General features: G+C 42.2%; 4 protein-coding genes across 4 annotated transcripts; 3 read left to right on the plus strand and 1 right to left on the minus strand.

The window, feature by feature from the left end:
• Nucleotides 1-2365: 2365 nt before the first annotated feature.
• On the minus strand, nucleotides 2366-24022 carry LOC119737822 (polycomb protein suz12-A-like). The gene is made up of 15 exons (XM_038212438.1): nucleotides 23798-24022; nucleotides 19325-19371; nucleotides 18850-18911; nucleotides 18042-18113; nucleotides 16052-16104; nucleotides 14591-14658; nucleotides 12445-12691; nucleotides 11326-11537; nucleotides 9014-9227; nucleotides 7427-7722; nucleotides 5963-6120; nucleotides 5202-5297; nucleotides 4538-4643; nucleotides 3624-3703; nucleotides 2366-3133 (listed from the first exon to the last, which is right to left on the minus strand). The coding sequence occupies exons 1-15, from the start codon at nucleotides 23895-23897 to the stop codon at nucleotides 2776-2778; spliced, it is 2169 nt and encodes a 722-aa protein (XP_038068366.1). The 5' UTR covers nucleotides 23898-24022; the 3' UTR covers nucleotides 2366-2775.
• Nucleotides 24023-26404: 2382 nt separating this feature from the next.
• Nucleotides 26405-32859, plus strand: LOC119738200. The gene is made up of 3 exons (XM_038212961.1): nucleotides 26405-26622; nucleotides 30535-31273; nucleotides 31460-32859. The coding sequence occupies exons 2-3, from the start codon at nucleotides 30588-30590 to the stop codon at nucleotides 31740-31742; spliced, it is 969 nt and encodes a 322-aa protein (XP_038068889.1). The 5' UTR covers nucleotides 26405-26622; nucleotides 30535-30587; the 3' UTR covers nucleotides 31743-32859.
• A 3367-nt stretch (nucleotides 32860-36226) lies between these two features.
• LOC119738576 lies at nucleotides 36227-41425 on the plus strand. Its single transcript, XM_038213482.1, has 3 exons — nucleotides 36227-37068; nucleotides 39275-39802; nucleotides 40796-41425. Exons 1-3 carry the CDS (start codon nucleotides 36731-36733, stop codon nucleotides 41037-41039), a joined length of 1110 nt encoding a protein of 369 aa, XP_038069410.1. The 5' UTR covers nucleotides 36227-36730; the 3' UTR covers nucleotides 41040-41425.
• A 17168-nt stretch (nucleotides 41426-58593) lies between these two features.
• LOC119736904 lies at nucleotides 58594-60377 on the plus strand. The gene is made up of 2 exons (XM_038210928.1): nucleotides 58594-59429; nucleotides 59901-60377. Exons 1-2 carry the CDS (start codon nucleotides 59128-59130, stop codon nucleotides 60166-60168), a joined length of 570 nt encoding a protein of 189 aa, XP_038066856.1. The 5' UTR covers nucleotides 58594-59127; the 3' UTR covers nucleotides 60169-60377.
• The last annotated feature ends 246 nt before the right edge of the window (nucleotides 60378-60623 follow it).

The raw sequence follows: 60623 nt of genomic DNA on the forward strand, positions 1-60623 counted from the left end.
CAAAGCTATCACACATTTTCCAACTGTAGATGTGCACACCTTGCCAAAAATCGCCAGTAACATTGCTCCTTTTGATCACTTGATACCTGTGGCCCAATTTTTGATCCGAAGCTATAGGTAGAAACACCTTTAAGGCAACACCTCAGGAATTCCTGATTTCAAAAAGGGATACTAAAAAAATATCAGAAATCAGGTAAAATCCTGACAAATCTCACACCTCAATATTCGATTTTGACCTTCACTGACGTATTTTATGTTGGTTGGAGTCCCATCCAATTGATTTTTTCCCTCACAATCACTAGGGACAACACCGAGTATACAGTGTTTATAAAATACGTCGTTGAAGGTCAAAACCATATATTGAGTTCACATCACCCCGACGCAAACATTCCATCTGATGGATAAATCTCACACCTGGCAAGTACAATACAGAAACAAATCTGAGAAAGTGGGTCGAGTCGTCCGAGTTCATACATTTGGGCCCCGAAATGTAAGAATTTGAATATCTGGTGAAAAAAAAAAGGTATGCAGAAACTGCCTGAATTTGCATAATTACTCAAATTTGAGTCAGAGTCCTTTGGCTGCAAATAGTTTGCACATTTCTTGGATAACTGTGTCAACTTTGTGTCCGAACACTCATATTCCTACTCATTTGTACTCCGTAAAGCCTTGATTCTTGCTATAGACTCTCTGCACAAGCACGCCCTCAACGGTTACAAAGAGAGAGTTTGGGAAGAGGACATTCAAACGCATTGCTGATGGCGTCTGGCTCTCATGCAAAGACACCTTTGCACTGTGCGCATTGGGAATAAAAGTAATCGTGCGTACTTTGCGCCATACACTCCCGATCCAGTACAGGCATGCGGCTTCGTCCTCAACTTGAGCCCTCGAATGTGGTCAAAAAGGCCCTCTAATGATCGTGTGCGGAGTCCACACAACCTATGATTTCAGTATAATTGGGGATTCAGAAAAGAATCGATAACAACAGTGCTGTGCAAAGAAAAAGAAATTCCGTGGACAGGAGAAAACTGTGAGATTCAGGTTGCAGAAAATCTCAATTTTTTTCTGCCTCTGCATAGCAACATTTGCGTCCAGGAAAATCAGTAGCGAAAGTTTAATATTGCCTATCAAAAGTCCCACAGAAGCAGTACAGCTGTATGTGAATTGCAGTTTATTACAAAGAAAAGATAGGTTCATAAACATGTGCTGTGCCTAAAAACACAGCCCCCCCCCCCAAAAAAAAAAGAAACAGGAAATAAGGCTAAGACACAAGCAGCTATATCAAACCAAACAGAGCCGTGTCCGAATCCCTTGACTGGAAACAACATGTCACCTATGGAAGCCACTGGGTAGCAGCTGCAGCCACTTTCCATATAGACTTGTGTGTGATTGCCGGCCGTAGCCCTGTGATTCGGACACGGCTTAGCCCAAGAAACTGGAGAAACAAGTTACACTTAAGACTCCTTTCAAGACAGCAGTGATGAACAATTTAAGGCACATTTTTTTTTAAGACATGTTAGGTACAACTTCCAGAACCTGAGATGCAATTCTTATGGGGAATATTTTTCTAAAGATTTTTTGTTCAATGGAAAATCATATGATATTTGACTGAGTTCTTACTTTGACTGAGTTCTTACTTTGCAGAACAGTCTTGATAGGAAAAGAGTTCAAACATGTACATTGTACATGTAACTGATTTGAGTGACGTATCTTTTGCGGCCGAACGCACAACGAAACATTTCTGAAGGTTTGGAGAAGGGCATATCACATAGATGTACATCACCTTAGTGGCTGGTATGAATGTAAGTGGAGACAAAAGAAATTGTTTTTTAAAGCTACAGTCCATCATTTGCAGCTATCCAAAAAGTAACTGACGTAATTATTGTCGAAAAACATACTTGGTTGAAAGATAGTAAGAAAACTAAACTCCCTGTGAAATTATTCTTTCTGGCATGCTGTCATTTTGAAGATTTGAAGAAATCAACAAAAGAAGGCCTTTCCAACGATAAGCGCGCACAAGCGTTGACACGACGCACACACGCATGCGGTTGCTATAATTCGTCGGTTCAGTGCGCGACATCGCATTGCTGCAATCGACTCGGTGAGAATGTGTCTCGGACGCTGAATTCAGGCCCAATTCAAAACATGATTCAGCAACTTTTGATTGGAAAACGAGATCCTAGAATGTTAGTTTTCTCGGAATATACAGCTGAAGCTGAGCTGAAACTTCATCAGGTTAGTTGTTCAGCTCAGCTTCTTTAGATTCTGAGCACGTTTGTTGCTTCAAACGAACAAAATGCACAAATTACAAATGATGGACTGTATCTTAAGTGTATTTTGCCCACTACTGTCGCCACTGACAAATGGATATATAAAAACACGTGTTTCCTGAGGTCTCTTTTGGTTGGATTAACAAGAGTATAAAAACGACCAGGCTGTTTCTTCACGCAACTGAGCTTCCTATCCATTGACAATGTGCATTTCAGTCCCTTGGCATTCTTCAGTAACATCCTCTTTCTGAGCAGATGGGATTACCATGTCAGACAGGATTCCCAAAAACATCCTCAAGTACCTCAACATCCGCTTCTTACTTGGTTGCCATGGCTACCTCTGACATCCAACCGGTACTCTCAATAATAGAAGAAAAAACTTTTCCTTGGATATAGCTGCATCTCTTGTTCCCTGTGAGTTCTCAACTGTCTCCAAGCAACCTCCTTAGTTACAAGGCATCCACCGCATCTTCCTTAGCAATTGTCTCCATCACTTCTCCTCTCTTCAGCTCTGGCTCACATCCTCCATGGTGTCCTCCAATCTCTCATTAGAATCCTCCTCCTCCTCTCGTTTGGTTACCGGCCCCGCATCATCTTTAGCTTCCTCCTTGACGACCGTGGTCGTCATGGTCGCTGTGGCTGCCATGGCCACTGCCTCCCTCTGCTCCTTGGCGATGGTCTCCTTGAGACGGTCCAGCTGCAGCATGGTGCGGACGATGACGGACTGCGAGATGAGGCTGAAGTCGTACATGTTGATGACGTGAAGGAGGAAGTTCCGGTACAGGTTGCTCCCGAGCAGCTCCCGGCCGCGCTTCTCGATGAAAAGCTGGCAGGCAAGCGGGATATGGCTATCTGCGATGAAACTACGAGGAAAACATACATGTAGAAACTTATTTTAGACTAACAGCTTCACTTCTTGAGTGCACAATAAACTGCCTAACGTATCTCGGTAGAATCGAGTCAACGCAGCTTGTGAAATATTGTCCAATTACATGATATACAAATGGACGCAGAACGCAAAAAAATCTACGACAAACAAAATGGACCTTAATTACCTGCAGACGTAGCGCATGCGCACTGCATGTAGTTTCCCCCATTTTTCGGGGGGAAATTTTATGAAATTCTTTAGAAGTTGTTCCTGACGGGTTCGTGGGCGATTTTGGTTGGTCGTGATAACGCCCTCTCGCGGCGGCGGGTTATCGCGGTGGCGGGTTATCGCGTATCAAACCATAACAACGCCCAGCCCCTAGACTAAGACTATTGTTGTTGTTACCCAAAGCTTCAATACTGAAAACATGTCAGTGAAGTATGCAAATGCTTCATGGACTACACGCTGACATCTTGGCAACTTACTTGTGTTCCATACAGTGTAGGTTCCATAGCTTCATCAGTTCTTTCTCCCCTTCATTCACGTCAGTAAATTCATCAATCATCTGTCGATGAGAAGTATCATCCAAAAGACATATTAAAAGTCAGCAAGAGCGTAGAAAGTTATCAATGTGAATTACAACTGAAGTTATGGTAGTTTTCAATTTTTAAGTTTTCAGTGATTTTTACATTACAGGTACAGTCCATCATTTGCAGCTATCTAAAAAGTAACTGACGTAATTGTTGAAAAGCATACTTGATATGAAATTATTCTTTTCCGGCAAGCTGTAATTTTGAAGAAATCAATGAAAGAAGGCCTTTCCAACGATGCGTCTAAAGACGCATCGTCTTAAGTTTCAGTTAGTAGTTCGTTTTTTTATTCTGCGAAGCGCGGACAAGCATTGACATGACGCACACGCGTGCGCGGTTGCTATAATTTGTTGGTTCAGTGCGCCACATCGCGTAGCTGTAATCAGTGAGAACGTGTCTCGGACGCTGAATTCAGGCCCAATTCAAAACATGACTCAGCAACTTTTGATTTGAAATCGAGATCCTAGAATATTGTTTTCTCAGAATATACAGCATTCACTGAGCTGAGACTTCACCAGGTTAGTTGTTCAGCACCCTTCTTTGAGCACTTTTGTTGCTTCAAACAAACATAATGCACAAATTACAAATGATGGACGCTACCTTTAACTTCTAATACAATATTCCTCTGGCATTCTGGGACTTGCTTACTACAGATGAAGACCCTGTTTGGTCTCGCACAGCAATGAGCATACCATGCTCATGTTAGAGATGAAACTGGCTATGAGGATTTGTGATGCACTCGACTACAACACTGAAATCACCTCACAAAACAAGAAAAGATATCACGATTGAAAGACGCAGTGACTGACCATGCTTGTTCTCTGCTGCAGCCACAGCGGGTCAATCTCATCCTCGCTGTCCAAGTCCATCTCCTGAGGTCTAACTGGTTGCAGCGAATGGGTGTGGAAGTACATTCTGTCCAATGGGAGAAGAGATACAATAGAAATAGGGCTCGTTCAATGATGGCCATTTCTGCAGGAGAAGTGCAACTGCGTATTTTACGCAATCTAGCACGCTTTGCGCAGTGTTGAAAAAGTTTGAAATACGCGCGCTTGTTGCTCGAAATGTGTTCGAAATACGACGCAGCCGATGCGCGTTATGCAAGTTGACGCTCAAAATGCCGATGCACGTGGATGGTCTGTAGGAAATGACGTCATTTGAACGAGACCTATTCTGACTTACGAGAGAGGCACAATACAGGTCCAAGAGGCACCCCCCAAAAAAAAAGCTACAAAGATGAGTTCTATTCCCCTCAAAGGTACCAATTTACTGCTTGGTGGGGAGAAGCAATGAGTGCAAAGTGTCTTGCCCAAGGACACAACGACCCATCCCCACGGGTTGAACTCGAACCCCGTACTGTTCAGAATAACCCAAATGCTCACAACAAACCCACAGCACTCTACTCCGATTTCTTTTCATTCATAAAGTTCTGAAAAAAAAAACTGTCAGAAATAAGACGGTTTTTTTTGGTACCTATTGTGTCCTGAGATTTGTGGTCTAGTGATGAGGTAGTCTTTGTTCTCTCCTTCCTGGAATTCAGACAGCGTTCCCAGAGGCCGCTTGGTATGTCTGCCGTGGAAAAATGTGAAAAAAGAAACAAATTGAAACAACAATATTAAGATTTACCGTCAACGAGATTTTGTCACTGTATATGAAAACACTGACGAAATGATTGCACATTTGGGTCAGATGAATGACAAAAAAAAATAAGACATATAATTTTCTTGAACAATTCTTAAAGAGGTTGTGGAATGCTCGAAGACATTTCCATCATTTTTTGGGTATATGTAGCCTAAGGTGTGATGAAATAAAAACAACTATTGTTTCTGTCATGAAATGAGTACAAAGGTTACTTTTGAGAGCTATTTTTCAGGTCCTGTTTCGACCCGAACGTGCAATTTGTGTAAAAGTCGTCGTTGCGGGCAGCAAACAAAACACAGTAAATCGTGACGTAATAAACAGGACTCGTTTATGCTACTCTGCATCGAGAGTCCTGTTTATTACGTCACGATTTACTGTGTTTTGTTTGCTGCCCGCAACGACGACCTTTACACAAATTGCTCGTTCGGGTCGAAACAGGCATGACAGGACTTGAAAAACAGCTCTCAAAAGTACCTTTTGTACTCATTTTATGACAGAAACAATATTTGTTTTTATTTCATCATACCTTAGGCTACATATACCCGAAAAATGACGGAAATGTCTTCGAGCATTCCACAACCTCTTTAACTTACTTGACGACAAGGATCTGAGTGACAGGACTACGCCTGCAGGGACCGTTCCTATGGAATGCATAGCCAGTGTGAGATGTCAGGTTCTGTGGATTACCGGCATACGAACCGTCATAGTGCTCGTTGATCGTCACGTCTACTCTAGCTCCGTTTGGACAAGGCTGTAAGAAACAAAAGGAAACATTTAGTCTACTTCCTTCCCCTCAGCGATTCATTAGCGGGAACTTTGGAAAGAAATGAGTGACAAGAAAAATGAAAAGAATATTCAAACAAACATGCGTCTGATGATTACTGGTTTGCTGCATGTATGTAAAAAAATTCCACTCAATTTTTAAAATTCTTTGAAATTAATTTTATCAAGCCTCATTGTTCTTTACGAGCTTGTTTGAGGGTAGGTCAATCTTCTAAAATTTCACTCAGTCCTGAAATGGTTTGGACACCCTGTGCATTATGTCAAAACATTCACTTCACAATTTAACAGCCAACAAAGTAAATTATGTTAGTTCCAATTCTACTCATTCCTAAAAATGAAGTACTAGTCTAATTTCTTGAAAGGGCGACCACCAGTTTCTCATCTAGCGACCCGTCCACCCGTCTTTTGTACGGGCAGTTTGTGATTTTGGACGGGCACTTTGCAAAATGGACAATAGAACATGACGGGTAGAATTTTGGCAAAATGGACATTTAAAATGACGGGTGGGTTTTGTTTGGAAAAAATATATAAAGACAAAGCGAATAAGCTGTATTTTTGTTTAGAAAAAAAAACACAAAAATACCCAAAATACCTCTTAATCTACGCGAACAATTGGCCACCAGTCAGCCACTTGCTTTGTGTAGCATTTATAGCGCCATACAATAAACACACGCACATGACGGACGTTTGCACTGCATGCACACGTTCACGATGTCTCCAATTTGCCTGGGATGGTGCCCGTAACCGTTTTACGCATTTGTGCTCGGCACCACGGACACCAGTGTATAATGGGCGCCCTCTGTCGATTTGCTTGCGCGATAGCCCGATCGCGCAGTAAAACATGTCTTTTTTTTTGTTGCAAAAGTGAATGTGTTGCATGGTGAGCGATCTATCTATCTTTTGCGCAGCTAGCTATCGGTGGATCGCGCAAATAATATTACACAGAATGCGCCCAGGACATGTTCGTACATCCATCATCGGATCGCACGAGAATGAAGCGCCGACAGTCCTGCTTTGGTAAAAAATGACGTCATTGACAAAGCCTTGTTAGTAACGTGTAGTTCGTGCATTTCTGTCCAACAACGCTCGATGCCATGAACGACGGGTACTTTTGAAAGTGCACCACAGCATGACAGGCATTTTTGGAAATCCTGGATGAAACCCTGGCGACCACTGTAGTCTTGAATGAGTATCCTCTTTTTTCTCTTCACTCTTAATCAAGACTCCATGGGCCTAAACAAATGTTCCCAAATGTGCCCTAAACCAGAACTCACCACGTAGGTGAAGTTGAATCGACTGTGGCACATGGTGAGGTGCTTGAGCAGGCTGTACAGCTGCCAGCAGTTGACCGAGCACCAGGGGCACATCATGTTGTCCCTGGCCTCCGTCTGCTGCCGCGTGTTGTTGTTGTACAGGAACTGGTAGAAGACATGTTGAGGGGTGTTGAAGTCGCCGCTGTTGGTGGCAGAGGTGGGATCCCGCTTGGAGGCATTGATTCGGACCGGGGACCTGTGAGTGGCGGTTGCGGTAGTGGTGTCATCATTGGCTGAGCCTGATTCACTGCCAGCATCTGAAGGGGTGAGAAACAATGATGGAATGAGTGGTTTGACTAAAAGAAACGGGAAATGGGAAGGTCAAAATAAACATACAAATTTAAGAATGATCTTCAAAGGAAAATTTTTGCTCAAGATGTCGACTTGTGAAAAACGAGTCCGTTACCTCTTAATATAACATGATTAGAATGCGGCTTAATTTGGTTGTGCGCAGGAATGGTTGGTGGCACCGTGCAGCCTAGAGCAAGTTCAAGGGAGGACCATTAGTTGACTAGTGGCTGTTTCATGACATAACTTTACGCCTGTGCACTAATAGAAATGTGCGAACGCCACGTATCAAAGGGTTACCAAAACGTCATCACAAAAAGTTCTAGATCCTGGCTCCCTGATGTGCATTACGATACGCGCAGCTATTGATAACTGGCAAAGGAACCAGGCTCCATGTCCGAATAGTTCACTAGGGTAGTCCAAGCATCCTGTGTTCCTGTGAAGTTATTCAAACTATGGTTAACAATAGTCCCCACCAAACTTACTCATAGTCACACACTCTTGAATTACTATACTCCCGAGGACAATGTTTTGTGTTTCCCTTTGTCCCTTTAATATAACACTCATCCATAGACTAAGCGCACGAACCTACTACAGAGGACCGTTTTGAACAAAAGACCCAACACCCGAGGACTGAAAAGATCCTTTCTTCTCCCTTTGTGTGTCTGTCCTAGGGGGTTAAGTAGAACACGCACACAAATTCCAGTAAGCAAGCAAACGACACACTTTGTGTTTGTGTGTGCATTGGTTGAAGTGTTTATGGCATAGTACACACAAAGGATTCTCATCACAACCGATGCAGTTTGAGCTCAGTGAATGCTGTATATTCCAAGAAAACAATAGTCTACATATTTTGACCGATATCAACCAAACTTTGTCAAAAGTATCAGCAGCCCAGCCCCAATAGGTCACATGACCAAACTGGGGTCAAAGGTCATCATGGGGTCACTGGGGTCAAAAACCTGATTTTTTTAAAACTCAAAATACTACTCCTTCCAGAAATTACAGGGCACAATCACGTGACTCATGCATGAACAAGTATTCGTTGGACCGCGGCTTCTGAGATATTTCCGTTCGAGCTTTTGTTTTGTGCAGTGGATCTCTGTGCGCGTTACTTTGTCTTATCCCTTAACTTGAAACTGACCTGCAGGGTTTTAAAGGGTTTTACATATTGCTCTGAGTATTGACTCTCCACTAGGAGGGATGAAGGTCACTTCATTAGAAGTTGACAAACCATGACTTGTAGAAAACTCCTCTCACCTTCTCTGAGTGCAACGCCGTTACTGCTGCCTGCAGGCTGGGTGGGAAGACCGTTGGAATGACTACTCAAGCTCCCTAGGCTTGGTAGCGATGCAGCTCGATGGTTACTGGATGATGACGGGAGGTGACTGGACGACCGCAGGGCCGTCTCGCTCCACTTGAGATGGAACTTCAAAGTGGGCTGGTCTTGGAAAGACTCAAAGGGGGCCACAGGCTGTAGGTAGGAAGATAATTTATATTGTGGGTTTTTTATGTTTGTCTGTGGGTCTTTTATACTTAGTTTGTTTACCTTCGGGTACCTTTATCGATGCTCTCTTTAATTAGCCTGTTTTATTGTTTTATCAATAACACACAAAGAAGTCGCGATGAGAATTTGTTTTTTTATTTTTACATATATGCACATGTTTAGTAAACTGTTGTTAAGTCAAATCTCAAGGGAACGGATAAAACATTTGAGGTATCCGGAGTTTGAATTAAGCCAAGGTTCCCGATATCTCTACAGTCATGGCATCTACTCTACATATATTATTCCACTGTAAATCGCTATGCCCAGACACGCTATTTTGTACACTTTCATTGTAAGGCCCCCCCCAAAAATACTCGGTCTCTGGTCAGCGCGCGCGTCGATTTTAATCATGCGCGTCAACCTTTTTTCTTTTTTTTCAAATTAACACGGAAGCTACAACAGCAAATTTTTGTACCAAGGAGCACCAAGGAATGGGGAAATTGCACCAAGGCAAATGATAAAGGGCACCAAGGCAAATTATGGAGGACACCAATGTATAATGAGGACACAAAAAAGGACTGGACACAAAATGCTGGACACAAAATAGTACCCACCTTGAAAAAAAAAAAAGCCACCAAAAAAACCAAAAAAAAACCGCGTCGCCGCATCAATTCCGGAACTTCGGTCTGACCTTTGATGTAAGTTAAAAATCATCATTTTACTCAGATTTCATATTGCTCTTGCATAAAAAGAGTCTGCTGTATAGATAAACATAAAAATAAACCAGACACGCGCATCTACAAAGGTTTCCAATGCTGTCACATGGCCACCACAAAGGGCCGGCAATTGGACTGCCGGCATGCGGCTTACAATTAGGCCAGCGGCAGCGATCAGGCTAACTCGAAAGCCCGGATTTGTTGCCGTTACAGGTTGGAGTCCGATAATACAATGGCATCATGTATGCTGCATCCCAACGTGAAAAGACGAAAATCGTTGGGCAGCCATGACTCGTGGAAAAGTTCTGCGATCTTTTTGCGTTTCTTTGTGACTGTTAGGCAGCGGTTTCTTATGGACTGTTCGAACAAAAGTTTGAGATAAACAGAGGTCCCGGTGCAGGTACTTCGAGTTACGGAGGTGTTCATGTACATAATGTTGTATTCTCTTGACGGGAATGGAGTATTAATTCGAGGTAAAAGGAGTTTCGAGTTAGCCAAATTTGACTTGTCGCAATTTTTACTGCATGTTATCAAATTACAATAAGACTCACTGTGTTAGGGAAACTGCAAGCAGGCAGCACGGACAGAACTGAAAAGGCATTGCTTGCAGCACAATTTTTACCTTTTAACAATTTTCCACAATACATGTACATTGTAGTGCATTGTATTGAAGTTGTTTCTGTCACCTTTTTAATGGGAAAATACAACATTTGCAAACATCAAAAAACAAAATGATCAAATTATCACGAAATACCTTACTGGATTGTTAGGGACTGACAGTCTAAAGCATCCTGTAAAATCGTGGCTCCTGGTGTGCTGACATTTTCAAGAAAAACTGTATTTTCCAACGCTGGTCGGCTGCGTTGGAGAAAACTTGATTTTTTTTTCAAACAGTGCTCCTAATTGTTCATATTTAGTTATTCTGCCTTTTCTTTGCAATTGATTGCACACCTGTGAAGGGGTATAAGCCTGCTGGACTGATTCTCAGACCTTACAATTCCCCGAAGTGTATTAATTGCTCCATTTCATCTTAAATGGGGTCGGGAAACCAGACGACAAGAACATGATAGGTTTTCTTGGTTTTCCAGCATCTACAAGCCCAAAACGTGAAACAAGTCAGTTTAACAATTTTTTTCTGTAACATACTAATCCTCCAAATCCATTTATTTCTGAAAATTGCAGCAAAAGCAAATGTTGTACATTCCCTTTAACAGGATTTTGCACACATCTGGCCAAATTTAAGTGGAAAATTCCATACCGTGAAGGTCGGTATTTTGATACTTGGACAACAGAGTTCGGTACTGGTCGATATCAAAAATGTTTTCACTAATTCAGAAAGATTCCTAAAAAAAAAAAAAGTTTTATCATACTTTCCCATCCATCAGCGTTTCCCATGATGCATGCTTGCCGTTGGCGGTGATCTTTGGCCTGACCTCCTGCATAGCGACCTCGTAGTCTCCGTTGGTGAGCAGGCAGTTGTCTCGGTCTAGCACCAGGAGTTCCGAGGTGTAGGTGAACGTGTCGCTGTGTCCAGGCGAGTGATCTCGGCGCATGAGTCGACGCCGTTTGGTGGGCTGCTCATCTGAGAAATACAGTTTTAGTAATTATAATCAGCAAATAAAATACAGTTTGAGTAATGATTATCAGCAAATTATTTGAAAATATCTTACTTCTGACAAGCCGTCTATGAACAACACTGACATCTGAAGAAAAAAACTAATATGTCGGGTTTCTGTAGAATGTGGGATCATGGCGGATTCAGGGTGATTCTTAAGAAACATACATAGGCCATCAGCCTCGGTCCTAAATTTTGGCCACCGGCATCAAATGAGGAGAATAATCGTCACAGCGATTTTTGGCAAGGTATACACCTCCAGAGTCGGAAAATATGTGATAGCATTGCAGCGGTGGCAGCTTTTTGGGTGTTATCACACTTTGTTTCAAAATGTCCATCAAAATGCTTGTTACCACTCTAGGGGCGGTATGCCTTGCGCATGCGCACTATAATCATTTATGCCCTGATTTGATACTGACCAGGCTGATGGCCTAACAGAAGGTGTAAACGCAAACATATTAAGATTCCAACAAAGCCAAAAAAATATATACTTCTGCTTCCGGTTTCCCTACCTACCCTATTCTGAAAGCCCCTACCCTAATTTTTTTATTGGAAAAAAAGAAAAAAAGAAAAGAAAAAAAAACACTCAAAACCATCAATTTCTACCTATTACCCTTGACTACACGCAGCCGCCTCCATATGAAGCAAAAAAAAATTGGCAAAAAAAGAAAAAATCCCCCACCTACCTACCCTATTTTCAAATGCCATGTAATCGGAAGCAGAACTATTTTTTTTTTAAATAGTTACTTATTCATTATAACAGTTGGCAGCTATGCTATGGAATTGATGTAAGTGACTGGTATCCATTTAACACTGGTGCCCGGACAGGAAAAAAAATCCCTAAAAAAAAAAAACCAAAATAAAAAAATACTACCTTGATCTTCACTGACATCTCCGTTGCATAGATTATCGCCGCTGGACCATTCCCGGCCGAGCGACCTTTCACCTTGGACCTTGAGCAGCAATATGAAGGACTTGACGGTTTGACCGTTGGACGAGCTGAAAGTACTGCTGGGGACAGAGAGGCATGGTGATTGGTCGGGGCTCGTCGCCGTGGAAACGCTGTTGACGGGCACCTTTTGCTTGCCGAGCGAGATCTGCTTGACTGGTGATGCTACATCCTTAAATTTGAATAATAAAAATAAGAGATTTTTGTTTAAGTTGCATAATTTTGTTTTGTTAATATTGGGGATTTGGTGAAAAACAAAACAAAAGAAAAGCAAATATTTAAGAACAGAAATTTTAAAAGTGCAAATATAAAATGATAAAACCAACTTTAAAAGACTCAAAAGACGTTAACAAAATGCCATTTTCACACTAGAGCCCCTCAACCCTGGGTGAACCCAGTGCCGCCCCGGGTTGAGTTTTTTTTAATTTTTCAACCCCGCGTTCAACCCCGCATCGTTTCACGCTTGTTTCATGCAAATCAAGCTTATCATGCTCAGTTTCTACTGTTTTGAACCCTGGCAAGAATTTCAATCCGGGTTGAAAATCTTAACCCTGATCTGGGGCAGGGTTGAGTTCAAGGCACTTAAGCAAGGCACTTAACCATTATTGCTTCGTCCTTTGGATGGGACATAAAGCCGTTGGTCCCATGTGTTGTGTAATGCAATGCACGTAAAAGAACCCAGTGACACTTATCGGTAAGGGGGGGGGGGGGGCTGTGTTTTCAACGTATTGGTGTGTGCATACATATTTTGGGGGGCTGGTTCTGGTAATTGATACATTTGTTGTTATGTGTTGTCTTGTTTTCAAAGCAGGAACCACCTACACTAATTAGTCATACATGTATTCCAAAGTGCAATTTCGGGTATTGTTTTTATTAGGCCAAAAAAAAAAGTCTCCGGTTTCTGGTATGGAGCTTGCCCCAAAAGTGGTGCGGCGACGCGGCTTTTTTTTTTTTCTTACCTGGGTTTTTTTTTTTTTGCTTCAAATGTCGGCTAATGACTGCAAATGGTGCCCGACTAAACTTAGTGCAAATATATGGGAGTCCAGAGAGGCCACATAAAGCTTATTCTTGATCATAACCCCATCTAAAAACATGTTAAAATTGTGCAGCAGCAGGATTCCAGTCAAACCAGTGAGTTTGGCGGTTTTGAGACATCATCTTGTATTGAAAAAAAAACCACTTTTTCAGTTTGCCGACGCGCATGGCTACGGCGACGCGCGCGCATACCAGAAACCGGAGACTTTTTTTTTTGGCCTTAACTTGTATTTTAGCAACCATTCACTTTTCTAAGGGGGGGGGGGGTGTTTCTTTTAGATATATATTTCTGTGTCGAGTTTTGATATTGTGTAGCGTTGTTTGCTCTGTATTTTTCTTAATATATTTTATTGTAAGTAACTTGTGGTGTCTTGTGTATGTGTATAACATGTTTATTTTTATGAGGAAGTATTTCAATTTTATTATGGAATTTTACCCTGTCTTTTAATGTTTATATGTTGTTTTTTATTGTAAAAATTGATGCAATTTAGCCATTGGCTACAAGTTCAATTTCAATAAACCAACAATAATAATAATAAGAGAAGGGGCTTGCTCTGGTGTTTCTGGCATCCTGTTTAACTCCCCTGCGGAATATGTAGGAGAAGAACAAACCAAGTACCAAGTATAGGTGCACATGTTATTTCCTGCCGCAGCCACAACTTTCAGACGCGGCCGTTTGCCTTGCCTATCCTTATTTGATGGCCCCGATTCCCCTGACAGTGGACCAGTGTTGATTTCAACAAGGGTAGGCATGACGACAGTGTGTGAAAAGGCTCTCAGCAATGGGTAATGTGCATTAACCCTAAACTCCCTTGCATGATTTGCTAGGAACCATTACCATCCTGGCAAATTCCAACACCATCTGGGAAACGGCACACACATACTTCTGACTTTGATTCTGGAGGCGTGCCAACCCAATGTACACGACTGTCAGTTTATGGGTACTGTACCCATACTGACAGATTCCAACAAAACATGCCGTTGGGGTTTGATGGGTTGAGTTTTTAGGGTTAAGGAAAAGCAAATCGTGACTCACCTTTCTTCGTTTGTGACAAACTTTAAGTACGACAGCCTCAACAGTTACAGTACTTTCACTGGTCAATTCTGCAGGAAAATGGTAAAGGATTTAGTACGGTTGTTTTGTTAAGAGCAAATCAGTTTCACACAGCAGTGTTCCCTGTGGACAAACGTACTGAATATCACTGAAACAGAAAAATCAACCTGTTAGTTCATGCATCAAAGAACAACAGTCAAAGCGTTTTACGCTGGCGGTCAAAGCTGGGCAAAGAAAAGTAGAATTGGTAAGTAAAGATCAACATTCATTTGTGCCATAGATGGAACAGTTTTCTAGAACAAACTATTTGTGAGGCGTTTTTGGCAAAATGTGACAGAACTAGGCTGAGGTCGTAATGAGGGTTCGCGGGCATTAGGAAAGAGAATAAAAAATACTCCTTACAATACTGTTTGTTGCAGTTCAATCGGACATTCCGTAGACAAGTTATGGTTGTATAAAGTTCGCATTTATCGACACATCAAAAAGCAAAATAATGAGAAAAAGGCCTTTACAGTTTTAAATTTTCTATTCGTGAATATAACAGATTCCAATCATTTCTTCTATAAAAGACTTGTATTCCTAGATTTTTATACCATTTCTTTTAAAACGTGTGTAGTGGACATTTCAAAGACTACAAATATCAATAAATCTGAAAATCGAAAAAATATCGCCCCTGTTCGGTTGTTTTTTTTCATTTTTCTCCACTACGGCCTGTGCCCAGTTCCGTCTCATTTTGTCAGGTTATTGCTTTTAGTCTTTATTCTTCAACACATTAACACCATTTTCCAGACTTGTATGACTCGTGACTCGGACTCGGACTCGAGTCCGACTCGAGTCACATTTTTAATGACTCGGGACTCGGACTCGAGTCACTTTGACTTACGACTCGGACTCAGACCTACGGACTCGGACTGACTTGTGACTCGACGGAAATTACCGCACTGCACACGCGCACATACGTAAATCGATCGTTTTCTTTACTGTGCAATACATGTACAGGGCGCTCGATGCGGTGCGTGCGTGGCCGGTTACCGATATATTGATTAAAGAAATCAATGTACCGAAACTTGTACCCCGCCGTCCGCACGTAACACTGCATTGGTGCAAGATTGATAGGGTAAGGTACCAGACTTTTCTTGTCACACGTCCTGTTGTTCATACGTGTATTGCTGTCGCATCGCGATAACGCGATATGAATAGTCTGCTGATCTGCCCGTTTCGGTAACGTTACATGCAAGTTGCATGTAACTAAAATGTACGTTTTTCCAATACAGTGTTAGAGGTGACCCGTGACTTGGACTTGGACTCGACCTTTGTGACTCGTGACTCGGACTCGGCCTGGAGGACTCGGGACTCGGATTCGAGAAATGTGACTCGGACTCGGACTTGGACTCGATGTTTCGTGACTCGAATACAAGTCTGCCATTTTCTAACAATACATACCTGTACTTTGATGGAATTCATTGAAAAATACATTCATAAACTCTCCATGTGTTCTGAAAAGTAAAAAAAAATGAAATAAAAACACTACATGAATATTACAAATTCATATAGCAAAACAGTGTTTTTGTGAGAGTAGAAAAGGGTACAAGTTTTTTAATCACTTCACTTTCCAGAAAATATTTGGGCAGCAGTGTTTTTAGTTTGTTTCTGAGATTTGTTTTTACACAGTATTCATAAATACCTAAGACAGTTTACGCATTCCTATTGGTCGAGAGCTCGTCACGTGGCCGGTCTTAAACGGATGATAAAGACATGGCTAGCTGGTCTTAAACACTTTTCCAGTGTCACAATAAAATGTGGACTCCTAAAAATCCAGAGCCTCTTATCGTTTCATTGGTTGAATGTTCACAATCCTCACGTAGGCATGCGCAACACTACCAGGTAGTCAGAATTTTATAGTTCTAAATTCAAAACGCAACGCGCCAGGTGCGTTCTGCGCGACATCGCGCAGAACATGATACGCGCGCGTCAATCTCCATAAAAGGGTTGTTTACATCTTACTCGCCAGCTGAACACTCCATTATTTTGCAAGAGGGATGTTTCAAAAAGCATAAAGTGAATTTGTTGAACAAAATCGGGATGTTTTGAACGAATTATACAATTTTTTTTTACCGAAAAGGTATATATATGAATGGGAATAAATATGTGCTCCGTCGGTATTTATCACTCTGTTTAAGACCACTTAGAGTCTGGGTGCTGATAATTACCCTTGCCTCCGGCTCGGGTAATTATCAGCACCCAGACTCTAAGTGGTCTTAAACAGAGTGATAAAAACCTCCGGAGCACACATTTATTCCCTTATGTAATTCAAAAAAGCCTGGGCAAGTAGGGGATTTTTCTACTTGAGTATTTGCAAAGAAATTACTCCGAGTGGTAGAATACTCGCTAGTAGTGAACCAATTTTCCATGAAAGCAGAAAAATGACAAATTTAATTAAGTTAATATGACGGGAAGCTACTACCAACATATAGCGAGCAAGACCCTCTATACTGAGATATATCTTTAATAGTGTGTGAGCTTTTGAGTAATTTAATTGCATTTTTTTTTTTTTTTGGACGGATGAAATATTAGGGAGAGAGAGGTGGAGGGAGTGATTCCCTGTTTGCAGGGGACGTATTAACCCCAACTCCCCAGCATGATTTACTAGGAACCGTACCCATCCTGGCAAATTCCAACACCATATGGGAAACTGCGCACACCTATTTCTGACTTTGATTCTGGAGGTGTGCCCATCCCGATGTAAAGGACTGTCAGTTTAAGGGTACTGTACCCATCCTGACAGATTCCAACAAAACATGCCTATGGGGTTTGATGGGTTGAGTTCTGTTAGGGTCAAGCCGTGAACCCTAAACCCTAAATTGCTACTAGCGAGTACCTACTTCTACTCGCGCCAGGACGATTACTCGAGGAGATGAAAGACCGAGAGTCGAACGAGTAGCATAAACTACTCGCAAGTATTCGAGTTATCGAGTTACTCACCCAGCAGTAATGCACATCAACAACTACTGAAACTAATAAATGCGGAGCATTAAGACCCCCCCCCCCCAAAAAAAATACTCGGTCTCTGGTCAGCGCGCGCGTTGATTTTAATCATGCGCGTCAACCTTTTTTTCCCTTCAAATTAGCACGGAAGCTACAACAGCGCCCTCTATTGCCGCGCCTCCTCAAAAATTTTGTACCAAGGAGCACCAAGGAATGGGGAAATTGCACCAAGGCAAATGATAAAGGGCACCAAGGCAAATGATGGAGGACACCAATGTATAATGAGGACACAAAAAAGCAAAAAAAAAACCGCCTTGTCTGTACAATACAAGCTTGAAAAAAAAAAAAGCCACAAAAAAAAAAAAAAAAAAAAAAAAACCGCCGCATCAATTCCGGAACTTCGGTCTGACCAGAGACCGACTATTTTTTTTTGTTGGCCTTATCTTACCTGTCGGCTGATGTGGCCCGCTTCAGCTTAGTTTCTTCTTTATCAAGCAGGCTGTCAGGTTTGAAGGATTTCCTTACCCAAAAAGAACACAAGATTTAAGATTTTCACAAACAAAACACAACATCTAAGATGCCCTGGCATTGCGTCCCTCACGTAAAAAAAAGAGTTGCTTCCAGTAACCGGACTGACCCTAAAACTGTGATTGTACGAAGAGTCGGAGATTGATTTTTTCCTTTAACCCTAACTCCCTGCATGATTTACTAGGATCCATACCCATCCTGACAAATTCCAACACCATATGGGAAACTGCAAACACATATTTCTGACTTTGATTCTGGAGGTATGCCAACCCAATCTAAAAGACTGTCAGTTCAGGGGTACGATAAACCTACCCATCCTGACAGATTCCAACAAAACATGCCGTTGGGGTTTGATGGGTTGAGGTCTGTTCGGGTTGATTAAATAACAAATTTAACAAATCTTATTCGTATCCAGAACTGTATTTTGGAAGCAAAAATATAACCCAAATTCAAGTTTGGAATACTTGTTAACATGCAATAAAGTACCAGCTGTCTGCTTGACAATGTTATCAAAAACACAAATTTCATTATCTTTTAGAGCAGCCAAAAATTGTTCATTCAACTTGAACAAAATCTGTCAAGGGGTTTGAAAACGACAGGATGCAATGTTTTCCTTTACTTTGATTTGTGATGTAATTTTTTAATGAGATCATTGATATGTTGAGCTGCTAGCTGCGTTTGTTTGCGTCGAGCGGAAGTATTCTGGATTAAATTCTTTGCTTGTTTACCTGGTGTTGGCCCTCAAGCATCTCCGAGGCATGTAACTTAATGATCGATGAAGGAATATGGGCTGTGGGAAAAAGTTACGTAAAGTGAGTAAAACTACAGTAAGTAAAACAAATTGTAAATATTCACACAGGATTTGAAATGCTTAAGTTACCCACGAACATTAATTTTCCAATTTACGCATTATAATGCTTGTGCCTTTGAGTTTAAAGATTTATTTCAATTTCTTTTCAAGGATCCAAAACCAGCTAAAAAGATCTCCCCGTTATAGAATTGTGTTTGCATTGTAAACGCTTAAAAACAACACAAAGTTGAAAAACAAAAGTACAATCAACTTTATAGTTTATTAGCAGTATAAACAAAGCCTCATTTTAAGCAGCAGTAACACAAAAGTTAACATCACTGGAACCATTAAAAAGTAAAATGAGAGTTGAGACAAACTCATTATTTTTCATGCAAATTCTATCGCATACTTACTGCAATTTGGTTTCTTGTTCGTAGAAATCTGTAAATCTGAGTTGGTTCTGTGAAAATTGTTCAAAATAAACGTATCAATCATGCCAGATATTTGTTGGGAATTTATAAGTAACCCTTTTAATATTCTTCAACAAATCGTCACCGTTTTCACGAAGAGGCGAATGTAGTATTTCACTGTCTGAACAAACATTCGAGATAATCGCGTTTAAAGTTGGTTCTTTTTTCATTTGACAATTTGAAACTAGAGATGCATAAAATATGCAAGATTTAGGTATCAGAGGAAAGAAGAGATTCTAATCTTCCTAAATGTAGCAAACTTTTGAAAAATAGGTGATTATTTTTGCAGAATTAATCAATTAAGAGAAGTGGCTGTTCGTGAAGACCAATTAGCAAATTCGCCCCTTCGTGAAAACGCTAAAGTGACTACGCACAGATTTCGCCCTTCTGCGGTCTGAGTCAATGCATTTTTTGTACAGTACGCGCAGATTCTGCCCCACTGCGCATGCGCCTTGAAATTCGCCCCTTCGTGAAAACGTTTTATTGCACGCGCATGGAATTCGCCCTTTCGTGATATATGCGCTATTGTATTAGAATGTATTTATTTATTGAAAATTTATTAATACCATAGAGTGCGGAAATTCGCCCCTTCGTAAAAACGCAAAAAGGCACTTTTGGCAAATTCGCCCATTCGTTAATAAGGTTAATCAAGATTTCAACTCATTTTTTGAAAGTATAGCCTCACCAGGTTGTAGATATTGATATGTTTATTCATTTTCACCAAAAAAACCCAAATTTTGAAAAACTTACGATTTTCATGAAATTCACCCCTTAGTCATTCGTGAAAACGGTAACGAAATGAAGCATACTCATACTCACCCTCTGGAAAAAAAATGTTGCAACCTGACGCCACTTTTTTCTTCATATTTCATCTCAATGAAGGTCATACATTGCAAACATGATGATAAAGAGTTAGGACATGAATCTGGCACTGAGAACATTTCCAACTTTGTTACTGTTAGGAAATACTTAGAAAATGTTCTTAACTCTCCATAGACTTTGTACACAATCGCGGAAGTGGTGTCAGGTTGCAACATTTTTTCCCACCCTCTTTATAATTATAAAGAAATGTAGTCCTGCACAGTTTTCGGACGTCAACTTTTTCGTGTAATTTCCAGGTTCGTCTGCACAAGTTTGAGGTTGTGTGTCTAAATTCCAACACAAAATTACACGAAAAATAGACGTCTGAAAAATGCAGGACTACTTTTCTACCACTATAAAGAGGGGGAGCATGCTTCTTTTCTATAGCATAAATAAACTACAAATAGGTCTATACTATAGTCATGATAGTCCAACTGAGAAAATCTAAATTTGACAAGGATCTACATTTTCACAATTTCAGGTAGGCCTACATGTCCCAAGTGTGGCCTTTATTTACGGAGGTAGTCGAGTAAATTGGCCACATTTATGGGGCTACACGTGGCGTTGTTATTGACCCGTTTAAGCAAGGCAACTGAATTTGGGTTTAACTTTAGTTTTCACTTTGTCTATTGTAAATTGTATCAACATGATCATATGGACTTGGAGTTGGACATTTAGTAGACCCGTGAACGTGGCTATAAACATAGCCACGCTTCAGTCTACAGTAAAAACACTCTATTGTGGTCCGCGGTCACTAAAATGGAGTGACCGTTCTAGCCGAATGTCGGCTACATTTGACAGAATATTTGCATACAAAAATGAGTTGTACAGAAAATCAGCAGAATAGTTTTTTTCGGCAGAATTATGAAGATGAAGGAAAATGAAAAAGATTGGAAAGAAATATGGCACATTTGGTTTGAAAAAACTTCAATTTTTGAAAGATCCTTAAAACAAACCCTTGCACAATGGAACAGCAATATAAACTGGGTGATTTGGCAGACTTTCGAAGTGGATTTAGCAGATTTTTACATTGTATTACGGTCATCCTGCCATGTAAGACGGTTAGTCGGGTACCCACTGGTGATACTTCTTCCGTTTTGCGCATGCGGAACTCGGGGTACCAGAGTGTCATGCCTGTCTTTGATTTTCTGATCATTTTGAAAACATTCGTTGTGACAAAGTTGTGCCGTACTTTACATCAAATTTCTTGGCAATGCCAGATCTAGCCCCATAAATGTGGCCTATTTACTGGACTGCCTCCGTAAACATAGGCCACACATCCACATGTACAAAAACGTGTCGACTTTGCCAAATTTTGATTTTCACATTTAGGCTTACTTTGTAGGTTTTTTTTGCTTTAGAAGCATTCTCACTCTCTATATAGGCTAATCAGAAAGTGCTGCCTTTTTCAGATGTCTAATTTTTGTGAAATTTCATGTTGAAATTTTGATACGCAAACGTGTGCAAATGTATCTGGAAATTTCACAAAAAATGGTAAAAAAAGTAAACCTAAAAGTGAAAATCAAAATTTGGCAAAGTCGACACGTTTTAGTACATGTGGATGTGTGACCTATGTTTACGGAGGCAGTCCAGTAAATAGGCCACATTTATGGGGCTATGCCAGATCCAACACTCGAGGAAATTCACAGGAGGCCCAACAAGTAAGTGATTCACCTATGGGCAAAATTATACATGGTTATATAGTCGTGTTCCCTAACGTGGCGCACTTCGAAGCTTACCCAAATTTCCTTGTGTAGTGTTGCCAAACCTCTTTGTTGATAAACCTCAAATTTATGCAGTGAAATACTGGTACTTTTACCTTTTTAATGCTTGCTATTTAACCTCTGTGAACAATTTCGGTTTCACAAAATTTCATCCGAAATGCAAAAACGGTCGCGTCCGGGCATTTTCAAAGGGTTCACTTTGCACTTGAAAATAAAATCGGAAAATCACACCAAAATTATTTTTTCTTTTAACTTGTAACGGGTAAATAAACTCGCGATTTATAAACGGGAGTGTTTAGAACTTGATGAAATTTCACTTTCTGTGAAATTTCAGTTAAAACTTTTGCTCTAGCTAGGCGATACAGGCGAAAAATCAAAGTGCGCCACGTTAGGGGCCGCGCCACGTTAAGGTACATCAACAATATGTAGCGGATCAAAAGATAGAATGCTGTCGCTTGTATTTACCCGACGGAAACGCATGGCGTTGTATACAACCAGACAACGCCACGTGCACAGGTCTAGACATTTAGACATTATAATTTTCATTGATTGGGTTCCCTTCTTTACTTTTCAACAGATGACCTGGTACAACTATAGAATGCAGGGCCACTTTACTCTACATCCGCGCCTCCGTACGGCTGCGTGGAGGCGTGGAACCGCAGTCGACCTACCTCTGAAAATCGATCGTGGAGTCGTGGAGCCGCAGAGAATTGCGCCCTCTATCGGTGCGCGTCTCTGCGACTCCGCGACTCCGCGCCTCCACCACTGAGAGACAGTGCCCCGTCGCCCTCCCCCCCCCCTTCCTAATTTGCGCGCCCAATTAAAGCGACTCTGCGACTCCGCGACTCCGCGCCTCCGCGACTCCAGACAGTGCCCCGTCGCCCTCCCCCCCTTCCTAATTGGCCCGCCCAATTAAAGTGACTCTGCGACTCCCCGACTCCGCGCCTCCGCGACTCCAGACAGTGCCCCGTCGCCCTCCCCCCCCTTCCTAATTGGCCCGCCCAATTAAAGTGACTCTGCGACTCCCCGACTCCGCGCCTCCGCGACTCCAGACAGTGCCCCGTCGCCCTCCCCCCCCCCTTCCTAATTGGCCCGCCCAATTAAAGTGACTCTGCGACTCCCCGACTCCGCGCCTCCGCGACTCCAGACAGTGCCCCGTCGCCCTCCCCCCTTCCTAATTGGCCCGCCCAATTAAAGTGACTCTGCGACTCCCCGACTCCGCGCCTCCGCGACTCCAGACAGTGCCCCGTCGCCCTCCCCCCCTTCCTAATTGGCCCGCCCATTTAAAATGGATATGGATGCTTCGTTCTCAAAAAGATTCCGCCGAGAATTGCGCCCTCTATCGGTACGCGTCTCTGCGACTCCGCGACTCCGCGCCTCCGCCACTCCAGTGCCCCGCGTCTCCGCGATTCTGCGACTCCAAGACTCCGCGCCTCCGCCGCTCCAGACAGTGCCCCCAACACATTTACAAGCACGCCCTCCCTTCCGATCCTTCATGAGAAGCTTTGAAGACAAGTGCAGTGCATTCCTTCGCTGTACTTAGCACTTTTTTGCAGGTTTGCATATCTATTACTCCTATTCCATCCACGCCTCCAGGCAAAATAAAAAACCTTGCTTCGGCGTGGCCCTGCATTCTATAGTTGCTCCGATGACCTTTCAAAATATCACTCTATCATTATTATCAAGTAAGCGGAACCCGAGGGCCGCCCACACATAGACAAGCGTCGCGTGAGGCGTCAGTGCAGACTATGTCAATGATTTTCCATTCACTTACGCGCGATTCAATTCAAACGCTGTGTGTGCTGCATGTGTTTTGTACTTTACTACTTACTCTCGAAAGCCTGGAGAAACAGTTCATGATCGGCTTGAAGTTGCTCGAATTTCGGGTTCCGCTGGACGGACCTGGTATTGGGATGCCTGTGTGGTGCCATTCTTGTTCATCCACTATCACTTATCGATTTAAATTCCGGGCATTTGACCCAAAAATTCACAGCCCACCGCCCGTGCACCTTTGCGACTTTACCGCGGGAACACACAAAAGGAATTGTGGGTATATTCGGTCGAGTATCGACTACCAGTACTCGAAAAGGAGACAATGAGTTGTTCTGAAGTGGGGTACTTTGTCTGGATTTTTTTTCGAAACACCCCGATTTCAGTTGGATCGTGGTGGAAACCGTGGGATTAATATAAATTGCCGCATGAAAGAAGCGAGAGCTGTTGTATCTTTTTGTTTATATACTAAATGTAACTCGGAAGAACGGGAAGATTACAAGTAAGCACTTGGAACGATTAACTCGATACCAACAAATACTTCAACGTAATACTATAGAAGAACTCGATACTATAGAAGATATTTCCTGGACATTATGATGTGCCTTTGGGGGGGGGGGGCACTAAACTCCCTTATACCAGGCAAGCCGTAAACACTTTTGTGGGATTTAACAACCTTGACATTTCAGATTTTTGATTTTAATAATATGTGCTTTATTTATCCTAGGAAAAATTAACCGATGAAATTCACTTTAGGGAAAAGGCAATAGTCAGATTTGACTAAACCAGTTAAATTTGACTAGCCATGCATTTAGGGTCAGCTGGGTGCAACTGAGAATCAGTCAATCTGACTAGATTTTTCCAGTCAGTATTATAAACTTTGGAAAATTAGTTATGCAAATAACTGAAATTGGAGTCGAACCCAACCACTTTTTTATAGCGTGAAACTTTGTATGTTTAACTAAATTCCTATTCAAAAAACAGTCAATATTTTGACTATAGAAAATCAGAGTATCGGTCCATGGAGGTAGAAGGCTTGTCGGTATTTTGTTGGACAAGTTTACCAGATAAACTGTATACCTCGTCCATAATATCCGATATCGATCCTGTGCAGCCGTACAGCAAAAAACCGAAACTTGAAAACCTGATAGGGACAGCAACTGATGCGGCACATGCACAGGCGATGATGTCTCTTGGTATAACACCGTCCGACACCGCCTTACAGGTTCTAGTCACATGCATGCATGCCGATCCATCATTACCATTCGGCTTCTTTCGACTTAATTCATTCATATAACGATAAAAACGTCGCTTGGCTAAAAAAAAAATCGAGAGCCAACGGCCCGGTATCCTTTGTCGACTCGAAGTGTCTCAAGACTACTGGATATCTTATTTAGTAACTTTTAAAAACAGAAAAAGGGTGATAGTACTGAGGCCAGCCAAAGGTTGAAAAGTTCTCTAGAAAATAATAACACGGCATTTTGATAGCTGACATCCATGCCAGATCAATTCTTCGAACCACAACAGACGAGATGTGGGTGGATGCCATCGTTGATTTTGACCCTAAATTTACCTAATTTGCATAAATCGTTAATATCTGCCGAATAATATATTTTCCCCCCAGATTGGGTAGGCCAATTCAATTTTGTTTTGTTTTGAAAATGTTATGTTGGTAATTCTACTTACACATCCTTACTTCAATAACATTTTCTAAAGCATATAAGTGAGTGAATAATTATGAGTAACGATCCAAAATGATGACTACTATTATACCCCAAGTTGCGCGCATTTAGGGCCTACCTTGTCTCCAGCTATATCTTGAAGTAGTCTTACCAAACCTAAGTATTGATGACAAAAACGCCGGGGGAAAACGAGGTGTCTGTTAATTGTTGCCTATATGGGAGACATGAAAAAGTTCAAGGAAATTAATTCCCAAAATTATTGGGAAGAAAATTAATGGAAAGAAAATATTTTGACACTGACATTAGTGCAAGCAATGATTTTTTTTTTGGGGGGGGGTGGGGGATTTCCTTGAACTTATTCAAGTTTCCCACGTTAGGCGACCCAAATTAGCCCAGTTTACGTACATCAACCAGTTCGTTTTCCCCGTTTTTGTTTGGTGAGCTAAATATCAAAAATGTTCGCATGATTTTCCTAAAGGTTTTAATAGGAGTAAGCAACTTGGTGAATTCGAAGCTCATCACTAGGTTTAGCGAGACTAGTGATGATAATTATTTGAAAACAAGGTAATTGCGCGCAATTTTCGTTAAGGCATGGAAGCAGAATCACCGATATAAATAAACTTTTCAAAAAATAAAAAATATTGAATATACCCGTTACCCAATGGGAATAAATATTACAAGGCAGGGATTAACAATGTATTGTATGTATATTATGTTTATTTGGGTCAAAATTACGGGGGTGGCATCCACCTTCATTTTCTACTCCATCCTTTGACTGATTGATGTCTGGTGCATGAATTACCAAAAAGTTCTACTTTGGTTGCCTCGGGCAAGGATGCGGGCCTCAATTATAGAGATGGAGATAATAGTGTCACCTTTCAGATTAAAGTTTCTCGATAATGTTTACCTAGTACCGCTATGATGGGGTGTTACATAATAATAGACTGACGGACCAAACACTGTACAGTGCATAGCCTGTGCAGTCGCTTTTCATCATTTGCGGATGTGCACGTATGCGGAACCCACGTACATTGTATATTGATTATGGTAGTGGAGCAGCAGCCCAGCAAAACGCGTGTACATTCATGGAGGAATATCTGAGTATATTCCCAGTCATTATGGTTCAGTGAAGTTCTATACTTCTCTGTTCTGCTTTCAGGACAAAGTTCAACAAAGTTTCGGCACATGTCACCACAGTGTAGAGGTGAGTCAGGCCATGAGAAAACTGTTTCTGCCAACTCCGCTGGGCAGAGTTTCGACAGGGAGGGAGGAGGACCAGTATGGTTGTTATGTGTACATGCACATGTGTGACACATTGCACGTAGCTTCATTGACCAATGGAGGAATAAAAACGCGTCCATGATTGACCTACGCCATTGACGGCCTGCCAATCAATGAAATTGGACTTACATCGTTTTCATTGTGTGATTAAATCCGTCAATGCTGGCCCCAAAACCACTAATGTTGTTATGTTGAAATCCATGCGCTGTATACAGATGTGCATTTCCGTAACAGGTGGATATGGGGAAGGTAAGTGTTTTATTTCCCCATGGTCATGATGGTTCATGTGTACAAAATGTTTATGACGTATTTTATGATACTCGAGCGTCGAAAACTTACTGCCCCTGTTTATGATCAAACCATGGTCATTCATTCATGATTGTGCACATAGCTCCATAACATCCCTTTTTGTGGGTTACCTTTTGGGGACACCTTGTATTTCTATTTAAAAAAAAAAAATTTTTTTGAAGTATCTTTAAAATTTGGATAAAGTAGACGGTGCAGCCTTCTTAACTATTTATATATTTTGTAAGAAGAATTCGTATTCATCGATAAGTGGTTTTTCTTTTCCTCTGAATTATAGCTATTTGTTTTGTACATGTTTCTTCTACCATACATTTTGGCACTTGTGCAAATCCGATTGAGCTCAGATTTGCCACACGTACGGTGTCAAGTTTGTGCAAGGATTGTTGTAGAACATTACCGCCGCGATGATGTTCGGCTGTGGGAAATAAATTAGTTTTACATTAATTGATTTTTGTCCCTATTTGCTCAGTACCGCAGGAAACACAGATTGCATGGGCATGTGTTGTATACCAGCTTCAAGACTTGGTTTTGCATACAGTAGCATTGCGGGAAACACAAATATAGCATCTTTTGTAAAATAAACCAGAATATTTCATAGAGCCATGATTTTGATAGACCTGAAAAGATGCAAAAATATCCAAGCACCAAAGAAGCCAAGGATCCGGGCAGTTGAAATAGGGCTCCAAGCAGCGCGCGACGATGGTGGATAAAATCATATAATATTATTACATAGCGGATTTACAATATCACACAACACACTGACAACATCACATTGACATCACATAATAGATGACAACATCATATAATCACTTACCGGATTGACAACATCACATAATTGACTACATCACATAACAGATTGACAACATCACATAATAGATTGACGACATCACATAATAGATTGACTACATCACATAATGCATTGACTCATCACATAATAGATTGTCGACATCATATAATGGATTGACTACATCACATAATAGATTGTCGACATCATATAATGGATTGACTACATCACATAATAGATTGTCGACATAATGGATTGACTACATCACATAATAGATTGACTACATCACATAATACATTGTCGACGTCATATAATGGATTGAGTATATCACATAATAGATTGACTACATTACATAATTATAGATTGACAACATCACATAATGGATTGACTACATCACATAATAGATTGACAACATCACATAATAGATAGACAACATCACATAATAGATTGACTACATCACATAATAGATTGTCGACATCATATAATGGATTGACTACATCACATAATAGATTGTCGACATCATATAATGGATTGACTACATCACATAATAGATTGACTACATCACATACTACATTGTCGACGTCATATAATGGATTGACTACATCACATAATAGATTGACAACATCACATAATAGATTGACTACATCACATAATAGATAGACAACATCACATAATAGATTGACTACATCACATAATAGATTGTCGACATCATATAATGGATTGACTACATCACATAATAGATTGACAACATCACATAATGGCTTGACAACATCACATAATAGATTGTCGACATCATATAATGGATTGACTACATCACATAATAGATTGACGACATCACATAATGGCTAGACAACATCACTTAATACTAGATTGACGACATCACATAATAGATTGACGACATCAAATAATAGATTGACGACATCACATAATAGATTAACTACACCGCATAATATATCGACAACATCATCAAATAACGTTTATCCAGTTACATCATAAATTGGTACGTTTGTCGTTCCATACATAGCCACCCGGTGGCGATTTGATGATACCAAACAAAACAAGACAAGACAAGACAAGTTGACAAGACAAACAAACTCAGGACAAAATGTGCACTATTTTGCTGACGTGAGTTATGTAGATTGCACCATGCTACTACTTCAGGTCTCATAAAATTATGGGCCATTCAATGCGTCATGTAATGTCCTATGGCCTGGTCCGAAAATTTGGAACTCTCAATACTGTGTATGAGAGTCCCCAAAACTTACGGTATTCAAAACATGCAATACAAGAAAATAAACTGGCACCTGAAACAACCAGTCCACTACCGCTTCAGTACTGCATCAATCAAACTGCGCCAAAAGAAACATGTGGCATGAACTGGGTAGTCTCTAATATACACATTTCTCTAAAGTCAGCCACCAGACTAATGACACTGAATGAAGATGTCAGTCTTTTCAAATAGTTGGACCATGGTTGGACATGTACCAGTCTAGTCTTTAGCCTCCTGATGTTTAAATCACTTGACTTTCTCACGTGCAAAAACATTGAAGAAAAAAACTCCTTAAAAATTGAATTGAGTCTGCAAACTTGGTTGGTGAAATACTGAGGACCTTTTCTTTGCCCAATGGAATTGAATTTAGTTTTGCACGTTTCAGAGTACCCCGTGCAGGTCTCAGTGTTGTAATGTCCGTGACAGAGTACTTAAGAGCTCAGTCAATAAATAAACATGCAGAGAAAATGTATTTTTCAAATCTTATACATCCCTCATCTGGATTAATGCATCAAGGAGATTACATTATAGTTTGGATCATTTTCTCTGAACCGTTATCACAATGTATCACGGACCGTTGGCTCTGTCACGGACATTACACACTTAATAATGAAATTGCTCGTACACAGATTTAAAATATTGAAATGTGTTCTATGTTTTTGGCACCGAAGATCGAAACCAGAATATACTAAAATTTGACGTGTAAGATAGAGGAGGCTTGTTCTGAAAAGGGAAACCTGTTAATGTGCACACAAACTGCAGTTGACTCCTGATTACTGCATATCTTTAAATCCCTTTTACGCAATTCTATAATTTTTTTCGGTTGCTGAACATCGCATCATAATGATGGGATGATTATTGTTATTGTTATTGTTAAGTTTGTTTGCATATCATCACCGACACCACGGAGTAACACTTAAGTACAGATAGGCCAATGTGTTACTTCGTGAAACCACTAAATAGCAAGTTAAGTTGGTTTCACGAAGTAACACTCAAGTGGATGTGCCCTTGCACATCCAACACTGGCGCAAACGATTTTCATTTTCTTGTTACAACATTTTTTACGGAAAACCTTTTGAATAAAAACGTTTTAAAACGTTTGACAGGAATGTAATTAATCCATATTCTTGTTGGATTACAGAAAACGTTGATAAACTGGTGAAATAAAGTTCAGTGTTACTTCTTGAAAACGAAAATTACCGATTCAGCGCACTGTGTACATGAGTGTTACTTGGAATTCGTGAAAACGAAAATCACTCGTTTCTGTATAAAATATATACGTGCGCGTGGTGCGAACTCAAGTCCACTTGAGTGTTACTTCGTGGTGTCGCTGACGATATTTTGTGTTGGAGACAGAGATGCAACTAAGCCGGTGACTAAGCGAAGACATTTAAAATAAATAAAGAGTATCACTACATGTTTTCTATAATGAACTTGAGCCCGTAAAATGTCACTTTTGACTGTCCGTCATGCAGGAACTGGAGGCTCAAACTGACTGAAACTGCAGTGAGAGGGTCGGACACGCGAGATGGGTGTGGGTGCCCGACGTGGGGGTCGAGCTAGGCGTGCACATCACCGTAGGCAACATCGTCAACGTCAAAGACGACGTCATCATCACCATCATCATCACCGCCGAACTGGTGCCCATCACGGTGCCCGCATCACCTTCCCCTTCCTCTTTGGTGGCCGGCACCAGCGCGCACATGCTGGTGCCCGCACCGCCGGTGGTGCCCAGACCACTGTTACGATCACATCGTCATCCGATGACAGTCGCCCAGTCCGCCGGTCACCAGCCTCATGCCTGCTCTCATTGGTGGTTACCGTGTTTTTGTTGGCGGGGATAATCGTCCCGTTCGCTGTCCCCGCTGTGCCGTTCCCGATCGGCATCACGTGCACTATATTGTTTCTGCTCATCATCGTTGCGCCGTTCGTCTCGAACGTGGTCCAGACGAGAAAGGCGCGAATGGGTGCCGAGCCCGATGTCGAAGCACCGACACCTGCCGAAGAGGTACCGACGACGTCCGAGGGGACGAATGGCACCCCGGCTGCCTACAACACTGTTTGGAGTACACTCACGAGCATGACCTACACGGCGGGGCCTCGAGTTGTCGTAGGAGGACCGAACGGTGCTACAACTACCTCGACTGTCTTCTACGGAAACTCCACGATAAATATGGATGGTGTGAGCATTCACAATCCAGGAGGGATGAATGGGTAAGTGGAACAAGATTTTGTATTGTATTCAAATAGCTTGGCCATCAAGTGTGATTGAACTCGAGGATTTTTGTTTGTTTGAAATTGCGACCTGCTGAAGTTGACCTGCATGAGGCTCTTTATTTGTTGAAATAAACACCTTTAACATTTTGGTGCGTCGATTTGCTTTTTTTTTTACGTCCACAGCGGCCAACCAAACACCGGTTACGCCTACGATCCGCCGCCGTCTTTCACCGAGGCTACCTCTTACCATCAAACCGCAACACCAGAGGCCGGTGTTGTCGATGACACTTCGCAAGGACTGCGCCCAGATCCGGCGGGATACCCAGCTGGACACCCGGCTCCTGGATACCCGGCCACCCAGCCTGACGTGGCTGCTGGGGCTGATTCACCAGAGTCTGAGTCTGCACTGGACGAGCCCTTGCCCCCGCCGCCATCTTACGAAGAAGCCGTAGGTGGTACCGCTTAGCAACAACAAGATGAATTCACGAATCCCCTTGGTTCGAATTCTGTTCAGATTCATCCAACAAAATACTACATAATTACTTAATATTACCATCTCCTCCATACCACCAATATATATATATATATATATATATGTTTTTTAATCAGCACTGGCTTCAACAACCTTCATTATCTTAATGTAATTAAGAAGGCTGAAGAATTTTGCAAATAATTTCCTAATAATTATAATCTTTTATTGAACGCCTGAACAAATCCCCGCCGTCCGATTGTTGTTCGTTGAATTATTCGTTTCAACGCATGCGCAAGGCGCGGCCGCATCGCAAAAACAGGCCCTTCCATTACACGGTAAATAAAACTTCCATTGGTTGCGCTGCAACACAGCACTGATGGCTTTAATGCTGATTTATCATAGACCAATTTTACAAGTTCCCGATCAGATGACGGGGACTTATTCGGGCTTAGTAGGCCTACAACAAATAATAAATGTTTCACCTTCGTCCAATGAAAAGAATCTTCAGTGACAGATATAATGTTCCATTCCACTTGGCTTTGAACATTCCATTTGTCACCTCATGAAATTATTCTTACCATTGCACTCATAAACAGTCATTAAACTGTACAATAATGTTAAACAAGTAGTTTCATAACATGAGATTTATACGTATGTGTTAGTCTGTCTTTTAGTTCAAACCATTTAGTTCATTTAACATAATTATTTGCATTCTTGAAGCTTTTAAATAATTATCTCATCCAAATCTAATAAAGTTGTAAATATTAATGATATTATCATCCTTATATTTTAACTCTATTTACTAAAATCTATTAAATACATACGAAACTATTGGGATGCATGACTGTTGGAAGTGACGAACACTCGAACAGACTACATTATTGTATACATATATTATTTTGTCCTACCACATCAATAATATAGATAATTCAGGCTTATCTGGAAATTTGAGTACAGATTTTGTATGGTTAGGTACCATGTCAAGTTTTATAATTTGTAGTATATTGTGTATCTTCAGATATCGTTGATTGTCAAGTATTCATAAGTGCATCTATATTTTGTATATTGTATACCTCTCAATGCATCATTAAAGTTCATATTTTTCAAACTACACTGTATCACTTTTGCCTCCCTCAGTCTGTCGATGTCCGGTAAAATAAAAGACTTTACCGCTTTACGGTTACCATTGACTCCAAAGAAAGGAATTTGATGTAACGGTTGTCTTATACCAGATGACGCTGGATAATTAATGTTAAGTAAGCTGATGAGAGTTGTCATTGACAAAGACAAGATCAACATAATATGTGGTGCCATGCCATGTTATTTTATTCGTGAATTCAAAGGACGAAATTCCTAGCTACCAATCCAAACCCTGACTTAAGCCCGGTTCATACTCTGCGCGAAAGCGAAAGCGAACGCGAAATTGTGACGTCGTGGCAAGTATTCGCGCTGCGAATTCGTACAAGTTGAACATATTTAAACTCCAGCGAATTTCGCAACGAATGTTTTATGACGTCAAATTCACTCGCATTCGCTTTCGCATGAAGTATGAATTAAATAATTACTTAATGATACCCTTTCCTCCATATCACAAAAAAATATATATTTTTATCAGCACTGGCTTCAACCAACCTTCATTATCTTAATGTAATTAAAAAGGCTAAAGAACTTTGCAAATAATTTCCTAATAATTATAATCTTTTATTGAACGCCTGAACAAATCCCCGCCGTCCGATTGTTGGGTCGTTGTTCGTTGAATTATTCGTTCCAACGCATGCGCTTGGCGCATCGCAAAAAAGGACCTTCCATTACACGGTAAATAAAACTTCCATTGGTTGCTTTGCAACACAACACTGATGGCTCTGATGCTGAATTATCATAGACCAACTTTACCTTTAAGTTCCCGATCAGATGACGGGGATTTATTTGGGCTTAGGAGGCCTACAACAAATAATGAATGTTTCACATCCGTGGAATGAAAAGAATCTTTGGTGACAGATAGTGTGTTTTATATAACTGACATACAGATCCTAGTCATTTAATTGGTGGAACTCACATCACGTGACATTCGTTATTGCTCCCATTTACGCCGCGGCTCAAAAAGTACTATCCGCCCATAATGGGGAATGGGAAATACTATTCAACAGTTAGGATCATGACGCGGTATTTGTGTGCAAATGCATGCTGGTGAGCGCGTTCAGCGTTGCGCGTAGCGCGTATTGTTCCAAAGAGCCAGCGCTACAGCGTTGGGTTCAAACATTTTCGTGAATGGGTGGTTTGGAAGAGAGAAATACATTTTTCTCCAGTTTTGTATTGAAAAAAAGTTCAAATACATCAAATGACAAGGATCTATATGTCAGTTATATAAAACAAATATTGAGTGGCTTTAAATTGTGAAATGGGAGGAATATTATCGCTCGGTAAAATCTGGACTTTTCCAGTTCACTCGGCTTCGCCTCGTGAAATGGAAAAGTCCAGATTTTACCTTGCGATAATATTCCTCCCATTCCACGCTGAGCCACTCTATATTTGTATACCATTCCACTTGGCTTTGAACGTTCCTTTTGTCACCTCAATTCGTTTTTGTCATTCGTTATAATGTTGTATAACATTTCGTTTCTGGTGACTTAAAACGTTACGATTAGAAAATGAGCCCAATATTTCAAGTGAGAATTTCTACGCGAGCCCATTAGCATATTAGCTTATTCATTCAATGCCCTACCTACACCTCTTAAATGCCCTTTGGCTGCTACTCTTGCCAGCTTTAAAAACACATACAAAAACCTGCTTTTTTAATGTACTAGTGCAGTACCCATCGATAATGTGTCTGTTATAATGGGGCAAATTGCTTGACCTCTGGTTTTGGTTGCTTACAGCTTTTTGAGAACTGCTCATCATGCAGACAATTATGATGCGCGAGATTTAATATTATTCACGCAGAGTTTTATGCAGTGCATGGGTGCTCCTGGTTTTTTTTCAGTGCAATTCTTTGGGTGTGTGTATCTGTGTTTTGTTTGTTTTTACTGAATGGTCCATGATTATTTTTTATGCATGTATATTTTAAGTGTTTTTATGTACCCATATTTTACTATTTACTATTTTTAGTGTTTTCTGTAATTGTAGTTTTTAATGAATTGTTCTGTATAATTGCTGGGCACCTCTGGAAAACAGTGTACCACTGAGAGGTTTCCCCAGGGTAAATAAGAAATAAATAAATAAATAAATAAATAAATAAAAAGTGCCCGCACAACTTCGTTTGAAAACGGAGACTGTTTGGCTTTAAAAACGGTGGAATTGTGTAATTATAGTTAAGGATCAACTCGCTTGTTTTGGGACTTCCATCTGAGGGTCGGTTTGATAAAATTACGGTTGAAAAATGGGTCCTATTTGCTTGAGAAAGTGGAAGAATGCCATTTGTAAAATGGCTTCATGCAGGCTTGGGAAATATCACCTTTCTGGAGGTGATTTTGTTTTGGTGTAAACATTTGCATTTGTAATTAATTGGCTAGTCCATATACCCAAATTTGAAAAGAAATGAGAAGATGCAGGACAAGACAATAATTAAATTTTTGTTTGAGAAACCCCAGTGATGTTGGCTTGCATGTTATTTGGCCCTGAACTTTGTTGATTTTACACTGTTTTCGTTGGGGCCTGAATTTAGTTCAGTGCACCATTACCTTACGTACGCATGGACACCGACCACTATAGACCGCTTGCAGACGCGTTCGATAATCGACGCGCGAAGGCGCGCGATGCCATGTTGTGGGACAGGCGTATATCAATTCACGCACATTTTGTCCCATAACATGGCGTCGCTCACCTTAGCGCGTCCATTATCGAACGCGTCTGCAAGCGGTCTATACAAATATAGAGTGGCTCAGCGTGGAATGGGAGGAATATTATCGCAAGGTAAAATCTGGACTTTTCCATTTCACGAGGCGAAGCCGAGTGAACTGGAAAAGTCCAGATTTTACCGAGCGATAATATTCCTCCCATTTCACAATTTAAAGCCACTCAATATTTGTTTTATATAACTGACATATAGATCCTTGTCATTTGATGTATTTGAACTTTTTTTCAATACAAAACTGGAGGAAAATGTATTTCTCTCTTCCAAACCACCCCTTCACGAATGTTTGAACCCAACGCTGTAGCGCTGGCTCTTTGGAACAATACGCGCTACGCGCAACGCTGAACGCGCTCACCAGCATGCATTTGCACACAAATACCGCGTCATTATCCTAACTGTTGAATAGTATTTCCCATTCCCCATGGGCGGATAGTACTTTTTGAGCCGCGGCGTAAATGGGAGCAATAACGAATGTCACGTGATGTGAGTTCCACCAATTAAATGACTAGGATCTGTATGTCAGTTATATAATGATCTCTATATAAAGAGATCAGTGACACCGACCGTGAATTCTGTGTTCGGTGAGGGCGCTCTGTAACCTAGATCACGGAAGTAGTTTGCAGTACAAAGGTCACTTTGCACGGTTCATTGCATTCGAATTCAGTCCCTGTGTGTACGCGAAGTAAATGGTGGTACGGTAGACATTACATAAGGTTTACCGTTATTACATGACTGATTGCCGATCCTCTTGGGAAAATCTCGTGGTTCCCACATGATATTTCCAGATCATTTGATTCTCGGATTGAAGAGTGTTTAACGACGTTTCTCAAGTTTGGATGACTGCTTCTGCTCGATCGTGTTTATGGAGGTTCTGCATTTCGCACAACACAGTCCAACTCGCGTGGAAGCTATTTGCTTTCACCCCAGGATTACTCATGCACATGGATGATTTAAGATTTTTTTTAAATTCGAGCAAAGCCTTCAAGAGCTGCATATGATGTACAAATGTCTCTACCGTGAAAGTTAGTTATCAGTTGGTAACTTGAACTTTTTTGGGTGACAGTACAAAGGCTCTGTAGTGGTCAATGCACCCCGGTGACTGCCTATTGTTGCAATAAGTACGTTATAATTAATGTCGGTGCGTGCAGGTACTAGGACGACCTCTCCGGCTGCCGGGTCAGCAACCACCGCCGACCCGGGCTGCAGCAGCACCCGCTGGTGCTGGTGGGCATCACCGTGCTGGTTCGCGAAAACTGTCACGCTCTTCGTGGTCTGGCTGGCATTGGTTACTCTCCAGTTTTTAGAGCGCGAGGCCCCGGTTCAAGTGGCCGCTTCGGCCTCTTTGGTTGTCGTCTCGTTGTTCCTCGTGCACCGCATCTACAAGGTAGGACGGTTGCGGCATGCTCGGAGAAGGAAGAATGCGAGAGCGCCGGTCCATGATAACCCGCCAGCCAGCACCGAAGTCAATGGGTAAAATAGAACACTAGATCCACTCTCTTATTAAAGCAGACTCATTTGCATAACACACGTTTTTTCTTTTTCAGTAACAACACCACTCAAAATCCAAAGACGAATGCTCAAAACCTACCGCCAATCAGAAGTTTCAGCTCAGTGGATATCACTTTCGAGACAAAAGTGAACTTGCACAACCCCTTTGATCACGAAACACGATAGGCCATATTTATCAATTTAACCCTAACTAGTAGGAGGTGTGTAAAATCATATTGAAATAGGAGGATTCAGGACTATCGCCTGCAGTGTATAGGCCTATACATTTCTTGATTTCTAAAACTTCGGAGATGGCAATCAAGCCATGTGGTGAATATACACCACTTCCATTGTATTTTATGGTAAGCTTTTTGATATGATTCCGTAGGAATGCTTTTGGGATAAATTTGCAAATGAGCTTGTTTAAAAGACAAAACGATTATTAATATGGTAACGTGGTCCGTCGTGGAGCATTTCATTAAATGATTCCCCCCCCCCCCCCCTTGAATTGGCTGATGAAGGCTCACGAATTATTAACTTAGTTTCATTAAAATGACCGAGACCACTCCAACTTAATAATAGGTGCAGTTTAAAGGGAAAATACAACATTTGCAAACATCAAAAAATAAAACTACCAAATTTTTTGAAATACCTTGCTGGACTGTTAGTGAATGACAGTGTAAAGCATCCTGTAAAATCATGGCACCTGGTATACTGTCATTTTCAAGAAAAGTGGTATTGTTGTATCAATTTCCAACACTGATCGGCCGATCAGCGTTGGAAACAACTGGCTTTTTTTTCCAAATACTGGCCCCAATTGACCATCGCACTTGTTTGCAAACGATTACAAACCTGTGAACGGGTACGAGCCAGCTAGACTGGTTCCCTGACCTTACAATTCCCCAATGTATGTAAACTGCTCTGTTTCTTCTTATATGGAGTCAGGGAACCAGACTACAGGAAAATGATCGTTTTTCTTGGTTTTTATAGCATTTTCGAGCCCAAAACCTCAAAAAAGTCAGTGTAACTATATTTGCTATATATTTCCAACCCCCCAATTCCATCCATTTCTGAAAATTACGGCAAAAGCAAATGATGTATATTCCCTTTAATAAGGAAAGGCACTGGAGAAAGATTTTTAATCATTTGCTAATGACAGTACGAACCAGTGTTGGAGCAAAGGCTTAAACCTTCAAAGCCAAGGCTTTGACCCTCAAGGCCAAGGCCAAGGCCAAGGCTTAGATCTTCAAGCCTCGAGGCCAAGGCCAAGGTTTAACCCTCAAGGCTAAGGCCAAGGCCCTGTTTTATAAAATGACCACTGATATAGAACTGAATTATAGTCACATGACACATCATCACGAATCGCCCATTAAGAAGAACAACATGTCTTAAATTGCAATCAACATGCTCGCATACACCGTTTTATGACTGCATTAGATCTATTAAAGTATAAGTTCAGGTCTTCAATATGGTTTAACTAAAACAAAATAAAGATTTACTTCTATATTGACGCACAATTCTCCTGAGTGCAACAAAAGGGGGATCCAAGAAACTGATTTGGGAAAATTTTATTTGCTGGGCCAACATGGTCAGAAATATCAGCATCTAAAACAGATACATGCAAATCTTTAGCACTTATCAGGGAGACATACAACCAATCTATTCCATAATTGTATGCAATGTAAGTGATCATCTCATTAGCCCCACAAGTGTACAAAATATTTTTGCAGCAAATCTTCTTCAATGGTAACAACATGTGATGCTATAAAAGTGGAAGTGTGCCCAACACACAAATCTACAAGGGGTTTCCCTCCTCCATGGTAATACGATTAAAATGGTAACAGCAACATTTTGAACAGATTTATCTGGAAAATGCAAAAATCTATGGGCCTTGAAGAGCCTTGACTCAAAATTGCAAGGCCGTGATCCCTCAAGGCCAAAGCCAAGGCCAAGGCTTTTGCCCTTAAGCCTCGAGGCCAAGGCCAAGGCCCTCAAATCCAGCCTTAAGGCCAAGGCCCAGATCAAGGCACTACATCACTGGTACGAACTGAATAACGATGCAGATATCTAGCGCCAATGAACAACATCTTGAGAAAGAAAACCAAGCAAATTTCAACACCTTCAATATACACTCTGAAAACCCCCTTCACCAGCTCTTCATCCTTTTCTTCCTTGCTTACTTTATTAGCGGGCAGATTCACAACAGATTCGACTACGATCCGCCGCCGTACTTCACCGAGGCTGCAGCCACGCGCCCGACGGTCCAACCTGTTGCAAGTCTTCGTAACGGACCTGCAAACACCGCCAACGCAGGCTGCAAAGGCAGCCTCGGCCGTCGATTAGTCCCCTGGCTCGGGGTCGTACTGCTTGCCGCGGTGCTGCTGGCTTTGATGATCATCCCATATTTTGTACCTGTGGTGCCCATCTCAACCGGCATTTCATTCACGGCGGTTTTCATTCTTGCAATCATCGGTTCACAAATCCCAAAGGCAAGACAGATGTGGAAAGGTCGTAGAACTAGAACGAGAAACGGAGCACCTGGAACGAGGAACGAAACGTCTACAACGAGGAACCAAGTGCCTGGAACGAGGAACGAAACGTCTACAACGAGGAACCAAGTGCCTAGATCGAGGAACCAAGCGCCTAGATCGAGGAACACTGCGAGGACAGGGACCGAATCTCATAGAGCATGGAACGCACCGTCTGTAATCAATGGGTAAGGCCAAACAAAAAAAGTCTCCAGTTTCTGGTATGGAGCTTGCCCAAAAAGTGGTGCGGTGACGCGGCTTTTTTTTTTTTTTTACCTGATTGTTTTGCTTCAAATGTCGGCTGATGACTGCAAATGGTGCCCGACTAAACTGAGTGCAAATATATGGGAGTCCAGAGAGGCCACATAAAGCTTATTCTCGACCATAACCCAATCTAAAAACACGTTACAATTGTGCAGCAGCAGCAGGATTCCAGTCAAGCCAGTGAGTTTGGCGGTTTTGAGACATCATCTTTTTTTTATTGAAAAACTACTTTTTCATTTTGCCGACGCGCATGGCTACGGCGACGCGCGCGCATACCAGAAACCGGAGACTTTTTTTTGGCCTAAAATGGGTTAATATGATTCTCTTACAGCACCACAAGATCATTTGCAATTTAACGAACATTCCGACCGTAAAACTAGTACATGTATAATAGTATACTAAAATAAAGTCGTGATTTTTCACGTCTGGCATGTATGCCTTCATTTTTAGACAGCCGAGTTAATATGACCTTTTTGTTTTCATTTCCTTGAAAATTCTAGTCCTGCTTTTTTCTTTTTGTTTAACATTTCACAACAACTTAAATATCCCACGGCACAATTATTTTAGTGGTATTGTATATTTTCGTGTTGAAAAGTGCAAATTATAACAGGTTCAAGTTATAAAGGGCACATTTCCTAAACGAAGCTAGATCCAGGCGCTTGACAAAACAATTACCAACAATTATTTATTAATAAACTCTGAATAATTCTGTCTTCAAACGTTTCCGAAATGTTGTCACCGAGTCAGACTGCGATAGAAGCTTTTAAAAACGTGTGAATTATAAATGGATTAGATTCCAATAACAAGTTTGGCTTGGGCATGCTGTAAGAACATCAATCGTTGTCTATACCGCCACGCAGCGGCTCGAAAACCCACATTCAATTTCAACTGCATGTCTTTCTCTTTCTTTCTTACAGCGGGCAAACAAACACCAGTTTCGTCTACGACCCGCCGCCGTCTTTCATCGAGGCCTCAGCCTCGTCCCGAGCGGTCCCAGCCTCGACGGCTGCTGGTCTTACCGACAACGAGCCGCAAGAGCCAGGCCACTATCACACCACGGAACCCAACGAGGCTACGGCGGTTCAGATGCCGTCTGCAACGGGCGAGCCCACGCTGCCATCATACGAGGAAGCCGTGGCTCAAAATGCCGTTGGAGTTTAATTTGTTTTCAAATTGTGAATTGAATGTATATTATTTTATTTTCGTGGACAAGTTTCATTATATTTACTTTACATAATTATCGTTCCGTTATTCAATGCCAGAATGTGAAGTGTCCAATAACCAGTTACATTCACGATTGAATCTACCTTTTGTGAAATGTCATTATATTTACGTTTAAAATTACAGACTCGGGTTTAGGCTACGTCGATTAATCATTATCAATATGTTAGCATCACTCCAAATTTTGAAAGTGTTGCTATAAGGTTTGTCTTTATGATCTGTTTTGATAATTAAGAGTTTCAAACTACCTTCGAATTCATAATATTGCAGTTCTAAGTTTATTTGACTGTAAAATAAATGGCCCCAGTGGCGTTTGAATTTAAGAGTGGCCATTTTGGGGGGGGGGGGGGGGATAGGCGTAGCCAGCGCGAGGGGGGGGGGGGGGGGGTAAGGGGGGTATTTCTTCTTCTTCATTCATTCATTTTCATGATGACTTGATGAGTTGGGCCCAACTGTCCCTGTCGAGCATAGTGTTGGAAAGAGATGGACCGCTCAGACCAGTTTCTAGCTCGATGGATGTTTTCAGGGTCATGTTCGGACGACCTTTTCGTCGAGGGGCTTCAGGATTCCAGAGGAGAACTTGGCTAGCTGGCTCAATATGTCGATAAACATGACCAGCTAGCCGAAGGCGACGCTGTCTGATGGTGGTATGGTGGAGATACGGGGAAGGGCACCATACTATAGGGAGATGTTGTTGCCAAGCAACGTTCTGAACAGCCCGCAACATCCGTGTATAGGTGCCATCAATGGATGCAGAGATCTGTTTGGTCAGGGTCCAGGACTCGCAACCGTAGAGGAGGATGGATTCTACTGAGGTCTTGAAGATCTTAAGTTTGGTGGTCTTGGAGATCGAGGATCTCCAGACTTTTGTCAGTGAGAACAGAGCAGACCAAGCTTGAGCTTTTCTACACTCGACGTCATGAGCTGTTTTGGTGAAGGAGTCAACTTGGTGTAAGTCATCAACTTCATCGAGCTTACTGCCATCCAGTGCAGTGACGTCGTCAGAGGTAGATGGGTTGATGACCATGTACTTAGTCTTCTCTGCATTAAGAGAGAGACCAACGGACTTGCAGCAAGCTTCTACTTTATGGAGGAGAGATTCGGCATCAAGGAGGGTGTCAGCAAGTAGACTAATGTCATCTGCATAATCTAGGTCGGATAGGTATTGGGCAAGGTGTCTACTACTCCTACGGCATGAGAGAGTGAGACCATCAGAGACATTTAATGCTGTCCGCAAGGCATAATCCAGAACTATGATGAATGGGTAGGGGCGAGAGGATCACCCTGGAGAACTCCAGTGTTGACGGAGAACGAATCAGATTCACCTTCGGGAGTGAGAACAACAGCACTTGTATCTTCATACATAATTTTGATGGCATGAATGGTCTCCTCCGGGATATCGTAAACATTCAGGATCTTAACCCCCCCCCCCCCCCCCCCCAATATTTCGTAAAGACTGCCTTTTCTCCATTCAAATGCCCTTTTTGTAACGGGTCCATCCCCCATGAGAGTTCGAAATGCGGTGGAACCAAGTTACTGACAGTGGCCGGCAGCGTTGCAGCTCCCGCTTGTGCCCGGCAAGGTCGTCTGAGTCGGCGGAGTCGGCAGAGTCGGCAGACCCGGTAGGCTCAGTCGTCCCGTCGTTGCAAGCTGCGATGGGTGCAAACTGTCTGCCATGGTGAAAGTGCGGCCTCCTAAGATCTGGTCTCTTTGACCACGGACTCTAAAACGTGTAATTTTTCCGCGTTCCAGTTGAGGAATGCGCAATATAATTATGGAGTCCGTTTTTCATGTTGTATAGACGGCTGGAGGCAACGATTTTACACTGTATAAAAAAAAATTATGGTCTAAGCTAGTTCTGTGATAATAATAATCGATGTCTTCACTGGTTGTACTGTTCTTACCACCGACGTTTAATTTCACTGTTCATGACGCGAGTATTCTCTCCGAAGCCAGTCAGTTTGTTGACAGTCTATTTTAGTCAATTAACACCTCTTCGATATAAAAATCCCACGCGGAAATATAGTGAATGTCTAATGCGGACAACACCCACTGGTAGTTTTCCACACTGCATTGTACATGTTGACGTCAACTTCACGTTTGATCTAGACTAGGCGCAGGGTGACCGTAAGGTCAGAGCCAAATTCTGCTAAATGCACATCAAAAATCTGTCAGATTTATCAAAAATCTGCCAAATTCCCCAGAATTACTCAAAATACACTATTAACACATAAAATCACATGCAGATTGGTAGTATTGCCTTATAATTAAGATTCGAATTACATAATAAACAATCTAGTCACATAAAGATGTTGTGAAATTATTGGTAAATTTCGGGCAAAATGCGGATCTGGCCCTGACGACGAAGTCCGTCTCCCAGTGAACCTCAGCACCTAGACCAGCCAACCTGTCCCCTTATGCAAGGATTTGTGTGAAAGGAATGAAGCTTTTTAAATAAAATGTACACTTTTTTGTTCAAATTTGCTGTTTTTCTGTCAAATAACCATTTTTGCAGAATTTTGCCAGAAATCTGCCAAAAACCCATTCTGTCAAATTTTCTGTCAAACTCGTTTTTTTTGAACGGTCACCCTGACTAGGCGATTGTGATTCAAGTGCAATGGACCGTGCTCAAACAGCACAATAGGTACAATAGACGACACTATATATTAAATTCAAGTTATGCACGCATGCGCATGAGGTATGGAAACTTATTGGTAATATTTTAGTGTTTAATACATGTTTTTCTCAATTCCACTCGGGTATTGACCAAGGACGGGAAAACTTTAAAGACAAATTGTTTGCGGCCATTCATGATGTTGTTGTGTGCACAACGGTAAATAGGCCTAACTTCCTCCGAGCTCATGAATACAATACCCTCAAAATATATTCTAGCCTATATTGAAGTGTTCTGAGAGCCATACAATTGGTTAATTTAAGAGATATATATGGCAATGAGCCACTGGCACGGACTTGAGGTTTCCAATTCTGAGAATTGTGTGGATGCAATAGTGCTCGAAAGTGGCGCTATTTTGACATGCAGTCGGAAGGAATCTTTTTCCAAGATGGCTATACTTTTCGGGGTAAATAGGGATCGTCTTTTTTGGGGGTGAAAATTTCTCGAAAACTGAGTGGTCAACCCACCAAAAAATGAAAAGAAAATGTAATGTGATAGGTAGAAGAAGGAGGCCATGACTGTATCCTTTTTTTTCAAGGGTATGATCGCGGAAAAAAAGTTGAGGAGGGGGCGGCCGCCCCGGCCCTTTTAGGGTTATAAGCTGCAGTGCCAATTAGATACGGTGCTTAATTCTTAAAGATGCTTGCGATACTTAGTTCGCTGCTACGGATGAGTTCCAATTACCAGTTGCGGTTAAATCTAAAACTTTTTGTAGGACCACATACCAAGATCGACCTAAAAACCAATTAGTTTCGTCGTGGTTTAATACAACTTTTTTTCAAGTTTAATTCAGTCCAAAACAAAGCTAACAGGAAATACATTGCGGAGGATGAAATCCAACAAGTTATTTTATGTTGTTGTTATTGTTTGTTTTGGTTCAAATGCTACATTCCCCTCTCTGAACAACACAAAATACTTTCACCTTGAAGGACGCCTGCAGTGTCCAGGCGGCAGCAAAGGTGGATCATGGTGCAATGGGGGCGTTGCCCTGCCTCCCCACCCACTCCTGGCAGGGCCCAAAATAGTGTACTCTGGAGAGCCCTATATCTGGGTAAACATAAACAGATTTGAGTTCTCTGGCTTACTAGTTTCTGGGCTCAGCACAATCGAGTGATGGCCTCTACATGTATACTGCGTGCACAGTTGACATGGCATACTGTGGAAGCTAGGGCCAGGTGTATCATTCATTAAACACACGGATCCTACACAGAAGGATCAACGACTCGGCCAAACTCCTGGTTAGACGCGTGATGACGGCCCGTACTGGTTTATTTGTCAACTTAAAAGACCCCTGCGCGTGGTGGCTTTCAGTTTGCATGGATCTGCGCCCTATCTGGTGTCGAAGTCTGTCAAGCCAGCTAATTATATTGTTGAATATTCATGAGTCTACGGTTTTGGCCTTTATTATTGAATTCTGATAAGTGATAACTGCATAACCGTGTTAATACCGAGCGCAATATCTTGCTTTAAAATGACCAATGAAATGTCGCTTTTGTTTCATCGGTTCGGGATCACATATATCTGCCTAAAACTTCTTAATGAAAGCCGAATTAAAAACAAAATTTGAGTAAACGGTGTTCTCCTCGAAATTTGACGTTTATTTTCAGGATAAATGCTTCATCTATGACGACAAGAAGTGCACAATACCATATGTTATATCCTGTAGTATTTATTTATTAAGAATAATGTCCTACATAAGGAGTAGTTTTGCATACAGTTTTAAGAATATTTCCTTTAAGATGTCATGCACAAAACTGACACAATGGCACACTCGGAAAATTTGCGATTGCAAGCCAACGGGTATTGATGCCCGTTATCACGCGTCTAAGGCAAGTCCGCTCAGTGCATTTTGTACCGGAGCTCAGAACAGTCGTTTATCCTTCAGTGTAGGATCCGTTATTAACAGAACCCACCTCGGTCAGGATGGGTACAGTACCCCTAAACTGACATTCATTTACATTACGGTTGGCACACCTCCAGAAACAAAGTCAGAAATAATTATGTGTGTGTGTGCAGTTCCCATAATGGTGTTGGAATTTACCAGGATAGGTATGATTCCTTGTAAATCATGCTAAAGAGTTGGGGTTTTAATCTGAGAAAAAGGCGCCCTTTTGGTTAATGGGGTGCAACTCCTGCCCCTCACATTGCCCCCCCCCCCCCCTTCTCACCTCCCGCCCCACTTTTCGAATGTTCATTGGCCAGATGGCACGGTCGGTACTTCCCCCGATTTGGTTCCGTGGGCTAACTGTCAATTAGGACTTAGCTACCGGCTGAATATTGCAGCTGATGCCTGATGCTGGTGTTATACTCGCTTAAAGAAATCGCAGTAAGCATGGACAACGGAACGTAGTAAGTACATTTTGTTCACGGGTTATCACTGACGTCGTCACTGTGTACCGTTATTAGCTGTGACTTCTTCGTAGGATGGCGGCGGGGGCTCGCCCGTTGCAGACGGTGCCTCGGCCGGGGTAGCCAGACAGACGTCCTCGTAAGATGGCGGTGGGGGTTCGCATGTAGCAGGGTTGCTGACTGCCTCTCGGGGAAGTCTTCGTGGCATGTTGTTGGTCCTCAAGGCTAGCACCGTTGGGAACGAGGCTGACGCCTCGGTGAAAGACAGCGGCAGGTCGCCGACGAAACCGGTGTTCATTTGGCCTCTGAAGACAATTTAGGAGAAAAGGAGTTTTTTTCTTGAGCCGCTGGGTGGCAGTACACACAACCAAAGGCTATATAGGCATATTTCCTATGAAAAGTCACTCTATCGAGTGACAATAAGCCTCTGTACTGATGACGTCACACTTTGTTTACATGTGCACTTTCCTATAGAGCAGGTGGTGGGGAACACTCTCCACTGAACACCATAGGAAAGCACACACGTAAACAAAGTGTGACGTCATCAGTACAGAGGCTTATTTATTTCGTGACCAACAGAAGGTAGGAACCAGACGTCTTAAGAGTGAAATTCATTACAGTTTTCTCCTGACTGAGATTTTTTTTAGTGTATTTCCAACCAAAATAAGGGTGATTTTCACTCTTCATCGTTTGGTCCATATTTTCATTCTGGAATTTAGAGTAAAACGCCTGAATATTGTAAAATTTACCACGCCAAATCGATTTAATTGGCTCAGTATCATTCATGCGGGCACGTGGTTAATGTGTGTAGCTATAGTAGGCCTATGAATGGCCGTTTGTCAATCATTCTTTCCAGCTTCAGAACGCCCTTATGGAACTTTGAAAGACAAACATTATGAGGGAATAGAAATGGTAATTTTGAATATTAAGGATATCGTGCACTCATGGCTGTACAACCAAAAGCACCAATAATAGACTCGAAGGAATAAAGTACTAATTTCTTTAATAAACGCTGATTTGTGGGCAATATTATCATTGTATTTCTGCTTGGTAAACATTCCTATTTTTTGGCAACCTTTAATGTGCATTTCTTGAACTTTGTTATTCTATTAAAATGAACACTGAAAAAAATGGAGTGTGAGGATTTTTTTTGAGTATCAAACGAGGTTAAGGTGTCAACTTGAAGTCGATAGTGGACATAAACGCATATTTTTTGTGAAAGACTATAGGCCTAGCTCCCTTACAGTCATGTCACGCATAACACTCAATCTCTATTTCTCTAAAAGAAAATGAAAGCACGTCAGAAAAAAATATTACACAAGCCACTCTCCTCTATACCCATGCAGGGCAGCGTATTGTTCAGTAATTTCAAAATGCCTTGCACTGTTGCACAGTGCCTATAGAAACGCTGTCCCTACCCAATCGACTAGATTTAAATTAACGAATTTCACTTTACAACTTGGTCCCCTTAGTTTCAGTCCGTGTAAGTGAATTTTCACACTCTTTGGAATGAGTATTTCAATCAGTGTTGTCATTTTACCGATTGATTTCTGCGGGAGCAGCTCGAGGCCGGTTTCGCAGCCGAACGACCGGTTCTGGGTTCCGCGTTCCGCGACCGGTTCTCCTCTTTATGACACTTGAAACCCAGGATGAACACCAACCCACGATCCAGAGCAATAACGAAAGGCACACGAACGCCACGTAAATTTGGTAGGCCCACCCCGGCAGATCAATTCGAGGCAAGACGAACACAAACGCCAGATTCCCCACTACAAACACGATGATCAAGCAAATGGCGGCAACTCTGCACCTCCCAATTGGCCTGGTCGGCTGAGTCGGCGGAGTCGGCAGACCCGGTCGATGGTTCAGTTGTCCCGTCATTGCAAGATGCGAGGGACGGTGCGAACTGTCTGCCATGGGTGAAGTGCACGTATAGGTTTAATTTCGACTCTGGTCCCCGGTATCATTAAGAAATGCGGACTCCTAAGATCTGGTCATGACCTCGGACTCTAAACATGCATCATCTCCGAAGCCAATCAGTTTGTGAAAATCTATTTTAGTCAATTAACTCCTCTTCGATATTAAAATCCCACCTGGAAATTTTGTGCTATTCTCAAATAAATGTATGCGGGCAAAACCCGTTGGTACTTTTCCACACTGCATTGTACATATTGACGTCAACTTCACGAGCTAAACTCGTCGATTTGAATTCAAGTGCAATGGACCGTGCACAAACAGCACAATAGGTACAATAGACGACACTATTAATTCATGTTATGCACGCATGCGCATGAGGCATGGGAGCCTATAGGTAATATTTTATTGTTACATGTACATGTTTTTCTCAACTCCACTTATTATTATTTTACCAGTTATGGGAAACTTTCAAGACAAATTGTTTGCGGCCATTCATGGCCAAGTTCGCGCAAGGACTATAGTTGACCAATGGTTAACTAACGTTTGCCCGAACTCTGTCTAGTCGACGATGGTTGACTACGCTAGTCGACTATTTGGAACCAGCCTACTGGGGTTGGTTGCTTCGCTGGTAACCAATAGCCGCGCGCATTCACAACGCTAGCAGAGAGCCAGGATCCAGAAGTTTCGCATTTTGACCAGCGTTCGACTAGAGACGTTCGCACGTTGCTACCAGTGCGCAGGCGTAAGGTACGTCACAAATCAACCACTAGTCGACTAATGGTCCTTGCCCGAACTTGGCCCATGATGTTGTTGCGTGCACAACGGTAAATACGCCTGAACCAATCCGCCTAGCAGGGGCGGATCCAGGAATTTTTGCAGGGGGGGGGGGGATCATCAGCAAAAAAAATCTGAAAATGTACACAGTTTTTCTCTCCGGACACTTGGCCTCCGTAAAATCAAAAACTGGGGGTGGGGTGGGGGGCTAATACCATATTTCAATAGGGGGCGCTGTTAAAATTCGACGATTATTAACACTAGATTACAGAATGGTGTACCGTATTTTGAACGGACAGACATTATACCAGTATCATTTTTGTGTGTGTGTCACAGCAGGGGGGGGGGAGGGGTTTCGACGTATTTTTTTGGAATTTGTATGAATTTTTTTTTTGACAGAGCTGGGGGGGGGGGGGGGGGGGCTGACCCCAAAAACGATGACCGAGATTTTTTTCATTGACATGAAGTTTAGATTGTCGTCTTCCGTATAATTTAACATTTCAATCATACTGAGCATATTTTCTGAGAAACACAACGATCAAAAGGCCAGGTTTTTGGGCTGCTTGGATTTCACTGCTCTATTATAGCGTATAAGTACGTAATCGGATAAGCTTGGCCTTACAACACCAGACGCTTTGCCCTAGCAATCACATGACTGTATAGGCCAGTGAAAGCGATCATTCAATTTTGTTGCGTCCAGAGACAGAATATATGTTTACCCAGAAAGGGCCAGAGTACACTATTTTGGGACACTGCCAAGAGTGGGAGGGAAAGTAGGGGCCACGCCCCCATCATAATGACCGGATTAGCCGATTTTTGGCTAACTTTGACGGATTTTTGGGTTAAAAAACGAGTTTGACCAAAAATTTGACAGAATGGAATTTTTTTGCAGATTTCTGGCAGAATTCTTCAAAAATGGTTATTTGGCAGAAAAACATGACAAATTGGAAAAAAAAGTACATTTGTTTATAAAAAAAAAAGCTCCAATCTTTTCTGACAATCCCTTGCATAATGTGGGACAAAGTTGGTCTAAGGAACCGGACTTTGTCGAGCGCGAGCGTGACGCAACCGGGTTTTGCCATAAATTTACGCAGTTTCATAACATCTTTATGTGACTAAAGATTGTTTATAATGTAATTTGAACCTTAATTAAGACAATTCCACAACATTTGCACGTGATTTTAAGTGTTCATAGTGTATTTCGAGTAATTCCGGGGAATTTGGCAGTTTTTTTTTTATAAATCCGACAGATTTTTAAAGTGCATTTAGCAGAATTTGGCTATGATCTTACGGTCACCCAGGCCCTCATGCCCCACGATTCCGCCGTTGTTGCCGCCTAAACAATGGCGTTCTTGTAGGTGGAAAGTATTTCTGTTTTGCTCAGTGAGGGGGAAGTAGCTTTCGATCAAAAACTAGAACGGCGAAGCCGCCATGGCTCGCTGTCCAAGGCAGGAAGGGAGGCTGAAGGTAGGGTTGGGGATGGGCATGATGGAAGGGGATCAGGATTCTTGTTGATGTGCCTAGGTGTAGGGGTCAGTTTTTAAATGTCAACATAAAAAGTCAACAGATTACCTAATAAATACATGTGTTTGTTAGCCGTCACTGTATTATGGGGGAGTTTTCCATTGTAATGGTAATTAGGACCCAGTAGTGGAGCCTATTTGCAGCCCCCACAGTGTCTTCTGCTCCCCATACTTGTATTACTATGGGAAAACTCTTGTGTAGTCGCCACAAATGCAGAACAAGAATGGGTAAACATGTACATGTAGACACAGCACCATCACCACCTCCCCTAAACCTTACCCCATCCCAAAACCTTACCCCATCCCCAACCCGCCCCCTCCCCCTCCCCCACCCAACCCCCTACCCACACCCATCCCATCCTCCCCTAATCATCCCCACCCTATCCCCGCACATCCCAATCCCACGCAAACTCCAATCCCTATCTCCTTCCCCCTCCCGACCCGTACCCTCCCCTACACCAACCCCCTACACCCACCTACCGTATCTTCCCCCATCCGTCCTTACCCACCCCTAACCCTTACTCAAATTCCAATATCCAGCCCACCCCATTCCCCCACCCATACATCCCCACCTGACCCCATTCAACCCCTACTCTGATCCCTATATACCGGGTACTGCCCCCTCCCCTTATCCAACGCCTACAAGAACCCATCCCTACCCATCCCCAACCCCTACTCCGATCCTATATCCCGCCCCCTGCCCAACCCCTTCCTAACCCAACCCCTACATCCATGCCCATCCTCTCCCTACCTGTCTCCCCCTACCTGTCTCTCCCTACCTGTTCCCACCCCACCCCTACAAATCCCCGACCCACCCAAACTCAGTATTCCAACCCCTCTCCGCACCCCACCCCACCTTAACCCACCCCGTCCCACCCATCCTAGCTCCCCTACTCATCCTACTCACACAAACCCTAACTCAAATCCTATCCCCCAACCCACCCCACCCCACCCAACCCATCCCACCCCATCCCTACTCCAACCCCATAAACTAAAAGATCAAACCAAAAGCTCATGCACATCCTCAAAATGCATAGTGTACATGTACATGTTATACCGGTATACACACACGTACATGTTATACCAGTATACATGTACATGTAACAATTAAAAACTTTAACATTTCCTTGAATTAAAATAAATTCCTCAATAAAATCATAAAATTTACTGCAATGATATGAACCTAACTGAAGTTATAGAGACAATACATGAGTCATGACAACTGCATTTAATTTTTTTTCCCCAAGTTAACAAGAACCAAAAAACTTCAACATTTTTTATCTGAACGCGGACGGACGGCCGGACGGACGGACGGACGGACGGACGGACATTCCAGCCAGATGGAATTGTGGGGTGATAGCATTGTGTTCCCATTATCCCTTTTTCTAAAGATTCCCTTCTGGGGTGATGTTTTTCTATTGTGAAAAAAAGTGGGGTGATGTGTCCTGAAAGGAACATCACCCCACAAGGGTGGTATGGTCAGAACGGACGGACGCCCGGACAGACGGACGGAAATTGGTATTACATAGGCTCGCATCTGCTTCGCAGCTCGCCAAAAATCACATCTTGTATTTCATCCTCCCTGCAATGCATTTTCCTCTAGCTTTGTTTTGGAAATAAACGTGACAAAATTGTTATTAAGTTTCCCGAAACCAATCGTTGTGAGCACTAGAAACCCACAGGGCTGTGGTCTTTAATTTGTACAGTTTATTTACACACATGATTGCAAAGTGGCGGATCCATCTAGCGTGAATTTGCTGATGATATTACCACCCTTAGTGGTAGTGTGATGGCGATGAATCTAGTTATCGACATCAAGTATTTTCTCTTGTAAAATGGTCGGAATCGAGCAATCTTGTCTTGATTGTTGACAAAACTAAGGAAATGATAAATGATTTTCGCAGAAACTAAGGTCAAATTGAACTTATTGTCATTAACGGGTTGACCATTACATTTTCGAGAAATTTTCACCCCCTAAAAGACGACCCCTATTTTTGCCAAAGCGAAAAAGTATAGCCATCTTGAAAACGATCCCTCCACACAGCATGGCAAAATAGCGCCACTTTCGAGGCGAATTGCATCCACGCAATACTCAAAACTGGAAGTCCCATATCCTGGCCAGAGGTTCATTGCCAGAATTATATATCTCTTCAATTAACCAATTTTATGGCTCTCAGAACACTTTAGTACAGGCTAGAATATTTTAAGGTTATAACTTGTATTCATGAGCTATATTGGTTCAGGCCTATTTACCGTTGTGCACGCAACACCATCATGAATGGCCGAAAACAATTAGTTTTTAAAGTTTTCCCATGCTTGGTCAATAATAAGTTGATTTGAGAAAAACATGTACGTGTAACAATACAATATTACCTATAGGCTCCCATGCCTCATGTGCATGCGTGCATAACTTGAATTTAATAATGTCGTCTATTGTTCCTATTGTGCTGTTTGTGCACGGTCCATTGCACTTGAATTCAAATCGCCGAGTTTAGCTCGTGAAGTTGACGTCAATATGTACAATGCAGTGTAGAAAACTACCAACGAGTTTTGCCCGCATACATTTATTTGGGACGTCCATGATTCTGGGGGGATTTCAATATCGAAGAAGTGTTAATTGACTAAAATGGACTTTCACAAACTGATTGGCTTCTGAAATTATCCATGTAGGGCCTATAGAGTCCGTGGTCAAAGAGACCAGATCTCAGGAGTCCGCATTTCTGAATGATACCGGGGACCAGAGTAAAAAATAAACCTATACGTGCACTTCACCTATGGCTGAAAGGTCGCACCCCTCGCAGCTTGCACGGACGGATCAACTGAGCCTTCGACCGGGTCGGCCGACTCCGCCGACTCCGCCGACTCCGCCGACTCCGCCGACCAGGCCAATCGGGAGGTGCAAAGTTGCCGTCAACTGCTTGTTTATCGTGTTTTTAATTGGTATTGTGATGCTTGCGGCACTCTCGCCTACATTTGGTCTGCCGCCTTGGGTCAGCGAATTGTTTTGGACGTTCGTGTGCCTTTCGTCTATATTGCTCTGTACCTTGTGTTTGTGTTCATCCTGGGTTGTAAGTGTCATAAAGAAGATAACCGGTCGCGGAACGCGGAACCCAGAACCGGTCGTTCGACTCCAAGACCTGCCCCGAGCTGCTCCCGAAGAAATCAATGGGTAAAATGATAACATTGATTGCAACTCATTCCATATGAGTGTGAAAATTGGCTTACACAGACTGAAACTATTATGGGGACCAAGTTGTAAAGTGAAATTTGTTAATTTCAATGGAGTCGATTGGGTTTAGCACGTGATTGATTCCATTTGTTTTCTGAGTGTTTCAGCCATGTGATTTTCACTTTAAATTCCACTCTGTGAAATTATACAGGGTGAGTAAAAAAAACCCAAAACCCAAATGTCTGAACAACTATTTTTGTAGCACTTTTAAAATCTAAGATATAAAAGCCCAATTCGTAAGCTTTCTTTTAGTACAAGAATCATGCAAATCACTCATGTACTTTTCAAGTTACGGAATTTTTTAACACAACCACCGTTTTAAAGTTCTATCCACGGATCACGAAAAAAAAGTGCGCGTTCTTTCAGCAAAACGGAAACAATTCACACACATCCCTATGTGATTTGTTTTCGTTTTGCTGAAAGAACACTTACCTTTTTGAATGATTCTTGTACTTAAAGAAAGCTTATGAATTGGGCTTTCATGTATCCTAAATTTTGAAAGTGCTACATGCAAAACTTCACTCAAACAATAGTCCCGACATTTGGGTTTCGTTTTTTTTTTTTTACTCAAGCCATAATACAGACACCGTTTCTAAGCACTGTGCAAGCCACTTTGTAATTACTGAATGATAAACGGCCATTCATAACCACGTGCCCACATGAATGATACTGAGCCAATCAAATCGATTTGGCGTGGTAAATTTCACAATATTCAGGCGCTTTATTCTAAATTCCAGAATGAAAATAGGCACCAAACGATGAAGAGTGAAAATTACCTTAAGTTTAGTTGGAAATACACTGAAAATATCTCAGTCAGGTGGAAACTCTTGTGAATTGCACTCTTAAGACGTCTGGTCCCTACTTTCTGTTGGTCACTAAATAAATTGTCATATGCCTGTAGCCTTTGGTTGTGTGTACTTCCACCCAGCAGCCCAGGAACAAAAACGCACTCCTTTTTTCCCCCTGAATTTTCTTCAGAGGCCAAATGAACACCGGTTTCGAGGACGACCCGCCGCCGTCTTTCACCGAGGCGTCAGCCTCGTTCCCAACGGTGCTTGCCTTGAGGACCAACAACGCGCCACGAAGACTTCCCCAAGGGACAGTCAGCAACCCTGTTACATGCGAACCCCCACCGCCATCTTACGAGGACGTCTGCCTTGCTACCCCGGCCGAGGCACCGTCTGCAACGGGCGAGCCCCCGCCGCCATCATACGAAGAAGTCACAGCTAATAACGTTACACGGTGATGACGTGACAACCCAACTTCCACCGCGTATATGCCTTGTGAACTGTGCATGCAGTGTATAGGCCAGTGAAAGCGATCGATCGTGTTGTGTCCAGAGACATTATAAGGCCAGAGAACTTAATTCCTTTTTATGTTTACCCAGATATAGGGCTAATGTACACCATTTTTCGGACCTGTCTATATAGAGTGCACTATTTTGGGACCCTGCCAAAAGTGGGAGGGGAGGTATATAGGGGCAACGCCCCCATGGCCCTACGGTTCCACCGTTGTTGCCGCCTGAACAATGGCGCCTTGGAAGGTGAGAGTGTTTTTGTTTCACTCAGTGAGGGGATGAATGCATGTTATGCACGACCATTGAGAACTGTGACATTGTTCATGTGTCGTATATCTGGTTCCTCTACAGGTCCTGTTCGAATGGGCCACTGCTCTCTCAAAAATGGTCCCATCGCCCCTGTTTTCACTTTTTACCATCTTGATAGAATGGGTAAACAAGAACAAATATCGTTTCGGTTTTGCGGTAACACCATGTGGTAATAACTACTGCTTAGAAGATATTAGTTCTGAGAAGAACTTGTCCTGCTTATTATCAACTTGCTAAGTAGTTTTTGTTCTGTTTAGAACAAATATGTTTGGTCCCAAGTCCATCCGCTTTCGTGTTATCGGGTGCTGTATAAATTTGGTTGAGTCTCGATAGTCCGAAGTCCCATTGGTCCGAAGTCCCATTGGTCCGACGTCCCATTGGTCCGAAGTCCCACTGGTCCGACGTCCCATTGGTCCGAAGTCCCATTAGTTCCACTGGTTCAGGTTGACTGACCCTAAACCCTAACCTTAATCCTATGGGGTGTCGGACCAATAGGACTTCAGACCAATGACATGTGACTTCGGATCAATTGGACGTTTATGCCAACGGAAAGTATAGAGCGATGGGCCATCGGACTAATGGGACTTCGGACCAATGGGACGTCGGACCAATGGGACTTCGGACTATAGAGACGTCACTATAAATTTGAGGACGCCCCCAAATCCTGTGACTGCGCCCTATTCTGTGACAAAAATTAGTTGAAATCTCATAATTATTTGATACATTTTTTTTGGTAAATAGGAAACTGCCTGAGACAATGAGCTTTGATTTGAGCCGCAGTAGATGAGTTTTCTGTCTTTCTGAAAATTGGGCTCGCTATAGCAATTTAGCTTACCCTACCCCTAAATCACATCGGTCCAGACGCCGCCAGCAAAGGGCGAACCCCCGCCGCCATCCTGCGAAGAAGCACCGGCTCAAAATACCCTTCGAGTTTAATTTGTTTGGTTTTTCAGATTGTGAATTGAAACTATTATGTTCTAGTGTTTTCGTTAATAGATTTAATTGTATTTACATCATATCACACCTCTTCTCGTTATTCAAAACAAGAATAATGAAGTGACATCATCATTCACGATTGTCTTTTTTTCTCTCGAAATGTCATCATCTACGTTAATATTATAGACTTAGAGTCTGAGTGCTGGGTAATTATCAACACCCAGACTCTAAGCAGTCTTAAACAGAGTGATAAATATCGACCGAGCACATATTTATTCCCATCATAAATACCTTTTCGGTAAAAAAAATTCCAATAATTCGTTCATAAAATCCCGATTTTGTTCAACAAGTTCACTTCATGCTTTTTGAAACATCCCTATAGCAAAATAATGGAGTGTTCAGCTGGCGAGTATTAAAGATGTAAACAACCCTTTTATGGAGATTGACGCAGGCGAAGCATGTTCTGCGCGATGTCGCGCAGAACGCACCTGGGCGTTGCGTTTTGAATAAGGGAATAAATGTGTGCTCTGGAGGTTTTTATCACTCTGTTTAAGACCACTTAGAGTCTGGGTGCTGATAATTACCCGAGCCCGAGCCGGAGGCGAGGGTAATTATCAGCACCCAGACTCTAAGTGGTCTTAAACAGAGTGATAAATACCGACGGAGCACATATTTATTCCCATTCATAAATATGTAAGAAAAAATCATATAATTCGTTCAAAACATCCCGATTTTGTTCAACAAATTCACTTTATGCTTTTTGAAACGTCCCTCTTGCAAAATAATGGAGTGTTCAGCTGGCGAGTAAGATGTAAACAACCCTTTTATGGAGATTGACGCGCACGTATCATGTTCTGCGCGATGTCGCGCAGAAAGCACCTGGCGCGTTGCGTTTTGTATTTAGAACTATAAAATTCTGTCTCGCTTGTAGTGTTGCGCATGCCTACGTGAGGATTGTGAACGTTCAACCAATGAAACGATAAGAGGCACTGGATTTTTAGGAGTCCACATTTTATTGTGACACTGGAAAAGTGTTTAAGACCAGCTAGCCATCTGGTCTTTATCATCCGTTTAAGACCGGCCACGTGACGGGCTCTCGACCAATAGGAATAGCTAAACTGTCTGAGGTATTTATGAATTTAGAACTATACAATTCTGACTCGCTGGTAGTATTGCGCATGCTTACGTGAGGATTGTGAACGTTCAACCAATGAAACGGTAAGAGGCACTGGATGGATTTTTAGGAGTTTACATTTTATTGTGACTTTGGAAAAGTGTTTAAGACCAGCTATAGCCATGTCTTTATCATCCGTTTAAGACCAGCCACGTGACGGGCTCTCGACCAGCAGTAGGAATAGCTGAACTGTCTGAGGTAAATTTATGAATGTAAAATAAATGGCTTGGCGGTTCTAATCGGGAGCGGCTGTTTTTTTTTGGAGGTGGGGACACCGGCAGCTTGAGAGTTCGAAATGTGGTCGGAACCAAGTTAGTGGTGAACTACTGTCAGATTTTTAAAACAAAAATCTTAGTGGGTCATCAAATAGGCCTGCAAAGGGCTGAATACTTACAAACGAAACGCATCCAAGTACTATTCGTTTTGTTAATCTCTTCGCCTATTTTGGTTGTTATACCATACTACTATTGATGTGGAAGTTTCTTCACGGCTCAAACTCATTAGTATCACAGTTGTTAGCCAAATCTGGTAAGAAATGACTGTAAGATTTCCTGATAGTGTATTAACCACGGATATACAAGCTTTTTGTATTTCAGCCATGCAGAGATCGGCATTGTTGCCACTTAGAACTAGGCTGAAGCGGTTGTTCGATTTTTTTTTTCCTAGTAAGGGTGACTACTTCACCGGTGATCCAAGGCCGCCTTCTTCTACCTATGTCATCTTTAATTTCTTTTCTTTTTTTGATGGGTTGACAATTGAATTTTCGAGAAATTTTCACCCAAAGAAGATGATTTTTTTCCCAAAGCGGAAAAGTAGCCATCTTGAAAAAAAAAATCCCTCCACAATGTGGCAAAATAGCGCCACTTTCGAGCCCAATTGCACCCAAAATGCATAGAATTGGAAGCCCCAAGTCCGGGACACTATAGTTCATTGCCATATATCTTCAAGTACCCAATTTTATGGCTCTCAGAATTCTTTTATATAGAATATTTTGAGGGTATAACTTTTAGTCATGAGCTCGGCGGATGGGTTTATAGGCATATTCTATACCGGCGTGCACCCAACAACATCATGAATGGCCCGCAAACAATTTGTCAGTAAAATTTTCCCAAACTTGGTCAAAACCCAAGTAGTGAATTGAGATAAACATGTACATGTAACAATAACATATTACCAATAGGTTTCTAAACCTTATGCGCATGCGTGCATAACTATTTTAATATGATCGTCTATTGTTACATATTATGCCGTTTGTGCATGGTCCATTGCACTTGAATTAAAATCGCCAAATCTAGCTCAGTCTAATGTGAAGTTGACGTCAACATGTACAATGCTGTGTGGAAAACTACCAACAGGTTTTGCCCGCATTAGAAGTTCCCGAAATTTCCGCGTGGGATTTTTATATCGAAGAGGTGTTAATTGACTAAAATAGACTGTCAACAAACTGACTGGCTTCGGAGAGAATACTCGTGTCATGAACGGTGAAATTAAACGTCGGTGGCAAAAACAGTACAACCAGTGAAGACATCGGTGATTTCACAGAACTAGTTTAGACTGTACCTAAAGTGTAAAATGTTGCCTCCGTATAATAACATGAAAAAGGACTCACTGTATTGTGCATTCCTCAACTGGAACGCGGAAAAGATTAGAGTCTGTGGTCAAAGAGACCGGATCTGAGGAGGCCGCATTTCTTAATGATACTGGAGACCGGAGTCAATGCGAATGCACGCATGGTGGCGTCAAATTATATATAGGTGTATACTTCAGCCACACAGTTTGCACCCATCGCAGCTTCCAACGACAGGACGACTGATCCGACCGGGTCCATCTGCCGTCTCCGCCGACCATGCCGTGCACCAGCGAGAGCTGCAAGGATGACGCCTTCGGGTGTTGTATATGCACGTCTGCATTGGGGGTTTTTTTTTCTGTGTTCATGATACTCGTGTTTACACTTGGACTGCCTCTATGGGTTTTCTTTGTTTCCGGATTGTTCGCAGTTATGTTCTGGATCTGTTGGTGTATATGCCTATTTGTATTTTTCGTGGGGCCACCTTCAAAATGTCGCAGAACCGGTCGCAGAACGCGGAACCCAGAACCGGTCGTTCGGCTCCGAAACCTACCTCCAGCTGCTCCCGAAGAAATCAATGGGTAAAATGATAACAATGATTGTAACTCTCATTCCAAAGAGTGTAAAAATCACTCACACAGACTGAAACTATGGGGACCACGTTGTGAAGTGAAATGCGTTAATTTCAATCGACTCGATTGATAGCACTCGAGTTTCCTTTTTTCAGATTCCCTTTTTTTTTTTAGAGTGATTTTCACTTTTAATTCCACTGTTGGAAATGAACCAAAATAACCCCCGACTACGCATGGTGCACAAAATGGCGCTGGAATTAAAAACTACTGAACTGATTCTGGAATCATTTTCATTCTAACTAAAATTAACTCTAAGACGTCTGGTCCCTACATTCTGTTGGTCACTAAATAAATTGTCACTCGGATAGAGTGACTTTTCACTGTTTGAAAATATGCCTATAGCCTTTGGTTGTGTGTACTGCCACCAAGCGGCTCAGGAACAAAAACTCACTCCTTTTTTCGTCCCTGAATTTTCTTCAGAGGCCAAATGAACACCGGTTTCGTCGACGACCCGCCGCCGTCTTTCACCGATGCGTCAGCCTCGTTCCCAACGGTGCTAGCCTTGAGGACCAACAACACGCCACAAAGACTTCCCCGAGAGGCAGTCAGCAACCGTGCTACATGCGAACCCCCACCGCCATCTTACGAGGACGTCTGCCTTGCTACCCCGGCCGAGGCACCGTCTGCAACGGGCGAGCCCCTGCCGCCATCATACGAAGAAGTCACAGCTAATAACGGTACACGGTGATGACGTGACAACCCGTGAACAAAATGTACTTACTACTTTCCGTTCTCTTTTGCGTACTGTGATTTCTTTAAGCGGGTATAACACCAGCATCAGGTATCAGCTGCATTTTTCAGCCTTTACTTCATGCAGCCAAGTCCTAATTGACATGTTGCCAACGGAGCCAAATCGGCGGAAGTACCGTTGAATATTGGAAAAGCGGGGCGGGAGGGGAGAAGGAGAGGGGGTGGGTGGGAGAGGGGGGGATTGGGTGGTGGGGGTGGAGAAGGAGGAGGGGGTGCTGCACCTCATTCATCGATAGGGGGGCCTTTTTCTGTGATTAATGAAGGATTCACCCTGGCCCCAGTTTCTGCCCGCGTATATGCAAGTCAACTGTGCATGGCAGTGTTACAGGCCTGTAGTGACTCGATCACTCGATGTGAGACAGTGTAGGCCAGTCGGCCCTTCCAAGGCAAAGC

The sequence above is a fragment of the Patiria miniata genome, unplaced genomic scaffold, assembly GCF_015706575.1.
Source record: "Patiria miniata isolate m_02_andy unplaced genomic scaffold, ASM1570657v1 HiC_scaffold_3, whole genome shotgun sequence".
Classification (NCBI taxonomy): domain Eukaryota; kingdom Metazoa; phylum Echinodermata; class Asteroidea; order Valvatida; family Asterinidae; genus Patiria; species Patiria miniata.

Excerpts from the sequence above, each read along its gene's own strand:
- LOC119737822 (XM_038212438.1), bottom strand. The coding sequence starts at position 23,897 with ATGGCACCACACAGGCATCCCAATACCAGGTCCGTCCAGCGGAACCCG. Across the intron at positions 16,105-18,041 it reads CGGGCCACATCAGCCGACAG|AACACATGGAGAGTTTATGA; the intron begins GTAAGATAAGGC and ends TTTACTTTTCAG. Across the intron at positions 5,298-5,962 it reads ACTCAGATCCTTGTCGTCAA|ACATACCAAGCGGCCTCTGG; the intron begins GTAAGTTAAAGA and ends TTTCCACGGCAG.
- LOC119738200 (XM_038212961.1), top strand. The coding sequence starts at position 30,588 with ATGGGTGTGGGTGCCCGACGTGGGGGTCGAGCTAGGCGTGCACATCAC. Across the intron at positions 31,274-31,459 it reads AATCCAGGAGGGATGAATGG|CGGCCAACCAAACACCGGTT; the intron begins GTAAGTGGAACA and ends TTACGTCCACAG.
- LOC119738576 (XM_038213482.1), top strand. The coding sequence starts at position 36,731 with ATGTCGGTGCGTGCAGGTACTAGGACGACCTCTCCGGCTGCCGGGTCA. Across the intron at positions 37,069-39,274 it reads GCCAGCACCGAAGTCAATGG|CGGGCAGATTCACAACAGAT; the intron begins GTAAAATAGAAC and ends TTACTTTATTAG. Across the intron at positions 39,803-40,795 it reads GCACCGTCTGTAATCAATGG|CGGGCAAACAAACACCAGTT; the intron begins GTAAGGCCAAAC and ends TCTTTCTTACAG.
- LOC119736904 (XM_038210928.1), top strand. The coding sequence starts at position 59,128 with ATGCCGTGCACCAGCGAGAGCTGCAAGGATGACGCCTTCGGGTGTTGT. Across the intron at positions 59,430-59,900 it reads GCTCCCGAAGAAATCAATGG|AGGCCAAATGAACACCGGTT; the intron begins GTAAAATGATAA and ends AATTTTCTTCAG.